Source organism: Petaurus breviceps, unplaced genomic scaffold, assembly GCF_028583685.1.
Source record: "Petaurus breviceps papuanus isolate PSGF00001 unplaced genomic scaffold, PetGlider_PUasm1.0 91133, whole genome shotgun sequence".
In the NCBI taxonomy this organism is placed as follows: Eukaryota; Metazoa; Chordata; class Mammalia; order Diprotodontia; family Petauridae; genus Petaurus; species Petaurus breviceps.
In genome coordinates, this window is record NW_027187419.1 from 56,411,766 (window position 1) to 56,483,854 (window position 72,089).

General features: G+C 36.9%; 1 pseudogene; it reads left to right on the plus strand.

Annotated features, from left to right (window-relative positions):
- Positions 1-20,825: 20,825 nt before the first annotated feature.
- Positions 20,826-21,405, plus strand: LOC138155228 (transgelin-2 pseudogene; annotated as a pseudogene).
- Positions 21,406-72,089: the final 50,684 nt, after the last annotated feature.

Consider the following 72,089-nt stretch of genomic DNA (forward strand, 5'->3'; position numbering starts at 1 on the left):
CAAGGTACAGCATAATTCAAAATATAGCATTCACCATTTTACAACTTATCACAGAAAATCACAATATAATATTCACAACATAGTCTCAAAGTAAAATAGTCACTCTCAAGTTAATTCAATCAGTCACAAAATAGTCACTCAAGTTAATTCAATCAGTCACAAAATAGTGACTCAATTTAATTCAATCAGTCACTTATCAGAATACCAAGTATTCTCAGTGTGCTCTATAAAATTCAATCTAAGTCAATGATGAAAAAGTGAATTTCTCAGGAGTTCTTTGAAGCACTTGAATTCTAAGCACTGCTTTGCTTAGAGTTCCTTCAGCCCTCCACAAGACCATTTGCTTTTACTCCATTAGCAAAGTGCATTTTCATCTGCTCCCATTGGTTTCAATGGCACAAAATACATACTCAATTTACACACACAAAAAAAAAGCCAAAGGAAAAGAGATGCAAGAATACTTGGTATATTTGCATGTAACTGAGCAGAAATAAGGAGCACATCAAAGATAAAAGTAAACAGCCAAAGTCTTCCACTCTTGGGGCAAAGTCTTGATGAACTCAATCAGTCACTAATCAGTAACAATAGTTAAAGTACTCAAAAGTACAAATCAGTCATTTATTCAGCAAAGTCTTACTAAGTATCATACACAAACCTCTCCACCCCTTAGGTCACTAGTAAACTATAATTCCATAATTACTCAGTACCCAAGGAGAGGTCTTTTCTTCATCTTGACTTGGGGCCTGTTCTCAGATTCCCTGGATCCCTTTCCATGGTCCCAGATTCTACCTGGATTCAATGGCAGACAGCTCCTAGTTCCTTGACCAGCTCTCTGGTGAGGTCCTGCTCCACACTGGTGTTCACAGGGTCTGGTCCATGTCAGCTCCTTCACCATTTCTGCTCCAAGGAATTCAAGGCTCAACCAAGCCACAAACAAACAAAGTCTCAGCATCCCAGTCATGCTTCAGTCACCTGGGCTCCTGTTTCCTGGGCTCCTGTTCAGAAGAAGCTCCACCACCACAAGTTTTCAGGACTCAGTTCTCCATTCTTCTGTAGCTGTTCTGCCACCAGATCTCGGTCTCAAGGAAATTCTGACTGTGCCTCTCTGGGGTTTTTCTTGTATACACAGTATTACCTACTTCACTTCCTTCAGCCAACTTCCTGTTACATCAGTAACAAGGGGCAGGAGTTCATACCTTCTGTTCCCCCAGTCAGAGGCTTGATCAGTTACTAAGTGTTAAGTACCTGCTACTTTTGCCAACATAAAAGGGATCTTCAAGTTCAAAATTGCATTACCATTACACCACTTCATGTAGCATCTTAACAGTAGCAGTGGTTTTAAATATAATCACTGTGAAGGCAGAAATATGGAATCTTAAACAACAATGGGGCCCCATGTGGCAGCACTGAAGTGGAATGGATGTCCCCTCTTTTATCTTTCCTGTATTTTTTTTCTGATTTGGAAACTGGATTTTGATTAGGGAATTCCTGGACCTTTTGCTTTTGAGGTTCCCTTCAGGTGTACATTGGTAAGTTATTACTATTTTCCCTTTATCCAATGGTTCTAAACAAGTGAGATAGTTTTCACTTATATATGTTCATTTCCAGACTTTTTTATGATGGTATTTGGGGAGTCCAATGATTGTTAAGTTATCTCTTCTTCACCTATTTTTCAGGTCAGTTTTTTTTAACATTTAAAATAGGTTACATTTATTTCATTGCTTTTAATCTTTTGATTTTGTTCTAATATTCCTTGCTGGCACATGAGGTTATGTATTTTTCCTTTCTTTGGGTTTTCTTAGATGGGGCTTACCATTTCCTCATTTAAGGTGATCATTTTCCTTCCTCAAGGACTTTTGAATTTCATTTCTTCTAAGAATTTGTGTAATCCCTGTGCCCCCACCCCCAAAATTTATTTTGAATTCCTGTTTGCAATTGTTTCATAGTAACTTTCTATTTATGAAGGATTTGTATATTTACAATAATACAGGATGATATTTGCTTCCATTCATCTCTCCTTTTGTATTTCATTATTGAGGCTTTGTACCAGAGCCAGGTTGTTCCCTCTGCCATACTTTTGATGGAGAGGTTTGGCTTTGCTTAGTCTTACTCTGGGTCACCTGGGTTCTTGCTCTTAACTCAAACTCCTGGATTTCATTTCCACTGCATCTTTAAGTGTCAGAACTCCAGATTTTTAAATCCCACTCTGGCATCTCAGAACAGTGTGCAGAACCTTAGAGCCCCTGAGTTTAGTGTGCTCAGACTGAATGTGCTGTGGAGCCATCCTAAGTCACTGACTGATCCCACTCCCTGAGGTTTTCAAAGGGCCTCACCCTGAGAATTTCTGACCATCCTATAACTTTCTTGTGTGAACCCTCTGTTCTTGATATGTCTGGGCATAGAGCTTTCGGGATACATGTCTCTGGCCATGTTGGTACCAATGACAGGCTTCCCTGTGCTAGAGTTTATTTCATTGATGTTTCATTGATATTTTCCTTGGGCTTCTTGCTGACCTCTTGTGCACCTCCGGGATGGAAAAAGCTAGTGTATTTTCTCAGTGGAGTTCTTGTTCAACAGGCAGTTTGATATAAACATGAGGTTTTGCTGGCATAGGTATTAGAGAGTTGGGCAGTCATCTTATAATTTAGGCAGCTATCTTAGTTAAAGTCTCTGCTCTACACTCTTTAAAGTATGAATTACAGCATTATAGAGGGCTACTTCTTTCCTAAGAATTGTACACCAACTGCAATTACATAAATCTGTAGAAAAACTTAGTGGTCTTTTGGAGGAAGGTATTATATCAGTTGTGAAAATCTATAAATAGTTCTAGATTATCCATAAATTAGTTCACTGCTTTTAGTTTCTGATTGATGACATTTCATTCATTCAAAAGAATTCATTCTGAGCAGACAGATTTCAGAAAAACTTGGAAAGACTTACATGAACTGATGCTGAGGGAAGTGAGCAGAACTAGGAGAACATTGTGTATAGTAATAGCAACATTGTGAAATGATCAACTACGATAGACTTTGCTCTTCTCAGCAGCAATGCAATGATCCAAGATAATGCCCAAAGACTTGCGATAGAAAATGATATCCACATCCAGAGAAAGAACTATGGAGTCTGAATGCTGATTGAAAGCACACTATTTTCTGTCTCTCTCATATCTTTTGTTTCTTCTTTCTCATGGTTTCCCCCCTGGCTTCTAATCCTTCTTTACAACATGACTAATTTGGAAATACATTTAACATGATTCTGCGTATATAACCTGTATCAAATTGATGCTATCTTGAGGAGAGGGGAGGGAAAGGAGGGAGGGAGAAAAAATCGGAACTCAAAATCTTACAAAGAAAAATGTTGAAAACTATCTTTACATGTAACTGTAAAAAAAAAATCCTATTAAGTTTAAAAAAAGAATTCACTCAATAATATTTAAGACCTAAATAGTTATTTGTTAAATTAATTAATTCCATGAAATTGAATAAGCACTGGCTCTGGCCTCCCAGAGCTCACATTTTAATTAGAAAGAGAACATGTTTGAATATTCCACAAGGAGAAAGTAAAGAAGAAGATACCTACTATGCCAGAATTAGGGAGGAAAAGTTGATGAAGGTGAACCCAGGCAAGGTACAGAGTGATGAAATCAGAAAAAAACTAGATCAAAAATTATTTTTAGTGAGAGAAAGAGACGGGGGAAGCCATGAGACACTTGATGGAGTATCAGCCCTGGAGTCAAGGAAGACAAGATTAATCCCTACCTCCCTTACCAACTGGCTATTTGGTCACAGATATATCACTTAATTTCTCCATATCCTAGGAAACTCTCTAAGATAAAGTTATAAATGAATTCCTGATCTGCATTGCTAGAGGAAGTTTCTACTCCAGGTGTAAACTTTACTGATGAAATTACAAGTCTAGATGAAGAAAAGATACATTTTTGGGGAGAGATTATGGAGATATTAGGAGGAAGAAATAAACACAAACATGAAAAATATATGCCTATTTTTATGTATGTATATGTTTATATACACATATGTATATATAAATACATATACACATATATGCACACACATGTTTTATGAAGATGATTTTTAATGCTTTATTGATTATTTTCTTAAAAAATATTTCATTCATTTACCAATAACTCCTACTCACCAATAAAATCATATAACTGCAAAGTTGTTTAGAGGTAGATGACTGATTACAAGAAGCAGAGAAGGTTCATTTGAAGTTTCAGCATTAGCAGAAATCGTTTATTCATCTAAGATTCATTACAGGACCAATCCCATTGTATGCAACTAAAAAAATATGTTTAGGCAAAATAAATTAACATATTTTTATTTCACCACTATTATCTCATATTTATCTAATGAGAAGCAGGAGGTGTGCTTCATGAATACCAGTTAGAGAAGGGAAATAAAAGGAGTCCATAATCTATGATCATAAACTTCTCAATTAAAAGTAGCTCATCTTGGGGGAGATTGGGAAGGATTCAATTTCCCGGAAAAGGTTTAGAATACCCAGGGTAGGGAATATGATGGAGATTCAACAAGTGATAACTAATTAGTAATAAGGACCCAAATATGTTATTAGGTATTTCATATTTGAAGTGGATCCATTCATTAGAGTTTTACGGATTTCTGTGAATGCTCTATTGTCCAAGGATGCATAGGGAAGTTATCTTCACTAAAGCAAACAGTAGGAGTTCCTTAGAGCTATGGAATTAATAAAGGAGGAATGACAAAATACTTAAGGGGACATGGGTATCTAGATTGTTCATGAGCACTTTATTGAAAGGACTCCAAGAAGCAGTGAGTGGATAGAGATTTAATCAATAAAACAAGGAGACCTAACTATAAGTCCTGCCTCTGACACATATTGGCTATGTGACCCTGGAGAAATCATTTAATCTTTCATTGCCCTAGTATATGACTATACATTGCAGAGAAAATATCAACCCTCATTGGAAGACAGAGGCACATCTAGAAATTCCCTATCCTAAAAAAATCATAGATACAATCTTTATTGAAATGGTATTAAAATATAGTACTAAATAGTATTAGAATAATATTAAGCATTTGGTCAAAGCTGGGTGGGATATTCTTCAGGAGATATAGATGGATGTAAATGATAGTTGAAGAGCTAAATATGACGATCAGTATAAAGAATAGGTTAATCAGCAGTAAAAGAATGAGAAAAATTGAAGACAAGGAGATCATGATTAAGAGAAAAATTTTGAAAATTCATGATATTAAAAAAAAAAATAGGTCAGATTGGACCAGTACTGTCCTGGCACCTGTGAAATGTTAAAAAGGTCAAAAGAAGGCCTCCAGAATATTTGGCAGATGCTGTATATAGGATTTATAGAAGGGTGTGGACACAATATTTGTGTAGACTTAGAAAATATTGATTGATCATGAATTGGCACCATGAGAGGGAGAGCTCACATAAATGGAATCAAGGAATTCAAAATGACAGTTTACAAAGAATTTTTCTCTGAACAACCCTGTAAGGTATATAGTACAAGTGTTACAGTGGTATAACAACTGCCCCATTTAAGAGAGGCACAGTGGAGGAAAGCCACTGATTTGGAGTTAGTAAGACATGAGTTCAAATCTTACCTCAGATACTTACTAGAGTGTGATCCTGGATAAGTCACTTAACTTGTCTGCCTTGGTTTCCTCATTTTCAAAATAAAGGTAATGACAGTACCCAACTTCCAAGGTTGTCATAAGGATCAAATGAGATTAATATTTGGTAAAATACTTAGCAAAGTGCCTTACATATAGGAAGTACTAAATAAATATGTTTCTAAAAAGTCTTATGTGAGGGGCGGCCAGGTGGCTCAGCGAGTAAGAGCACCGGCTCCAGTGTTGGGAAGACCTGGAGATCGAATCCCGGGCTCAGACACTTAGCACCCACCCAGAAACACCTGGCCATGTAACCTTGAGCAAGTTACTTAACCCCGATTGCTTTAAAAAAATAAATAAATAAAAAGTCTTATGTGAACTACCAAGAGTAACAAAAAATGCTAGATCAGAGACGAAAATCCTAAATGAAGGACTAAAGTTACTAAATGAGGTGAAAGGGCCTAGGAGTGTGCTAGCAAATGAGAATTAGTTTGGAAAGAGGAGAGTACAAATGGAGAATATCGATTTCAGAAAAGTAAAGAGTCTTGTGAGATGGCAAAGGTTCATTGTATCTCTTATCACTTTGTTTCCTTACTGAATTCCTCTGTAATCTTGATTCCTTGTTTTTTTTTTCCTTTTTCCTTTTTTTGGAGACAGCAAGAGTTAAGTGACTTGCCTGAGATCACACAGTTAGTAAGTGCTGGAGGCTGGATTTGAAATCAGGTCTTCTTGATTCCAAAGACAATGTTCTATTCACTGCACCACATATTTGCCCCTCAGGATTCCTTTTTAGGAATACCAAATGAAAAATTACAGAATCCAAGAATCTGAGAGGCAGAAACCAGAGAAGCCATCTATTCTATTCTAAGTCACACCTAAGCAAGAGCCCCTTCTATGTGATAACTCCTGCGAACCTCTTAGTCCCTGAGGCAGCTTATTCCACTTTGTAGCAGCTCTTATTGTTAGGAAGTATTTTTGTGCCTCTTTGCAACTTCCTCTCAGTGCTCTTAGTTCTGCCCTCTAGGGACAAATAGAGCATGTCTAATCCCTCTTTGACATGACAGCCCCTCAAATACTTTAGAATAGTGATCCTATATGCATACTAGGAGTTCTCTTCTCAGAGATAAAAATCTCCAGTGCCTTTATCCTAAAACAGAATAAGCTTGAAGCCTTCACCATCCTAGGTTTCCTCTATATATTTTCCAAATTATCCCCATCATTCCTAAAAAAAATGTGGTTGCCAGCAACCAATCTTAATTTCTCTTATAACAAAGCAATTTGAAAGTTAACAATTTCCTTTAAAATCGTTGCTGTTTTTCTTGAGTCAAAGAGAAACCCTAGATTTATTTCTGTTGGCTACATAAAAATTTCAACATAGACAGACAAGGTGTCCCAAAAATCTTAATTCTGTTTTAAGTTCTAATAGTTAACAGTGAGACGTATGTTCACATTTTACCACTTCAGAAAAATATGGTGTCTCATGATGTTCTGATTTTAAGTGGAAACAATTTTTGAAAATAAAATAAATATATAAACTATGTAATACTATAAAAAAATAAAACAAAAATGAAATAAATCTATTCTGCATAACCTTGATATGGTGGTATTGCTGTAGTTCATCCACATTGGCTAGCAAATTGTTTTCATTTACAATGGGATGTATTGCTAACTGATAGGAGTTATAGTATCTGTTAATTTCATCTAAGTCATTCTATGTTCACTGAAGTTCTTCTGATTACAAATGTAGTTCATTATTTTTATATTTGGTGTAGCTGTCATTTCAGAATCAACTTTCCCCATGTAGCTAAAACATCTATTGGACAGTGAAAATCAATCTAAAAGCCAAATGAAAAGAATAAAGATGAAAATTGTGAAATTATTGTAGCACCAATTATTATAGTTTTTGACCCCCCCCAAAAGAGAACTAGATAAAAATAAAGACATTGTTTCTGACTAATAAAAGCTTGCTTGAAGCTTACCATAAAGGGAAAAAAAGCACTAAGATCTTGGCAACTGCTCTCATCACTTTCTGGGAAATAGAGGGAGAAGAAATGGAAGCAGTGTCAGATTTTATATTCTTGGGCTCAAACATCATTGCAGAATGCAACTGCAGTCATGAAATGAAAAGACATTTAATCCTTGGAAGGAAAACTATGGCAAATCAGGACAGCATTCTGAAAAGCAGAGATATCACCTTGTTGACAAAGGTCTGTATAGCGCAAGCTTTGATATTTCCAGCAGCAATATATAGCTGTGAGAGTTGGACTGTAAGGAAAGGTGAGTAATACAGAATTAAAGCTTTTGAATTATGTTGCTGGGGAGGACTTTGGAAAGTACTTTAGATAGCAAGGAGATAAAATTGGTCAATAATTAAAAATTAATCAAGGCTATTCACTGGAAGATCAAATACTGAAGCTGAAGCTTAAATACCTTGGCCACATAATGAGAAAATGAAAACTCATTTAAAAAGACAATGATGTTAGGAAAGATTGAAGGAGGAGATTGTAGAGGATGAGAGGGATAGTTGGTGTCATAGAAACAATGAAACTGAAGTTTGAAAGACTTTAAGAGATGGTACAGGATAGAAAAGCCTGACATACTATGGTCCATGGAGTCATGAGGAATTGGACATGACTGAACAACAACAACTTCAGACTAGTACTAATTGTTACAATTTAACTGATGCAAAATAATTACCATAGTGAGAAGGTCCAATAGCCTAAACATCATTTCTATCAACAAAGACTTGAGAAAGAGAGACACAGGCGTGATCAGCAATATGAGTTTTGAGTACAAGCACATTTGCAAAACACAATGGAGTAGGCTGACAGAACACCATGAACTGTAGCTCCTCATAGAATTTTCAACATCAGTTGTGGTGGGGAAAACAGTTTTCAAAGCAGTTGGTATGAGATTTAGCTATATCACAGAAACCCAAGAATATTTATTGATAAAATCTGAAGGAAGAAAACAGGCATATATGAAATGAAATATATCTTCTTGAATATAATTGTTTCCCGTCCATCAAAGCAATAGGATGTCCATATTTGGACTCCTATTTTATGAAGAATTGGCAATGACTACCAATCTGATCAAATCCATAAAGAGTAATCCCATATTGCAGATAATGCAGTATGAAAAGCACTGAGGGTTTGATTTTTCAATATATTTATAGGGGTGAAAGATTTTAAAAAAATAACAGATGGTATCAAAATGAGTTTGAACAGGAATGATTACTTCTATTACAGTATTTACTGAAAAAAAAGAAAAGGGCAACTGAGAAGAAAGCATCATACCAGCAACTCATTTCTCTTACCTCAATGGAAATAAGAATTCTTACATCAACTACCCCACAAGGTTGTTTGTGAAGTAAGCAATTTGTTAACTTTAAAATGACATGTTGGAGCTACTAGGTGGTGCAGTGAATAGATCACCAGCTCTGGAGTCAGGAGGACCTGAGTTAAAATCTAGCCCCAGACACTTAACACTTACTAGCCAAGTGACCTTGGGCAAGTCACTTATCCACAATTGCCCTGCCTCCTCCAAAAAGCAAAAAAGAAAATGTGGCATGTAAATGTGAGTTATGATTTACAGCTGACTACATCATTAAAGGTTCCAAAATGACTGAGAAATGTAGAGAATATAAGCTCTATTTTGTCAATTGCTAATTTATGTCAATAAACTAGTTGACTTCATGTAATAAAATACAGTCTTAAGGGCTCTCCTCCCAAAAAAAACCATCTACCAAACATGCATAAGATTATCTAGAATGCTAACCGTGAAAATTATAATATTCAATAATTCACCTAATGATGAAATGGAATAAAATTTTAAAAAGAAGACATATTCACTTAAGCAGCTCACCAATTCCATTGAATATGTCTTGTTCAGAGAGAACAAAAGATACATTCACTATTGGGGCGGCTAGGTGGTGCAGTGAATAGAGCACCAGCCTTGAGTCAGGAGGACCTGAGTTCAAATCTGGCCTCAGACACTTAACATAAAAACTAGCCATGTGACCTTGGGCAAGTCACTTAGTCCCAATTGCCCTACCTTCCCCCCTCCAAAAAAAAAACAAAAAAAAAAACAAAAAAAGATACATTCATTATTGATGGGAAGAGCTTGCAGATCATCCTATTCATAGAAATCATTTCACCAATTCCATTGAAACTTAGAACACTAGAAAGTATCTGCAGTGAAAAGCATATTAATGTGTAAAAGGTCTATTGGTGCTGAAAAAAAAAAAACAATGCCCAGGGATCAATGTGCCTCCTTGACAGGCAGGCAGCCATTTAAGTTAGGACATTTATTTATATCTTAGATAGACACTACTAGTGGACAATGAACTGGGTCCAGAATAGAACTGGAGGTGGAGATCAGACTGGATGCCATATGGGAAATTGTGCTTCAGCATTCTCAAAAAGCTCACTACTCATTGAAGTCTACCTTTTTAACACCAATAGTCTCCTTCTGATGTTAGATTACCATAAATCATAGAATACCATGATTTTGAAAGAATTCAAATCTGATCACTTAGTACAGTGCCTTGCCCATTGTAGGTGCTTAATAAATTTTGATTTTTACTTAATGGACAATGGAAAGATACACAGTGATCTGTAGCATCCCCTCAGCAAAGATATGTAGATGAAAGTAAGTATAAAATACATCAAGGATATCAGATATAACTAGGAAAAGAGTTAGGCCACTTATATACAGAGAATTTGCCCAATAGAATGTAAACTCCTTGAGAGTAGATACTATTTTGTTACTAACTTGGAATCCTCAAAATCTAGAACAGTACTGGGAATATAGTAGGAGCTTATCAAATGTTTTAGTGTTTATTGGCTTAGAGACAAGAGAGGGACGACCAGAGCATTTCTTTGGTGGTGCTGCCAAGATATTACAAGAAGGAGAGACAAGCCCTCCTCCTATTACATGGTTCTTCAGTAAAGGTATTGGGGGGGGGAGGGGAAGGGGAATGGACAATTACTCAGCATGAACCAGGCAAGGAAGAGTTGTCATCTCTATGGCAGGGAGGACTATCACATTGATAAAATCTTAGCCCCCCTAACTTTCAGTAAATGCCTTCTTCCTGCGCCAGCAGTTAAAAAAATACTCTAAGTACTCTAAAAATTTTAAACTCTGCCACTGAGTCAAGTAGTCAGCAAACTACCCTCCTGAAACTGATCTATCTTTTTTCCATCATTACTCCCAAAGTCCACAAAGTCATGGACTAACTCTCCTTATATATGTACTGCCATCATTCTCACATAAGTATTATCTCCTTACCCACTTTAGGAAGATCTAAGGCTCTTTCTTGCTCTCATTAGCCATGTGAGATAAACCAGATCCAGACACAGTTTTAGAGGCTTCTTCCCCTAGTATGGCTCTAAGTGAAGAGTAATTTTAATGGGTCGAAGACTTCTGGAACACATAATATTCCATGACTGTAGGAAAGACAATAACTAAAAAAAACCAAACACCTTAATTCAAACTGAATCAAAGACCTGGGTCCTGGCTTCTACCATTATCTGTGTAACTGTGGGAAGGTTGCTTAATTTCTCCAGACCTCAGTTTCCCCATTTATACACTGAAGACATTGAGCTAAACGATCCCCCAAGTTTCTTCGCGTTCTAAAATTCTGTGATTCCAGTGCTTTTCTTATTGAGAATCATGAGACAGGCCAAAAAATAAGATAGAATCTCCCTGTCAAGAACTCAAATAGTTGTGTTTTTTTTTTGATGGAGAACAAAGGATTTATTTTGCTGAAAGAAAGGAGGATAAGAGTAAACTTTTCTGATTTCCCATTAACAGCTGAGTATCTTTCTTCAGCCTCTCCCACTCCTTCCACAACCATTCCTGCTGCTCTAATGCTACACTTGGTTGTAATGTATGGCTTGCCCCCAGCTTCAAAGCAATGTTCACATGCCCAGATAAAAGGCTCCCCAGCGCACTGTCCAAGCTCCATTTGCCCCCAAAATGATGATATGAGCAAATGATAAATATCCTGACACAAAAAAGCTATTTTTCTGGGGAGGCCACTGCATCATAAGCAAACCTTTGTGCTCTATCTGCCAACCAAATGATCTGTCCTCTCATTGAAAGGCCCTGGAGTCCACAGACTAGCTACTGAAAGTGGCTGCCACGGTGGGACAGAACAAAGGCTCAGCCCGAGCCCAGTTTTCATCCCCTCCACTCCTCAGTGCAGGCCAAGTTCAGCTCAGCCATCCATCACAGCCCTGGAATGTGCACTGAGTGAATACCCACATTCTGCCAAGGCAGAAGAAAAGCTGGGTCATTGACTCTTCACAGAAAGCAGGGAATTCTCCCACATCAAAAAGGCACCGGCAGCCTTCATCCAGGTCTGCACTGTATAATGGGTAGATTTTCAGCAAGTGCTCAGAAGACAAATGAAGCTTTTATCTGGCATTCTAGTCTCCTTGCAATGGGAGTTTACGTTAAAGCCACTTAACTGTCTGGAGTGCAGTCCTGTGGATTACCTGTTTGTGTGAATCAAGTACATTACCTGATCACATGATGCACAGAGTGGGGAGCAGTGGGGGAAGAACAAGTCTCCCTAACTGGCTTTGCTTTGAAGGGATTTTCAGCAATTTCAGGACCCTTACAAAGATTTCTATACATTCTACCCCCCTTTAGTCCCCACCCAACAAGGGAGGATTAGAAATAAACAATAGAGGGGAGCTAAGCTGTTTGGCTTATATTTTTCCTTGTTTCATTTGTTTAGTCCCATTCCCCTGTAAGCTTTAAAAAGCAGTCACTCATTAGTTGGCAAGAGCTGGGCTGTGGGGAATAAAAAGGCGACCCCTCAGGTAGCCTTTACGGTCTTCTCAGCTAAGTATCTTCCATGGAATTAAGCTAATGCCTGGGCAGGTAAACTGAACTAGCCCCTTCTTGAACAGTGGAATTGAAAGTAGCTAAAAAACGCTAGCTGGAGATTAGCATGCTGAGGTAAGGAATTTAAAGTGTTATCTCAGAGCTGAACTTAACTACCAAAAATGATTTATTACACCAACCCTCATCAAGGGAAAGCTTTTTGGAGGGTTTCTAAATTGCATTTTGGTTCCCAAGAAGGAAATGTTTTTCCCATCTTGACACCTTGAGTGACCAATTAGCTATAGTTTGGGGGACAGGTGTGTCAGTGGGAGTTAGGGTGGTCCTAAGGCTAAGGGGGGAGTGTTAGTCTGAATCCCAACTAAACTTGAGATAACTGAAGATATCTTCAATTTCAACTTTGGTGTTGATATGTAACAAAGAACATTAATTTGATCACATATTTTATAATTCCTGTTTCTGTGTAGAGTTCTCATGTTGAATTAATGTAGGTACCCATATGTGAATGCATATATATATATATATAAACATGAGTGTCTGCATATTATATGTATGCACATAAATAGCTATGTGCCTATTCACATGCCTGTCATCAGGATTTCATATGAACTAAATAGGCAGAGAAAGTTTATTCTGTGGTGCTCAGAATCTTCCACTTTTCCAACTTTCATTGTTCCTGGGTTATTTCATGGGCCCAGGTGCTTATGACCACTTCAAAATTTCTCAAGACCACTCTTATCTGAGTAGTATGCTAGTAATTTTAATCTTAGAAGTTTCAAACTAGGGGCAGCTAGGTGGTGCAGTGAGTACAGCGTGGGCCCCAGAGTCAGGTGGACCTGAGTTCAGTTCTGGCCTCAGACACTTAACACCCACACAAAAATACTAGCCGTGTAACCTTGGGCAAGTTACTTAACCCCAATTGCCCTCCAAAAAGCAAAAAAAAAAAGTTTCAAACTAAATTACTAACTCTTCTCTTAGATGCTGATGAGTCCCCCAATTTTAAGAAAACTCACATGTGAAAGATTAAATTTACAAAAGACATCAATTAGGGAGTCATTCTTCATGTTCTTCACCTTGCCAAAAGGTTCAACACAGAATTCAATTAAATGGTGAACTTCCCAACTGCCAGTTAAAGTACAACTCAATAGTGAAGTTTGTTTCATGTGCATTTTTTTCATATGCACATTTGTCACATTAAATTAGGTACATCCATGCCCTATAGAATATATTATAAAATCAGTGACAATGGAAACATTTGCTTTTTACATTGCACAGTGCAATGAGAAGTACCTGGATTTGGAATCAGAGGACCTTTGTTCTGTACCTTACTTAGTACCTGTGAGATCCTGAGAAAATCATATCTCTTCTTTGATTTTCATTCTCTTCATCTGCAAAATAAAGGATTTGGACTACATATGCCCTATGAGAAGTTCACTTATCTTTAAAAAATATGATGATGGGGGCTGCTAGGTTTTACAGTGAGTAGAGCACCAGCCCAGGAGTCAGGGGTATCTGAGTTCAAATATCACCTCAGACACTTAACATTTACTAGCTGAGTGACCTTGGGCAAGTCACTTAGCCCCAATTGCCCTGCCTTCTCCCCTCCAAAAAAGCAATACACACACACATTATACATATAGATAGATAGATAGATAATATATATATATATATATATATATATATGATGATGGAGGGCCTACCTAACTATATATCTCTCTACATCTATGTTGCCTCTTTAATCATCAGCTTAGCATCAAATAACATTTCTTTTTTGTTAACTATATAATAGCACTCTAGGGTATGGTTTGTACATAGTAACTAGTAAATCAGTGGCCCCAACCCAATACCTATATGCACATAAATATTAGGGAATATACTTTTTTTTTTTTGGTAAAGTGTTGCAAATACTTTGCCAGGGAAATGATGAGCAAAATATGTGTCTATCTAGTCCTTTAAGATTTGGGGATATCACACCTAGCTTTACAGCTTTGAAAATTTATCAACTCTGGAAATACTTATTTTTTACTTTTTCTAGTGACTTGCCATCCCTTTTTTTTATCAAGTGTATCACTCTCTCTTGGAACATTATCCCAAATCCAAGGGAACATTCTTAGTGACTTCATTTGCAAAAGATGAACTTAGATATTTAAAATCATTGTTCCTTACTGAGTTCCATCTAGAACTGAGAAGAATCATTCAATCAATTAAGAATATACTTTTTAAACAGTATTTAAGTAACTATCCCTCTTTTTTATTGGCAAAAGAGGGAGGGAGGGAGGGAGAGAGAGAGACAAAGAGAGATAGAGACAGAGAGAGAGAGACAGAGACAGAGAGACAGAGACAGCAGAAAGAGAAATTCTTACTCAAGAAAACGTGGGCTCAAGGTTTGTCTCTGGGGAAAAAGAAAAACCAAAAACAAACCTGGCTGTGTAACTCCAGCCAAGTCATTTAACATTTCTGCATCCTTGGCAAATTTCTGAGACTAGGTGTTATAACTGAGTTGACACACTAGAAGACTATCCATACTGATGAAATTTCAGGCATAAACTACAACAGATAATCCCTAATTTAAAGAGAATATAAGTTCTTTGAGGTTGGGGAATTTTTTTTTTTTAATTTTTATTCCTAGGTCCTTGCCCAATATCTGGCACAAAGGAAGAATTTACTAAATTATTTATTGTATTGGATTGAATCATAACATTTCAGGATTTGCTACACAAATTCATCAAAATCTTTCTGAATTTTCATCTTTTTAAACTCTAATCTATTTAGTATGTAAAGCAAGCCTACTCAAGCCCTCTAATTTTTAAATAGCTTATCCAGTGAACTTATATTTACTTAGTCTTTTTTCTATCATTATTCCATCCAACATTCCAGGCTTTATCATTCAGATTTCACTTCACTCACTATTCCCAACTCACCTTCTTTCAGATACAAAAATGGTAATTCAAAGTGCACTTCAGGCTCACTTCTAACCCTAGAAAGCAAATAGTCTAGCCCAAGAACAGTGGTGTTATGGAAATGTCATTAACTAATGTTATCTAAATGTTTCTAAAACATTATCAGACTCCTACTTAGAAAGAAATGCTAGGCACATTTTTGAGATAAGACAGCAATCACAGAGCTGGTCCAAGGTATACATCTGGAAGTGCTATTTCTCACTGTATGTGAACTTTTATTCTTAGATCTGTGAAATACACAGTTAGAATACAGTGCATGGTACACCAAAGATCACCTACCATATCATTTCATACTATTTGGTATAACTGAAGACACCAAAATAAGTTCTCTCCATCTTTTAGTAATTTACGGCCCTTTCATGTCTAAGAAGAATATAGAACAAATCAAAAATATTTCTTTGACTTCTCCGCGCCTAATACATTTTTTCTTGTACTCACAGACAGTAATTCTTAAAAAAAAAAAAAAAAGGAAGACTAGTGAATAATTCCTGACTAAGTGGGCATGGGGAAAGTGAATATCAATCATAAGTTTAAAAAAAAAATCACAGCATTATCTTTTTAAGTACATTTAAAAATTGGGATTGTCCTACCAAAGTGTTTGAGTAATGGCACTTTTTAATGAATAGATGAATGTTTGTAATAGTGTTTTAAAAACCTTTTAGTATCTTTATTTCCGTGTGTGTGTGTGTGTGTGTGTGTGTGTGTGTGTGTGTGTACACAAATATTTCCTCACCACATCTCCAGAATTTAGAGTTATAAGATCCTGGGATCATAAATTGGGTGTTAGGGACCTTAGACATGTTCTATTTCAATTTTCACCATTTATATATGAGAAATCCAAAGAAACTAAGTGATTTGCCACTTTACCCAGCGAGTTAATAAGAAAATCAAAACTTGAAACCTTCTATTAAAAGTTAAACTTCAGTTCAAATACTATCTAAATCACGAATTCTGAACTGGCAAGATTTAATTGAAGATAAATTTGTTCTGTTATATTTGAGCTGTTTTGTTATATTTGTTATCTCTGCTTCTTTTTGAGCCTGTATGTTTTAAAATGATAAGTGCTACTGAAAAAGAAAGAAAGGAAGGAAGGGAGCAGGGAAGGAAGGAAGGACAATATTCTTACACATCAATAGGGAACTATGGACATTTGCTATTTGACTTGGAGATATTACACAGGATTAAACAATTGTTCCAGTTAGTGTGTAAGAACACGGCTGGCTGGTGGGATTATGGTGCCATCTTCTGGTCAGGCAGTAGAAATCCGGTCCTTTTTCCTCCCCTTTCCTTTCCTTTTCAGAATTTTTGTTGTTGTTTCTTGGGCAAGTATCATCAGAAACTTGGGCAAGTTTCTTGGGCATCATCATCAAAAAAAACTATAAGCTTGAAATGTGAACAATGAAAAGGTGAAAATAAAAAAAATTAGAGAATGGTAAAGAAAGGATACACGAAGGAAGGAGAACAGAGAGAAGGAACAGGCAATGATTTACCACCAGGTAAACAGCTTTTGATAATCATAAGATCATCATTGAAGGCAGTGCAAACCTCTTATTTTGTATTAACAACGAAGTGGTTGTTTGCCTAGGGCAGATCCTTACCTTCAGTCATTCCAACTACAGGATATTTAGAAATTACAGATTGTCTTTGTGAAGATACTGGGCAACTTTCCTTTCTATGCTGACCTTCGACCTGTATCACTGGCAGGATGGGTAATCCTAGCCTTCAAAAAGATGATCTCTATTTGGGATATATCTACCCATGAGTATTGGTGTCTCTCCACCCTTGCTGAATGCCAAGAAATAACTTCGGCTGTTCAAGAAATTCTATAACAATGCATCTTGGCTCAGGGAAATTACTGCAGGTGTTAGGATTGATGAATATAAAAGGAAAGTATTCCCATCTGTTGTGAGATCATAAGATCCTAGATCTTAAGTTAGAAGAGAATTCAGAGACCATCTAATTCAATCTTCTCATTTTAGAAATGAAGTTGTGACCAAGAGATGTTAAGTGATTTACCTAAGGTCATTCATCCAGGAAGTATTAAGATTTAGTCTAACAAAATCCAACTCCTCCATTGCTCATTTGAATTTCTCCATGCATCTCTTTGTCCCTGACAGTCTCTTCATTTTTCTCTCTTTGTCTCTGTCTCAATCTATATTAGTCTTTGGCTGGCTTTCTCAAAAGGTTGTTTTGAAGATGAAGAGAAAAAATAGATGTAAAGTACTTAGCAAACCTTAAACTACATGTTATTCTGTGTGTGTGTCTCTATGTCGCAAAGGTTATCTAGACCCATCTTCAGCTGCACTCCCACTGCTCCCCTTCCTCTTTACCTTTGCCTTGGCTTCAAGCTTGTTTCCAGATTTTGCTCATTTTCCTTCATTTCATCCCCCAGCTTAAACCTACTAACCCAATAGAAGTCTGTTGTATTGTGGTCAGGGCAAGTGTTTCCAACAGTCTTCTTTAAGAAAGCTTTCTTTAATTCTTACTGCTGTAGTTATGTCTGAATGCTAGCCATTACCACCAATAATTTTATAACTCTCAGTTTCACCCCTGACTACCAAAACTCAAGGAACATTACAACTGGGAAGCAGCCTTAGAAGTTAGAGTCCAATCACTTCATTCTTCAGACCTTTAATTCCTATATTCTGCTCTCTTACGTATTCCCTAAATATTCATATAGAAGAAAAAGAAGAACCAGTTGGTCGGAGGCCCTGGATCTTGATCTGTTTCTGCCTATGCTTCCTTTGGTCCTCCTCTAGGTTCACAGAAAATTCAATTGGCTAGGAAAATGAATAAAAATCAGGACACATAATAATACTTTATCCCAAGTCTGGCACTTTATTTCATCTAGGATTCTAGCAACACTGATGTTTTGTTATCGATATATTTCCCATCATTGAAGTTATTCATTCATTTCTGCACTGAAATTAAGTCACGAAGCATTTAACAAGTATTTACCATGTGTCCGTCACCACCCTAAGCACTGAGGATATGAAGGAAGGGGAAAAAAATCATGGTTACTGTACACATTCCAGTGTGGGAGTCATGCAAACAACTATGTATATACATAGACAATATAATTAAGGCAAATGGAAAATAATCTCAGAGAGGAAAGGCTAGAGAGAAGTGGAAGAGTGGCCAACCAGGAAGGCCTAATGGGAAGTGGGGATTTGAGCTGTCCTGGAGAAAGCCAGGAGGCGGAAGTGAAAAGGGAGAATACACAAGGTAAGGAGGCCAGCAGTTAGTAGCTCTTTTGTAAATGGAAAACTTTCAATCACCAAACCCCTATGCTAGGGACAGTACTAAATGCAAAGATACAAAGAATCCCTGCCATCCAGGAGCTTACAATGTCACTGAGAAGAAGAGAATGTTTTTAAGTTCTCTTAAGACTGTCCCAAAATCTGGAGAATCATCTACAAATAGCACATAAAAACTGAACACTTAAATGTGACATTGGTCATTATTTTGCCTAGAAACAAAAATATTAGTTACCAGAAAAAAGTACTGAACTTAGAGAAAGGCACAAGTTTAAACTCAAGCTCCCAAGGTCCTAACTTATTCACCTTGGCCATGTCATATACTTTCTCTGAGCACCGTATGTAAAATACACCTACTTGGCCAAAATCACAGGTTTGCTATGGTGATATAATGATAAAATGATTGGCATATGCTTTGAAATTAGTAAAACACTTAAATAATTTCTTATAACTGTTCCTTGTGACAAACAGTAAATCAAAGGGAACTGACACAGCTAGTATCAAGTAGGCAACATAATTGTTCCTATAGTCCCTCATTGCTCTACTGAGGAGAAGGTGTTTCATTATTTATTCTCTGAAATCAAGATTGATCACAATTTATCTGCATTTAGGTGCTTTTTAGTATTCTTTTAAATTTATGTAATAGTAGTCATTATACATTTTACTTTCCACTTCCTTCTTTTTTATGCCAAATAACTTCAAGTTTTGCCATGCTTTCTCTAATTCTTGGTATTTTTCATTTCATACAATACAAAAATGTTGTACTTCCATTAGATCTTTGTAGCAGTCATTTCATACAGTGTAAAAATATTCTATTATATTCAGATTTCACAATTGGTTAAGTCAATCCTCAATTGACAGATATCCATTTTTTGGTTCTATTTCAAAAATGGTGTTATTAGTATTTTGGGATTCATAAGATTTTTCTTTCTGACTGACTTCCTTGAACCATAGAACCAGAACTGGAATCAATGGACCAAAAATGAATTATTTAATGACTTTTCTACCATAATTTCACATGCAGTATTTTTCCAGAATGTTTGGACCCATTCACAGTTCCAGTAGTGTTTTAATGTATGTTTCTTCCCATAACCCCTTTAACACAGACTTTTTCCATCATAGTTGATTGAGAACTGACCTCAGAATCAGCAAGATGTATATTCAAGTTTTGCTTGAGACACATTGGCTGTGTGACTTGGGCAAACCATGTAACTGCCTTGGGTATTGGTTTCTTCATCTATGAAATGAGGGGCTTGGATAACATATCATCTGAGGTGCCTTGTCAAAAGAATCTGCAAATTCACAATCCTGTGTGTTACTGGAATGACAGAGAAAAGGAAGAGAAGGGGAGAAAGAAGGGAATATGAACAAAACTTCCATGATTCCATTTTTAGGCAAGCCATATCCATGCTACTTCCAGGGTGATAATTCACTTACTAGCTTTTTTAGTAGATTTTTGATTTTTAAATGCATAATCAATTCATTCTCTTTTTATTATTATTTTGTTAGAGTATATTTATAGGGATAAGATTTTCCCCCTCAGGATTTCCTTAAAAAACATTTTTAGTATATCTGTTCTTCATTATTATTGACTTCATATATTTATTGCTTCTGTAATTTGTTCTTTGACCTTATCATTTCTTCAGATATTAGCATTAAATATCCATTTTGTTGTGGGGCTTTTTCTGTGATCTTATTGATTACTAGGAATATTTGTTATTGTTTTTATTTTACAATGGTCTATAAAAGATGGTTCTATTTTGACTTTTTTACATTTATTTTCAATATCTCTGTCCCTAAATATGTGGTAATTTTTTTTAAGTTCCATGAGATACTTAGATCTCATTCAGAAAATGTCTTAAGTCCATTAGTTCTATTTTCTATAGGAATTTGTTCAATTCTATATTTTCCCTTTGTTTATCTTTCTGTTATATTGGTCCACATCCAAGAGAGGCACATTAAAAAAAATCCTGCTACATTTTGCGGTCTATGTTTTTATGTAATTATTGTGTAATTTTTAATGTAATTTTATGTGATTAGGATAACCTGCACACCACACCGCAGCCAGCTCTGCTCTCTCTCCATCCACCACCTCGTAGAAAAGATAACTGCATCACCATCTCAGAATGGCCAACAGGAGACTTGTTTATGGAATGAACTGGGAGGTACAGCAGAAAATTGAGAAGCAGTATGATGCTGATCTGGAGTAGATCCTCATTCAGTGGATTACCACATAACACAACAGAGATGTACAGCCTGGGTGAGAGATTTTCTGAAACTGGCTTAAGGATGGCATGGTATGTGAGAGCTCATCAATGGACCATGAAGGCAAGGACCTGGTAAAAAAGATCCAGGTTTCAGGCATGGCCTTCAAACAGATGCAAGAGATTTCTCAGTTCCTACAGGTGGCACTGCTATGGCATCAATGTCACTGATATCTTCCAAACTGTGGACCTTTGGAAAGGAAAGGATATGGCCTGTATGCAGTGGCCACTGAGGAACCTGAGTGGGCTGGCAGTGACTTGGGGTAATGGATTTTTCTCTGGAGATCCTAACTGGTTGACTAAGAAGTCCAAGGAGAGTCCCCAAAATTTCACAGAAAACTAGCTGCAGTAGGGAAAGAATGTCATTGGACAAATGGGCACCAACCATGGAGCTTCTCAGGCAGGCATGACTGGATATGGGGTGCCACACCAGATCCTCTGATCACCATTCTTCCTTACCCTCCCCTGAATGGTTAATATATGTCTAGCAGTGAAATTCCCAGGAAGCCCATGAAACTCTCAAGCCCCTTCTGTTCCCAACTCTTCCTCTCCCCTAACCTTTGCCCCCTACTCCCTACCCATTGGCGGCACTGCTCCTAACTGTGCTAAGAGGGGCTGAGCTAGTGCCTTTTCACTTTGAACTTGTTGTAATCCCCCAAATCAGCAAAACTGCACCAACCACCCCATCTTCCCTTCTCCTGAATCCAAACTGGGGGTACCCAACCCCTTCATCATTCCTATTTATTCTCCCATTCTGGCTTGTCCTCTCATTTGGGAATTTGTACCCATACAGCCATTCTTTAGGCTAGGGTTCAGGGCACTGTCCTGAAAGGCTGAACATGGGCCCAGTTTCTCTTCCATAAGGTTGTTCTTCCTGCTCCCCACACCCCCAGCCTTGCTACCGTGGGGACTTAATTTATAGAGAGGGGCCTATGGTGATTGCCACTCTGTCCACATTTGGACTTTGAAAGATACATGTCTCAGGGGCGGCTAGGTGGAGCAATGAGTAAAGTGCTGGCCTCGGACACATCTCGGTAGGCCTCTCCTTGACAAGGGCTGCTTTTTCCCTCAGTCCCTCCCTTCTTGGCATTCTGTTCCACCTATTCCCCTCTTTACCCAGTAGCCTGAGACAGGGTTGGGGGGGGGGGGTGGAGGGGATATCTGGGGAGGTGGGTTGGCCTTGTCTTCTGTCCTCTAGCTTTCTCCTCTTCCTTAAAAGTCTCACCCAAAGTCTGAGACACGAGGAATGTGAGTTTATTGAACTGAATAAAGACTCCTAGTCTTTGTTTAAAAAAAAAAGGAAGATAACTTTTTTTCTTTATGAATTTAGATGATATGGTATTTTAGGCATATAAGATTAATATTTGGTGTCCATGATTGTACATGTATAACCTATATCAGATTGCTTGAAGTCTTGGGGAGGAGAGAGGAAAAGGAGGGAGAGAGAAAAATTTGGAACTCAAAATCCTATAAAAATGAATTTTGAATATTATCTTTAAATGTAATTGGAAAAAAAATATGCTATTTACAAAGAAAGAGACTAATATTGGAATGTTTGTCATCCATGGTTCCTTTCAGCACAATTTAATTACATTGTTCAATTACATTAGGAATGTTTGTGTTTTTTGTTTTTTTTTTAAAGCAATTGGAGTTAAGTAACTTGCTCAAGGTTACATGGTCAGGTGTTTCTGGGTGGGTGCTAAGTGTCTGAGCCCAGATTCGATCCCAGGTCATCCCGACCCTGGGGCCGGTGCTCTTACTCACCTGGCCACCCCAGGAATGTTTGGCTTTGCTATGTCTGACAGCACAATTGTGACTCTTGCTTTCTTTTTTATTCACCTGATGCATAGTAAACTTTGTTCCAGCCACTCTTTTATATTTTGTTTATTTCTTTATTTTAGGTATTTCCTGGTAAACAACAACACATGCTGTAGTTTTGTTTTGTAGTACAATTTGTTACTCTTAGGTTGTTTTATTCATCCACATTTAAAATTATGAGATTTAGGTTTATATTTTTCTCTCCTTTGTCCCAATTTTTTTCATTAAGTTTTTGTTGTTGTTGTTGCTGTTGTTATTAATTTTCCTCCATAAAGACAATACTTTGTCCCTTTAGTGATTTTACTTAACCCAAGTATTTGGTATTCTATACCAAAGGATCTCTTTACCTCATTTTTAAGTGTCCCCTTTCTTCCCCATATGTTACCCCTTTTGACAAATTATCAGTTTTATTTAATGTATTAATTCTCTTTTATTTTTCCTTTTATTTAATTACTAGCTCTTCTCTTTTTAGCCTATCACTTAAGAAGTTCATTAAAATCCTTCCTTTACTCTATTATTTCTTTTGCTAGTTATTTCTTTGCCTTAGTTTCTAAAAAAATATATATTTTCTGTTCATTTATTTCCCCTCCTTTTCTATATTTCCTAAACCTTTTTCTTTGGTTGACTGTACATATACTTTATTGTTCCTTTAGTCTTTTTGTTCTTCATGAAATTAAAATTTCTCAAGTGACAATTTTGAGCTCTCCTAAAAAAATTGTTTTTACTCTAGAGATCTTGCCCAGTTGCCCCTTTTTGCTGAGACTTTTTGATTTTTTTATTTTATCAAATTACTTTTATTTTCAGTTCAAATTCCTTTCTTTCATTCACCCCTACCCTACTAATTGAAAAGGTATTAAATATAATAAACATTATACATTTGATATCATGCAAAATATATTTCCACATCAGGTTTGCTCTGAAAAAATATTTTAAAAAATACCAGACCTCTGAGTCAATTAGTTCTCTATTGAGATGTGGATAAAATTTTCATCTTAAGTCCTTTGAAATTGTGGTGGATTCTTGTATTAATTAGAGAAAGCAAGCTTTTCACAGTTGAATTTTTTTAACCTCGTTGTTACTGTATATATTGTTCTCCTGTTTCTGGTCACTATACTTTTCATCAGTCCATATAAATATTCTCAGTTGTTTTTTTTTCCCTGAAACCATTCCCTGTGTTTCTAACACAGTAATATTCAATTACATTCACATACCATAACTTGCTAAGCAATTCCTTATTTGGTGGCCATCCCGTCAGTTTTCAATTATTTGCCATCACAAAAAGAACTTCTATAAATGTTTGTGTACATGTTGGCATTTTTCCTTTTTCCTTGATCTCTTTGGAGTAATGGTACTGCTGGATTAAAGGCATACATAATTGTATAGATATTTGGGCATATTTCTAAATTTTAAAAAAAATACTATTTGACTAATTCAGAGCTCTACCAACAGTTCATCAGTGTACCTAATTTTCCTCATACCCTCCAGAATTTATCATTTTAATTTTATGTAAACTAAGTCAACCTGATGGGTGTGAGGTGGTACCTCTTAACTGTTTTAATTTACATTTCTCTAATTATTATTGATTTAGAACATTTTTCATATGATTGCTTGTAGTTTTGATTTTTTCTTCTAAAACGTACCTTTGACCATTTATCAGTTGTGGAATGACTTTTATAAGTTTGGCTCACTTTTCTATGTATTTGAGAAAGGGGATCTTTATTAGAAAAGCATTATATTTTCCCCCAAGTTTCCTGCTTTTCTTCTAATTTTTATTTATTAGTTTGATTTGTGGAAATACATTTTTTAAATTTCTGTAATCCATTTTACCTTTAATGAACTTCTCTATATCATATTTGGTTATGAACTCTTCACCTCTCTACAGATCTGATAGAATAGCCATATGTAAAAAATGCTTTAAATCTCTCTTTATGAGATAAATAGATATTAAAGTAATTCTGAGATACCACCTCACATATATGAGATTGGCTAATATGACAGAAAAGGAAAATGACAACAGTGAGACCACACTTCTGAGGCCTGCCAATAGAGAGACCCTGTTTCATAGCAACCCAGAAGCAACCCAGGGCCTTAACTTTGGGACAGGCCTGCAGAGAAAACTCACATGCTAGGGAGGCCAACAGGGAAAGCACACTCCCAGTGTAAGCCAAAGGGGAAGTCTGCACTCTAGCGCAAGTAAAAAATGGTTTCTGAAGTCCAGTGAAAATCAGCAGCAAAAACCTGAGCCCTAGTAAAAAAATCTTCAGACAGTGCAGGACCAGAGACCAACTCTCACACAAAAAGACCAAGTCACAAAATAGGGAGAAAAAAAATGGGCATAAAACAAACAAAAAAAGAATTTGACTATAGTAACTTGACTGGGGAGATCAAGGCACAAACTTAGAAAAGGACAATAGTGCCCAAATGGCACAAAAAAATTTTTTTTTAATGTCAAATTTTTCATTGGAAAAACAACTGACCTAGAAAATAGATCCAACATAGATAATTTAAGAATTATTGAACTCCCTAAAAGCAGTGATCAAAACATGAAAATAAAAGTCTGAACAAAATCTTTTAAGAAATTATCAAAGAACTTTGCCCTGATATACTAGAACCAAAGGGCAAAATAGAAATTGAAAAAAAATCACCACCTGAAAGAAATCCCAAAATGAAGACTCCTATCATTGATGATCACAAACAACAGTACCTTGCAATCAAGTTGGGCATGTTAGATCTAGATGAACATCATTGGCAAGGCATGACTCTGACTGCTCATGTGCTATTTATTTTTTACCTTCATAAGAAATTGAAGCTGTCTCTCTTCTATCTGACAACTGCTAGGAGGAACTTTGACAAAATCCTCAGAGAGGTTGATTCCCTTCAATTGATGGCATACAAGAAATTTGCTACTCCTGTTGACTGGAAATGTGGGAATGGTGTCATGGGTGCTCCAACTATTTCTGAAGAGGAGGCCAAAAAAAAACTGTATTCTAAAGGTGTCTTCACCAAAGGGCTCCCTTCAGGCAAGAAATATCTATGGTACACCCCTTAGCCATAGGTTACTCCAGCAAGACCATGCTGAGGTCTGGCTGGGGCTCCCTTAAAGATCTCTACCAGAAGGGATACCAGTCTGCCAATCATGTTTTCCTAGAGTAACAGATTTAAATATCTTGGGGGTGATGAAAGTCAGGAGTCTTTGGACTGCTCTACTAATGGCTTGCTAAATGAAAATGGCAGTAAAAAACACCCATGATTCCTCTCCTTGTTCTTTTACCAGTATTTCACTTGGGTCATTGAACTTCCTTATCATTCTGCTGGCTATCTCTGGGATGGCACTGCTTGGGACTTAAATCCTTGTGAGATCTATTGCAATCTCCATCATCAGCCAACTGCCATTTAGAAAAGGGACTACTTAGGAGAATTGCAGGAATAGGACTCCTTTAACTAACCTAATAAACAAATCATCTCTTTCTAATTATCTATCTGAGGGAGGAGACAATTTAACATGTCTAGTTTTAAGCTTCACCTTCCCAACTTTATGACCAACAACTTGTAATAATTTAGGTGTTTCAGATAGTGTGTTTTTTCCCCCACAAACATTGAGAGTTCTAACCACACTTAGGAAAAACTTGGAGATTCTTCTCTTTCCAGTAAAAAACAAGGAAGCAGAATACAAACTTAAAATGTTTTGTTAAATTGGGCAAAAGAGTTTATTAGGTTAGAGTATATGGTTGAGACTACAGAGAAACTGCACAATGCCTCCTAGTGAAGTACAGATGGTAGAGGACCTTAATTATTTTTAAACAAGTTGTGTATCTAGACATGAAAAACTCATCTCAAATGTTCATAATAATATGAAAGACTGTATGGAAAAGAAGGGATAATGATACTATTTCTTTACTATAAATTGTTTCTGCAGTGGATTGTTTTTTGATATTTTGCCTTTAGGGGAGCCACAAATAAAAGTTTTTGAAACTAGAAAAAAATGAACACATTTGAATCACGTAGAGAGGGTATATCTTGCTGAAAGGTACCATAGACAATGAAGTAATATCAATACTAAATATATATGCACCAAAATTTATAGCATTTAAATTTTTGAAAGAGGAATTGAATGAGTTACAGGAGGAAATAGATAATAAAACTATACTAGTGGTGCACTTCAACTTTCCCCTATCAGAAATAAATAAATTCAACCAAAAATAAACCAAAAGAAGTTAAGGAGATGAAAAAAATTCTGGAAAAGTTAGATATGATAGATCTCTGGAGAAAAAAAATGAATTGGTATAGAAAGGAATATTCCTTTTTTTTCAACAGTATATGGCACCTATGCAAAAATTGACCTTATATTAGTCAATTCTACTTTTTAAGGTGTTCTTTTCTTCATCGAATAGTTGTATATCTTTTTCCATTTGGTCAATTCTGTCTTTTGAGGCATTTTTCTCTTCAGTGGATTTTTGTGTTTCTCTCATTATTTGACCTATTCTATTTTTAATATGTCTTAGTGCCTTCTTTAACAAGTTCTTGACTCCTTTTACCACTATTTTCTTACATTATTTTCATTTATTTTCCTAATTTTTTCCTTTCCCTCTCTTATTTGATTTTAAAATCATTTTTCAGTTCTTTTATGAATTCATTTGGGACTTAAGACCAATTCACATTTTTTTTTAAGGCTTTGGCTGTAGCAATTTTGACCTTATTGTCCTCTTCTGAGTTTGTGTTTGGATCTTCCCTGTCACTTTAGGAACTTTCTATGGTCAGAATCTTTTTGGTTGATTGAACATTTTCCCCAGCTTATTTCTTGACATTTATCTTAGAGTTGGGATGTGCCCCTGGGGTGATGGGGGCATTGTCCCAAGTTTCAGGGCCTTTTTGTGCAGCAATTTTTCAGAGCTAGGCTGGGGGTTCTGTAAATTTTCTATGCTTACAAGGTAGCAGACCTAAGAAAAGCTGTGTTTACTACCCTCCTGGCCTGGTAGTTCTAAATAATTAGAAAGTTATAGAAAGTAAAGGATAATGTTTTGCTAACTGTTGGCTACAAAAAGATATTTGGTTCAGTAGAAAAAAATTCTAGTTTTATGGTTGTCTTTACAACATATTTCCAATGCATGTGTCAAAATCATGTAAGATTGCTTGAATGATTTGAGATCATTTTGTTTGATGATGCTCTAATTCTCAAAATTAACCAAGTTATAAAATTATGAGATGTAGGTTTGTTTGTAAAAGCTGCTTACCAATCTTATGCTGAATGAGTAACATGTAATCCAAATCAAAGAGGGATTCCTAGATACAGCGAGGTTCTCAAAATGCTCCTGTTTGTGAATGGCAGTGTTGATTGCATCAAGCCCCAGAACAATTTAGAGCATAATAAATGAGATATATAATTACACAAAGGAAATTCATTTATCTGCTCTACAAAATTGAAGAAGTCTATTGTCTAAAGTGCACGTAGTTTAAAATATTGTAGTTATTCTATTTCTTTTTCTCCTTTTATCAGATTCCCATGAAATGATTCTGAAACTTGGCAGTCAAATATCTGTTTTCACTGTACTCAACTCTGATAGAGGGAACCATGGGAATACTGTTTTATATTATAAAAAGCAGGGGCTCTGGCCTTGGTTTCAAATGTAGTCTCTAATGGTTACTATATGCATAAACTTGGAGTCACCTCAAGGGGGCTCTCAACAGATTTGTGAGCATATAAACTTGAATAGGACAATTACATTTTTATTTTCACTAACTTCTAACTGAAATTTAGCATTTTGTTCAAATACTTAAAAAAATATTAATGCAAGACATCAATGAACTCCCTAGGAAAAAATCTCCAGGGCCAGGTGGATTTACAAGTGAATTCTATCAAACATTTAGAGAACAGTTAATTCCAATACTATATAAACTATTTGGGAAAAACAAGTGAAGGGGTCCTTTCAAATTCTTTTTATGATACAAATATGATACTGATACCTAAATTGGGAAGAAACAAAACAGAGAAAGAAAATTATAGGCCAATTTCCCTAATGAATATAGATGCAAAAAAATTAAATAAAATATTAACAAAAGTATTACAGAAATTTATTAGAAGAATAACATGTTATGACTAGGTAGGATTTAATCCAGGAATGCAGGATTGGTTCAATACCAAGAAAACTATTAGTATAATTAACCACATCAACAACAAAAGTAACAGAAACCATATGATTATCTCAATAGATGCAGAAACAGCCTTATGAGGCAGCCCACTTAACATCTCTTCTTCTATATTTCCTGAGGCAGAAAACTGGCCCATTGATTCCCCTAAAGTGGAGGAGTATTCTTATAATTGCATTCCTCCTCCCTTACTTCAGCTATAACATCCCATTATAGTATAGAGACTATTCTCCTGTCCTTTCCCCACCAGCAGTGATCTTGTACAATGTCTTAGCACTTAGAGACCTTAATAATAACCCCAAAATTATTTTCATCACACCTACCCGTGGAATATATGGATGCATATGTAAATTGAATCCCAGGAAGGAGTGACAAGCTCCTGCCATTCACAAACAGGAGCATTTGAGGACCTCACTGCATCTTGGAATCCCTCTTTCATTTGGATTACATGTTAGATATTCAGCATAAGATTGGTAAGCAGCTTTTACAAACCTACATCTCGTTATTTAATATCTTGGTTAATTTTGAGAATTAGAGCATCATCAAACAAAATGATTTCAAATTATCTCATTCCCCCAAACCCAAGGATAATCAAACCATTAATTAAATCCAGAAAAGCATAAATTTATTAGAAGTTTTTATTGTTTTTTACCTCCATGCTTCACTTCCTAAAGGTCTGTTTCATGGGAGCAGAATTCAAGATACTACCACCAGAGAGCACCATTGCACTGTTCTAATATTGGTATATAGCCATTTTCTACTTGCTAAATTGCTTGTTATCACATAGTAAATTAGAATAACTTTTTGCTAAATCTGGAATGTTATCCCCACCTCCATTCATGATTTTATCCCAAAAAGTAGTCAATTAAAATTTGTTTTATAAAAACAAATAATAAATTAAAAAACACTTCAAAATTTTAAAGCAATGTTCCAAGGCTTTTACAATCCAAGTCACACCATTAAAAGGTACTAAAGGAAGAATTATGAAGTACGTCTACCCCAAACAGAGAATGAAATCACTGGAGTTCTGGTCTTATTGAATATGTGATGTTAAATATTTGTGTGACTTAGACTAATCTCTGAACCACTGATTGCTCATCTCTAAAATGCACTGGGATTAGAATGACGTCTTAATCTTCTGTGTGTCATGAACCTCTTAGGAAATCTGGTAAAGCTTATGGATCCTGTTCTCAGAATAATGTTCTAAATAATTGAAGGAAATAATAATTCCAGTTAGAGACTATTAAAAATAATGATGTATTTTTTTTCTTATCTAAGTTTACCATCCCCTTGAATTTTATGAAAGGAACCTAGGTTAAAGAAGCCCTCGGACAAAATAATCTTCAAATTCCCTTCCAGTTCTGGCACAGTGAAAGCAGGGACTTGCTTGAACTGGTCCCCAAAACCCTACAAATACCTGTAAAAATGAATCTACACAAATTCTAGAGCTGTGGAACCCACAAAATGACAGAGTGAAACACATCTCCATACCAAGACAGCCTGGAAAGCCAACAAGAAGGGTATATTGCATAGGGTTGGGAGCAGAACGCAGTCTAGCAGGGGTTGTGTCATGTACAGATGGGGCCAGAGCGGGTCTCAGGAGACAGAATTGTTGGTAGTTGTGAAAATTTACAGACTTCCCAACTCATAAATGCTAAGAAAAGCATGGAAGATCAGTGGGAGAACCCTGTGGGACCTGGGTAAAAGAGGAGAATGTGGTTTGGACTCCATCTCCCAGCATAGCAGAGGTGGCAGTGGAGGTGGCAGAAGCAGCAGAGGTGGTGGTGGCTGCTTTCAGAGATCTGGACCCCCAGATGGCATGGGATCCAGTGGCTGATACAAAACCCCAAAAGCCTGGGAGGGTACACCCACCACAATCCCAATTCTTGCCACCATGGGAAGCAGAGTCCTGCATTGGCAAGGAGTTAGAAAATGAAGTATTTGACTGGGAAGATGAGGAAACAGCATTAAAAAAAAGTCAGACTACAGAATCTTAGTTTGCTGACAAAGAAGATCAAAACGTAAAACCAGGAGGAGACAACAAAGTCAAAGCTTCTATATGAAAAGCCTCCAAGAAAAAATATGAATTGGTCACAGTCCATGGAAGAGCTCAGAAAAGATTTTGAAAATCAAGTGAGAGAAGCAGTGGAAAAATTTGTAAGAGAAATGAGAGTGATAAAAGAAAATCATGAAAAATGAGTCAAAAGCTTACTAAAGGAGACCCACAAAACACTGAAGAAAATAAAACCAAATGGCAAAAGAGGAGCAAAAAGCCTATGAAGAGAAGAATGCCTTAAAAAACTTAATTGTCTCTTTCCAGTCCCAGCCCTTTGGTGATAGGTCTGGTAGTGGCCCTTGTAAGTTGGTGGGATGACTTGCCCTCTGAGTTGATTAGGCCCCTTCCAGGCCTGCCTCTGAGTCTGCCGGCCGCACCTTCTAGGCCTGCCTCTCGAAATCAAGAAATTATAAAACAGAAACAAAAGAATGAAAAAATAGAAGACAATGTGAAATATCTCATTGGAAAAAACAACTGACCTGGAAAATAGGTCCAGTAGAGATAATTTAAAAATTATTGAGCTACCTGGAGGGCATTATCAAAAAAAGAGTCCTAAGATCATCTTTCAAGAAATTATCTAAGAAAACTGTGCTGATATTCTAGAAGCAGAGGACAAAACAGAAATTGAGAGAATTCACTGATCACTTCTTGAAAAAGATCCCCAAAAGAAAACTATTTGGTGGGGTGGCTAGGTGGCACAGTGAATAGAGCACCAGCCCTGGAGTCAGGAGGACCTGGATTTGGATCTGACCTCAGACACTTAACACAAAAAAATAGCCATGTGACCTTGGGCAAATCACTTAACCCCAACTGCCCTCCAAAAAGCAAAAAAAAAAAAAAAGAAAGAAGGAAAACTACTAGAAATATTATAGCCAAATTCCAGAGCTCCCAGGTCAAGGAAAAAATATTACAAGCAGTAAATAAGAAAAAAAAATTGAGTATTGTGGGAACACAATTGGGATAACACAAGATCTAGCAGCTTCTAAGTTAAGGGATTGAAGGGTTTGGAATATGATACTCTGGAGGTCAAAGGAACCAGGATTAAAACCAAAAATCACCTACCCAGAAAAACTGAGTATAATGCTATAGGGAAAAATGTGGACACTCAATGAAATAGAGGACTTTTGAGCATTCCTTTTGAAAAGACCAGAACTAAACAGAAAAAATTGATTTTCAAATACCAGAAGCAATAGAAACATGAAACAGGAAAGAGAAATCATAAGGAATTTATTAAAGTTGAGCGATTTACATTCCCTCATGGAAAGACAATATTTATAGCTCAAGAGACTTTTCTGAGTATGAGGACAGTTGAAGGGAATGTCTATGTATATATGTACACACACATATGTATATGCATGTATAGGTGGGTATATGTGTGTATATATATGTGTGTACATATATACATAGAAGGCACATTATGAGTTGAATATGAAGGGATAATATTTAAAAAATAAAATTAAGAGGTGAGAGAGGAATGTATTGGGAGAAAGAGAAAGGGAGAGATAGAGTAGGGTAAACTATCTTACATAAAAGAGGCAAGAGAAAGCTGTTACAATTGAGAGGAAGAGCAGGAAGGTGAAAGGGAATGAGTCAACCTTACTCTCATTGAATTTGGCTTAAAGAGGGAATCATACACACTCAATTGGATATCTTAACCCTACGGAAAGTAGAGGCAGAAGGGATAAGAGAGGGAATAATAAAAGGGAGGACAGATTGGAGTAGAGATTAATTAGGAGCAAACCCTTTTGAAAAGAGACAGGGTTAAAGGAGAAAATAGAATAAATGGGGGGATAGGATGGAGGGAAATATAGCTAGTCTTTCACAACATTACTACTATGGAAATATTTTGCATAACTATACATGTACAAACTATATTGAATTGCTTGTCTTCTTAGAGGGGGTGGGTAAGGAGGGAAGAAGGGAAAGAATCTAGAATTCAAAGTTTTAAAAACATATGTTAAAACAAATTGTTTTGGCATGCAACCAGGAAATAAGATATACAGGCAATGGAGTCTAGAAACCCATCTTGCCCTTCAAGAAAGTAAGGGGGAGGGAATGGGCAGATATAAGAGAGGGCAGATTGGGGAAAGTGGTATTCAGTATGTTTCCCATCTTGGGGTGGGTGGTAGGGGAGAGACAGGGAAAAAATTTGTAACTCAAAATCTTGTGGGGGGTGGCTAGGTAGCACAGTGAGTAAAGCGCCAGCCCTGGAGTCAGGAGGACCCAAGTTCGGTTCCGGCCTGAGACACTTAACATTCACACAAAAATACTAGCCATGTAACCTTGGGCAAGTTACTTAACCCCAATTGCCCTCCAAAAGGCAAAAAAAAAAAAATCTTGTGGAAATGAATGTTGAAAACTAAAAAGTGAAAATAAATGGAAAAAAAAAGAACTTATCAAGTAAAACTGAACTTATCAAGGAAAAGTGCCCTGATATTCTGAAACCAGTGTGTAAAACAGAAATTGTAAGAATCCACCAAACACCTTTTGAAAGAAATCATAAAAGGAAAACTCCTAGGGTTGTTGTAGCCAAATTCCAGAGTTCCCAGGTGAAGGAGAAAATATTGCAAATACTCAGAAAGAAACAAAATTTGAGCAATGTGGAAATACAATCAGGATAACACAAGACCTAGAAGCTTCCACATTAAGGGATAGGAGGACTTAGAATATGATATTCTGGAGGTCAGAGGAGCTAGAATTAAAACCAAGAATGACCTACAAAGCAAAACTTAGTATAATACTTCAGGGGAAAATGGATATTCAATAAAATAGTGGAGTTTCAAGCATTCTTGCTGAAAAGAACAGGACTTGAAGAAAATTTGATTTTTAAATACAAGACTCAAGAGAAGCATGAAAAGGTAAACAGGAAAGAGAAATCATAAGGGACTTATTAAAGTTGAACTGTTTACATTTCTGCATGGAAAGATGATATTTGTAATTCATGAGACCTTTCTCAGTAGTAGAGGAATTTGTAGGAAATAGGTAGGTAGATAGATGGCACAGGGTGAGTTGAATATGAAGGGATGGTATTTAAAAATAAGAATAAGGGGTGAGAAAGGAATACATTGGGAGGAGAAAGGGAGAGATAGAATGGAGTAAATTATCTCATGTAAAATAGAAAACAAAAAGGTTTCACAATGGAGAGGAAGGGGGGGGGAGGTGAGAGGGAGTGAGTGAACCTTACTTTCATCAGATTTGGTTTAAGGAGGGAATAACATACACACTCAATAGGTTATCTTACCCTACAGGAAAGTAAGGGGGGAAAGAGATAAGAAAGGGATGACAGAACAGAGGGCAGATTGGAGAGTGGGGTAGTCAAAAGCAAACACTTTCGAAAAGGGACAGGGTCAAAGGAGAAAACAGAATAAGTGGGGGACAGGATAGGATGGAGGGAAATATAGTCTTTCACAACATGACTATCATGGAAGTGTTTTGCATAACTACACATGTATAATCTATACTGAATTGCTTGTCTTCTCAATGAGGGTGAGTGTGGAGGGAAGAAGGGAAAAAATTTGTAACTCAAAGTTATAAAAACAAACATTAAAAATCATTTTTACATTCAACTGGGAAATAAGATATATAGGCAGTAGGGCAGAGAAATCTATCTTGCCCTACAAGAAAATAAGGGGGAGTAAGATGGGGGGAGGTGTTGTGATAGAAGGGAAGGCAGACTGGAAGAAGGGGTAATCAGAATGCATGCCATCTTGGAGTGATGAGGGGAGGAGAGAGAAGAGGGGAAAATTTGGAATGCAAAATCTTGTGGAAATGAATGTTGAAAACTAAAAATAAATAAATAAATTTTAAAAATTAAAAAAAAAATAAAATATTTGACTAAGGATATGATCTGCTTAAAGTTTCATGTCCTTTATAAGCCTTATAAGCCTTGGGTACAACCACTCAAAGTCTGAAACAGGACAAATGTTAACATTCCAGAGTCTCAGTAACCTATTTATCATATTGATTATTGTCTTAGGTGGACTAGAATGTAGGGTTGAGGGAAATTAACTAATTAAGTAATTCTCTGTTTAACCCCTTCACCCTTACATCTACCTTAATCTTTATAAGGAGTCTTTGAGATAAGTTGCGAACATATTATTATCCACTTCTTAAAGATTAAGATGCAGGTTCATACAACTTAGAAGATTTGCTCCCAGTTCACATAATGAGTAAACGACAGAGCCAAACTCAGATATGCTTGATTTTTAAGTACAATACTCCACAATGTGCCACACCACTGTACAACACTCTTCCTTTGCATTGCTGGAAAGCAAAATAATTGAGATGTTGGGGCAGCTAGGTGGTGCAGTGAATAGAACACCAGCCCAGGAGTCAGGAAGACCTGAGCTCAAATTCGACCTCAGACATTTAACATGTACTAGCCTTGTGACCTTGGGCAAGTAACTTACCTCCAATTGCCCTGCCTTCCCCCTCCAGAAAGCAAAATAAAAATGAGATGTTATTATCCCATCTGTACACAAAGAAGAAAAAAACTATCTTTCCTTGTTTTTCTTCTACCACATAATGGTAGTTATGATGGTTTGAGATAGGCTTGATATCTTTACATCAGTGCCAAGGTTCTACAGAATTGGGTTTCAGGAATAGTGAATAGAACTTAAAGAAAAATACTTCAATAAGTATTGATTTACACAATTTTTTTTTATAATTTGGCAATTACAGCTATTCCCCAAAATGCGTTAGACTCAGGAGATGCCAAAAATAAAACAAAAAAAACCAGACAGCTTTCTGGGGGATAGTGGTGTTAACTCTCAGTTATCCAAAGTCATGTGACATGGCTACACATTTCCCAGTTATTTAATCAATATCGACTACAATGAGAAAGATCATGCATTTGTCTGGGTGATAGGAATTCCAACCCATAGGCATTTCCAGGACAATTTGCTAAGAGTGCCTGGGGTAAGGGGAAAAGTGTGTGTGCCTGTGTGAGCATGTAGTAGGCATAGATATCAAGCAATAAGTACTGAATTGACCCAGAAATTTAAGACTAAGAACAGTTGGAATGTGAACATAACAGTAACAAAAAATCTAAAAGATCAAGTCCAACATGTCTTCTTTTAGAGGAAAAGTAACCTGACCAAATAATTCACACTGAGATCTTAGTGACTGCAGAGATACTAGCACGGGTAAATGAAAAGAAGGTAGTCAAGAAACCTGAATCCTTAGCCCCTTATCCTGCCATAAGATATGTGATCTTGGACAAGTCACTAATTTATTCTTTAGTAAAATGAGCAGGTTGGATGTGGTAACCTCTCAGGTTCCTTCCAGCTCTAGCATCTTATGGTTGATGTCATGTTGGAAAAGGAAGCTACAGTTTGGGTAGAAATTGGACCTTTCAGGAGACATATGTTTTCTTTTCAGGCCACCAGTTTAACAATCTGCAAATTGTTTCTCTGGTGAATTATCATTGGAATCACCAGTTACTGTTAACAGCATTAACATGACTTTAGGCTACATTCAGAGAAACACAACATCCCAGACAAGTGAAGTGGATGTCTTACTATAGTTTGCCCTTAACCAACATCCGAAATATTGTGTTCTCTTCTGGCTAATACGTTTCAGGAAAGATGGGGAGGAGCTGTGCTGCATCCACAGGAAGATGACCAGGATTGTGAGATGACTTGAAACTATGCCATACAAGAATTCATTAAAGGAATTGGGGTTGTCTAACCTGAATTAGAGAGGACATGAATATTGCCCTTAAATAATGGAAAAAAGATCTTTCCTGAAGAGGAAAAATCTTCTTATCTTCTAAGGAAAGATGCTGTGGAAACGACAGGTGAAAGGTCATCTAGTGAGTGCTAATTGGTGCCTTCCTCTTGAGGAGTACTAAAGTAGCTATTTGTTAACCAGATACAAAACATAGAGAGGGTCGAATGCTTCCCTAGGCATGTATTCAAGCAAGACACAACAGAGAATCTTCCAAAATTTGTCATACCAGATCACAACTACTGAATTGTAATGATTTACACGACCAGAAATCATATCAACAGAAGAAATCCAGAATGCATTATCAAAGATTACCATCTTATCCAAGATATGGAAAGCCTTAGAAACAGATGTATTGTTTTTGCCCTTGATTTCATTAAAGATAAAGGACTCATAAGGCAAAGTAATACCTGGGAAAGGAAAATCTGGGTAAAATGATGCTATCTGAGACTGGGACTTAGAATCCTGAACCATATTTTAAAAGAGTAATTTTAGATGCTTTGTCAGGAACAGAGTACATTTAATAAGGGCCAACTAAAATGCATTTGCCTAGTCTTACCTGTGTAGTCAAAAGGGTTTCAAACTAAAAAGAAAGGATGAGAAAAGATGTATACATACACATATGTATGTGTGTTGTGTGCTTTTGCACATGATTGCATGTATGTTTGCATATGTGCATAGATATCCATGAAGCTATTTACCATAGGGTACAACTATGATTTAGGAAGATGAGAGAATAATGAAGTAATTCAAGTCATGGCCTCAGATGACTATACACAAATCCACTAAGCATAGCTAATGAACAGGATGAACTTTAAATCTTAATAAAAAGAAGTAAATTAAATCTTGTGGACATCATTATAGGTAGGTGGTATATTGGATAGAGTTCCTGGAGTCAGGAAAACCTGAGTTAAAATCCAGCATAGATACTTACCATCTGTGTGACCCTGGGCAAGTCACTTAACCCTGTTTTCCTCCGTTTCTTCATCTATATAATGAGCTAGAGAAGGAAATGACAAATTACTCCAGTATTTTTGCCAAGAAAATTCCAAATGGTGTAACCAAGAGTCAGACACAAATGAAATGACAACTGAACCGCAAACAAGAGGAGACATCATATAGTTTGGTGGGGTGAAACTCATACATGGAATAAGGACTATAAAAGGGACGACATGCCTTAAAAATAAGACATGAGCAATTTGAAAAGCGAGAGAAGGAGAAAGAGATAATGGTATAATAAGAAGATGTATTCATATGAGAAGATCCAGGAAACAGAAGGAGAAAGATGAAAAGAGAACATCTGAGTGAAGATCAACTGAGACAGAAACAGATGTGACACTGTTGGAGTACACCGAATCCCCTCTGAAAAGGAAACAAACCCATGTGAGAAATTGTATATCATAAACCAGGCACAGAGGCCTAGTCTAGTAGTGATCCAGCCGTTCTATAAAGCTACTTTGACCAAAGCAAATGAGCTATTTCTTGATTTGACAAAATATTAATTTCATTGTTCACAGATTGGTTAAGTAAACATGATAAACTTCTCTGATGTAATTCTCCCCAAAAAGAAAGTGTTACTTATTGAAGCAGAAATAATGGGAAGCTTTGCAGAAAGTGACTATTTCATCATATTCTATCATATAATTTGTGACAAATAAGTGGAGAAAAGTGTACAATAATTGAACATGGGATCTTAGAGAAGCAGATTTTAAAGGATTCAGAGAAGAGTAAAGTTGTCGTTGTTGTTTTCCCTAGCTAATTGATGGTGCAGTGAATAGTGCCCTTGTCCTAGAGTCAGAAAGATGAATTCATATCTGACTTCAGACATTTACTAATTTTGTGACCCTGGACAAGTCATTTTACTTCTTGGTGTTCTAGGAAACTCTCTGAGATTGTAAATTGCAGAGACGGTGTTTACTGCATTGGCCATGCAAGTTCCCTCACAGTAGGATTCTTCATAACAATGAAATTACAGGTGTAATTGCTATCAATGATTTAGGTAAGTCAGTTGGTTCTGAGGTCAAAGTTGAGCTGAGGAGATTTAAGGTCCCTTATACCTCTAAATCCTATGATCTTATGAGAGAAACACCAATTAAATGTCATGTTGTATTTTCTTATAGTGAAGGTACTATCCACAGGCATTTTTGTGGTGTAATAGTTCATTAGACTGTGACTTATGGCTCTAAGTCTACCTACCTACCTACCTATCTATCATCTATCTATCTATCTATCTATCTATCTATCTATCTATCTATCTATCTATCTATCTATCTATCTACCTGTCTGTCTGTCTGTCTGTCTATCTAGATTTTGTGCATGCTCAGATCACCTGGAATGGAGACTTGTGGGTGTATGTATATACATATATGTATGTCTATGAATATCTGCATGTATGTGTGTAGGTATGCATGCATGTAACCAGTTTTGCAAATACTCAGATCAACTACTATGGAGGTGCCCACCTTGGAAGAGCCAGGGACCAACTTCTAGGAGAAGACTTCAATGTTGTCCTATCATGCGGGTAGGAGTAGCCACTATTAGTTGGCTATCCACACTTAGATAGTCCTTGTTCTCTTTTTTCTGTGGAGAAGGGGGAACAACTATCTTTTCCTCTTCTCCCTCCCAACTCTGTAACTGAGAAATGGGCATGAGATCTTGTTTATTGTCTTATTTGCTCTCTATAATTCTAGGTGCAGGCAGTGGAATCCCCACAGAACCCAGAATCAAGTCATGTCAACCTTGGATGTAAAGAATCCAGGCCAGATGTACATCTAGACAGACCAGTGTGGAAGACTTGAGAAACTAGAATATCTAGGTCTGAAGTCCAAAGGGAGCTTTTGACTTGAACTGGGTGGAACTGAGCTAGGAACTGAGCTAAGCTGTGAGAACTATCTCTTTCCTCTCCCCAGAGTATGAGGTTGTGCAGGGTTGTGGTATTAAGGGGATGTTTGTATGTTTATTCTTGTTTCTAAAATTTAACACCACACTAAGTCTTTTTGGGACACATACACAAATATAATATATAGCATATCTTCCTACATATACATGAAAATACATATTTCTGATAATTCCATGATATTGAAATTTTATTATATTTAATGTGGCTTCCAACAAGACTTTAAACTTTCTCTTTTCTTTCTGAATTGGTTACATTCCATTAGTCACTTAGTTTTCTACAATTACTCAACCAAAACCCATCCATGGACATGACTTATTAATTTCCTAAGAAATACCAGTGAATATCTAGCCAAATCCATCAAGAAATGAATGTCATTAGCTTTTAGAGCTATTAAGGAATAAAACTAATTTAAGGAAGAGCCTTTGGAGTTGATGTACTGTAAAGGGGGAATTGTTCTGTTTTATCAGACCCATAGCTCCCCAAATTGTAGCAAAAAAATTATAATCACACTCCTCACTATCTAATTCCTCAAAAGTCATAGGATTGGGGTGGCTAGGTGGTATAGTGAGTAGAACGCTGGCCCCAGAGTTGGAAGGACCCGGGATTGGTTCAGGCCTCAGACACTTAATACCCATACACAAAAAAAAACTGGCTGTGTAATCTTGGGCAAGTTACTTAATCCCAATTACTTTAAAAAAAAAGTCATAGGATTATTTTAGTTTTTGTTGTTATTTTTAAGTTGGAGAGGGGATCCTTAGGCAGGATTTCATTTAGTGGCACATACAGAGGAAAATAAAGAGGAAAAATAATATATTTCTATAAAATCTTTTTGTTTATCAATTTTTTAAACTTAAATATACAATAAGAAAAGAAAAAAACGATTATAAATTTAAATATTAAATAAGAAAAGAAAAAAAACACTGTCGTGTACACAGAGGAAGGTAAGAGAGGATTCAAAATATACAGCAATAAATTTCCATTTCAAGAAAGCCTATAAAATGAGTACTACACATTAAGTTTAGAACTGTCCATCTTTTCTTTGCTTCCCTATAAATTTTCTTTCATTCTCTGCTATGTACTTTTACTTTATTCTTTTCCCCCCTTCTCTATAACATCTTAAAAGGAGGGAGATGGTGATCTCCCTCTTGTCCTCTTCTCCCCTTCTCTTTATCATTTACTTTGGCATCATCCACTAATCTATATTCTTCCAATAATGAATTAGCCCTTCTCCTTTTCACAAAGGCCCTCCTTATGAACTCATGTCCTCTCCCCTCCATCATCTCCAGGAGAGGGTCTCCTCAATTTTTTTTTTATTTCTCTGCCTACCTTTTAACCTATCTGCCTACTAATCCCTCCCCCAGACTCTGGCATCTTTGACCTTAAAAAGCTTTTACTACACCTCAAGCTATCTCCCTGTTTTTCTCTTCCTTTCTTAGACAAATTGCTAGAAAAAGCTATCTACACTCATCTTGTCTGCTTCTCCTCTCTTGCATTCATCATCTCTATGCACTTGGGATTATAACCTCATAACTCAACTGAAACTACCCTTTCCAAAGTTTCTAGTCATCAACTATTTTCCTGTCTGATGGTCACTTCTCAGTCTGTATCTTTCTTGATCTCTCTACTTCATTTGCCATTATTGGTCAACTTCTTCTGTATAAGCTCTCTTCTCTGGAATTATATGAAATCACTCCCTCATTTGTCTCCTGTCTCTCTCATCCACATCAGGCCCCCTAAATGTGGTATTCCTTAAGCTTCTGGACTACCTTCTTGTCTTTCTTTACAATTTCTTTCTTAAAGACCTCAGCAGTTCCAGTGGATTTAATGATTATTCTATTCAGATGATTTCCAAAACTATATTTTTAGCTCCAGTCCATCACCTGAGTTTTAGCCCCATATATCCAACTACTTATTGAACATTTCAAACTGGATGTCCTGGAGATCTCTCAAACTCAACTTTTCAAAACCAGAACTTATCTTTTCCCTAAAACACAACCTTTTCCCAAACCTCCATTTTTTTTTCTGTCAAAAGCACCATCATTCTTCCTGTTTCTCAGGTTGTAACCTCAAGGTTATCTTCAACTATTGACTTCCCCTCAATCCACATCAGGGTGCCAGATCATGCCACTTCGGCTTCTATACCCAATCTTTCATACAATCCCTTCTCTTTACACATGCAGCCATCAGCTTAGTTCAGACCATCATTACCTTTCTTCTAAACTATTACAATGTCCTTTTAGTTGGTCTCCCTGCCTCAAGTCTCCCTTTACAAAAATCTGTCTTCCATGTACCTGCTAAAGTAATTTTCCTTAATCACGAAAATGGACATTCCCTTACTCAATAAATGTCAGTAGCTCCCTATTGTTTTGAGAAGAAAACATACACTCCTCTTTGGGGCTAATAATGTCTTTTACAGCCTAGCCTCCACCTGTTTTTGTTTTTTTGAACCTCATTAAACATTGTTGACTATCCCTCGCTCTTTGGTTCAACTAAACTATCCTCTTGGTTCCTTACCCAGCCCTCCATCTCCTCTTTCCATGACTTTGAACTGATAATTCCCCATGAATATAGTGCTCTCTAACCTTTCCTCTACCTAATAGAATCTTTCTCTTTCCTCAAGCCAGAGCTCAACCCCCTCCTGAGTAGGAGACCTTTCCTGATCCCCAAATGCTAATGTCCTCCCTCCCATACTATCTTATATTTAGATACCCTCTATCTATTTTTTTTCATTCTGTGTGCATGTGTTTATATGTATATATGTGTGTATATGTGTAAACATACATATACATATTTATGTATATATAGTGTCTACTTAGATAGGTGAGTGCTGTCTCTCCTGAAAAAATTCAAGCTCTTTAAAAGTAGACATAGTTTCATTTTTTTTAGTTTCTGTATCCATAGCTCCCAGCACAGTTCCTATCATAGTCACTTATAAATTATTGAATGCAACCATTGCTAGATTTATGAAACATTTTTCGTACCACAATGCTGTGAAGCCTATAAAGTCAGTATGATTAGCTCCATTTTACATATGTACAAACTGAGAATCAGTGTTTTTTTGTTTGTTTCTTTTTCTTTTCCCATGTTCATGTAGTTAGCCATTGTCAAGGTCAGATTTTAAAGTGTCTCCTGACCTGAGAAGTGTTTCCATTGTGATCTAGGAGACTAAATTCCTGGGTTCTCATCCATACCACATAGCTAAGTAGTTTTGTGACATGGAGCATTACATTTAACCGTTTGGGGCCTAAAGATCCTTTATTTGGTTTTTTGCTTTGTTTTGTTTTTTTAAGAAAGGGAGACTAGACTACCTCTAAGATCCTTTTCATAATCCTGAGATTTTATAATGACCTACTGTGGTGGTGTCAAACTCAAAAACAAACAGCAACTACTAACCCACGTATAAGGATCCCTGTGCGTGGAATAAATACTATATATTAGCAGTATGTATGTTTTATTATATTTTGATTTATTTTGTTAATATTTACCAATTATATTTTAATCTGTTCCTAGACTCACTCTGGCATGTTGTGAGGCCTTATCAACACCCCCCCACACACACACACACACCACCCCTACTTCTCTCTATGGGGCCAGTCTGCTAAGTGTTTCACAGCTCTGACCTAGGTAATAAAAAATAATACAAAATAATGTGGATAAGTGTACTGAAAGTTTATTGTGAGAAACAGAAGTGTTGTAGTTATTTGTGTATGTATTGTAACTATCTAACTAAATTGCATACTTCATGAGACAGGGACTATATTTAATCTCCCCAAATACTTAGAACAATGCTCTAAAAACAATAATTGGATTTGCCATTTTGTGGAATTTTGGCACCCACCCCCAAAATGTCAATAGAAAAGTATACATTTCTATTAATTCTGTACAATCATTTGTTCATCTCTTCTCATAAATTTGCTGTGTTGGTGAGGGGGTTCCTCTAGTATTAGGAAGGGCCCTCCTTGCTTTCTCTTTCTGCCTTCAAGAAAAAAGTCCTACTCACTGTGAACGTGAATAAATACTTCAGTGAGTTTATATCAAATGAGTTAAGAGTAAAAGCCCTACTTTTTTTAAAGATGGCAACCACAAAAGAACACACTGAATTCATAAGTCATGCCAATGAAAATAGCTGAAGTTTGGGTTGGTGGGGAAGGAGGAGTCAGGTGCAGGAGCTTTGTCTTACACTTTTCTTCTTTTGCTGAAGAAAGAGCCGAATACTGTTGGCATGATCATACAGTTCCCCTGTTCATTTTTCATGAAATCAGGCTTGGGCTAAATTAGAGTGTGTGCATCAAGAGTAGATATTTCTTTGATAGACATCACATAATTCTTCTGCATGACATGTTCAAGGACAGTAGTTGGGAAATGATATTATCCACAGTGAAATCATCTTAGAGGTCAGTTGCAGACAAGCTGTCCATCACACACATGGCATCTCAATCATTCATTGTTCAGAGATGCAACTCAGCTTAACCCAGGAACCTATTTGAACTTGGGCCTATATTTCATGGCAGCCTGTAAATAGACTGATTGCATGTGGTATAAAAGGATTAATGGTTTTCCTGAATCTCTCTCCCATCATTCTTGCTTTTGCTCTCTCATTCTCTTAATTGTTATTGTTTGGCTAACTTCACAAGACCATTGTGACATTTGGCATGGCAGAGAAAGTAAACTTATGAGAGCTAGTCAGCTAAGAAATGAATGTAGTGACTGACATTTGAAAATGAAAGTTAACCAAAGTCTCTATGTCTGTGTGTCCAGATTTACCTTCATTCTCATCCATATATTCTTTGTTCCATCTAATCAATTAAGGAACAAGCATCAATTAAGTGCTAGCCACTGTTTTAGGTGCCAGGGGCACAAAAGCCAAAATGAAACAAACTCTGCTCTCAGTGACTATATATCCTATGGCAGAAATACAGCATACATAATGATAAGTATATACAAATTCTATACAAACAACATACAATGTAGTTTAGAGATGAGGGGCATTGGTAGCTGGGAAGATCAGGAAAGGAATCCTTTACAAAGTGTTCCTTTGGGTAGGGGCCAAGATGGTGGAGCAGAAACAGAACCTCTGGGTTCCGGCTTCCACCTCTTCCAATACATGTAAAAAATGACTCTAAACAAACTTTAGGGCTACAGAACCCACAAAGTGATAGAGAGAAACAAATATCCCAGTGAAGGAAGCCCAGCAGGTCCACAGAAATGGTCCATCCCAGCGTGCTGGGAGCTGAGTACAGTCCCCAGTGAGCCATGGTTTTAGGCCCATGGAAGCCCTGACCAACAGCTGCTGCTGCACCTGATTTCACAAGAGTAAATCATCAGCAGCTGTAGCAGTTTCCAGACTTCTGAATCCGCAAACGCCAAAGACAAAGTAAAAGATCAGTGTGGAAATTTGTTGGGAAGAGGGGGACCACAGTCCAGCTGCTGCCCTCTGAGCAAGAAGAAGAGGTATGGTGGCTGCAGCCACTTCCACATGGCTGCTTTGGGTGCTTCTGGCCTGCAGATTGTAGGGGGACCAAGTGACCATTCAGAGAGGAATCGCTTTTGCTTTGACCTGCTAGGATCAGGATTGTGGTCTTGGGTGGTGGTCCTGGGGTGTGTGACTAGTGAGGCAGAGTTTGTGGGGGCTGTAGAAAGAACATCCTCCTAATAGCTCTGGCAGTTGCAAAAACCCCAGGAATTTGGGACAAAGCTCTCTCCATTCTGGAAGCAGAGTTTTACTTTGGCAAAGAACTCAAACATCAAGTAATTGGATGCCAATATGAGCAAACTGAGGAAGCACAAACAGATCATGGAATCTTTTTTTGAGGACAAAAAAAGATCAAGGCATGGACTGGGAGGAAGGCAGTGAAGTCATAATTCCTGCATCAAAAGCCTCCAAGAAAAATATAAATTAGTTACAGGCCATGGAGGAACTCAAGAAGGATTTTGAAAATCAAGTAAGAGAAGTGAAAGAAAAATTGGGAAGAGAAATGAGAATGATGCAAGAAAATCATAAAAAGCCAGTCAACAGCTTGCTAAAGGAGACCCAAAAATACACTGAAGAAAATAACACCTTAAAAAATAGATTGACTCAAATGGACAGAGAGATCGAAAAAGCCAATGAGGAGAAGAATGCTTTAAAAAGCCAAATTTGCCAGATGGAAAAGGGATTTCAAAAAGTCACTGAAGAGAATAACTCCTTCAAAATTAGATTGGAGCAATTGGAAGGTAATGACTTTGTGAGAAATCAAGATACTATTAAACAGATCCAAACAAATGAAAAAATAGAAGGCAATGTGAAATATCTCACTGGAAAAACCACTGACCTGGAAAATGGATCCAGGAGAGATAATTTAAAAATTATTGGTCTACCTGAAAGCCATGATCAAAAATAGAACCTACATATCATCTTTCAAGCAATATTGCCCTGATATTCTATAACCAGAGGGCAAAATAGAAATTGAAAAAATTCACTGATCACCTCTTGAAAAAGACCCCAAAAAGAAAACTCCTAGGAATATTATAGCCAAATTCCAGAGTTCCCAGGTCAAGGAGAAAATACTACAAGCAGTCAGAAAGAAACAATTTGTGTAAACACAATCACAATAACACAAGGCCTAGCAGCTCCTACATTAAGGGAATGAAGAGCTTGGAATATGATATTCCTGGAGGTCAAAGGAGCTAGGACTAAAATCAAGAATCACCTAGCCAGCAAAACTGAGGATAATGCTACAGGCAAAAATATGGTCATTCAATGAAATAGAGGACTTTAAAGCATTCTTGATGAAAAAACCTGAGCTAAATGGAAAATCTGACTTTCAAACACAAGAAACAAGAGAAGCATAAGAAGGTAAACAGGAAAAAGATTTTAAAGTTGAACTATTTACAATCCTACATGGAAAAATGATAATTGCAACTCATAAGACTTTTCTCAGTATGAGGATAGCTGAAGGGAATATCTGTATATGTATATGTATACATACATATATGTGTGTATAGGAGGGTGTATGTAAATATATATGTAAGTGTGGGCATTTGTATGTTCACATTTACATAGACAGAGGGCACGGGATGAGTTGAATATGAAGGAATGATATCTAAAAAGCAAAATTAAGAGGTGAGAGATGAATTTATTAGGAGAAGAAGAAAGGGAGTGATAGATTAGGGTAAATTATCTCATATAAAAAGAGGCGAGAGAAAACTGTTACAATGGAGGGGAAGAGCAGGAAGGTAAAAGGGAATGGGACAATCTGATTCTCATTAAATTTGGCCTAAGGAGGGAATAACATACACACTCAATTGGGTATCTTACCCTACAGGATAATAGGGAGGTAGGGGATAAGAGGGGGAAGGATAGAAGGGAGGGCAGATTGGGGAAGAGAGTAGTTATAAGCAAACATTTTTGAAAAGGGATAGGGTCAAAGGAGAAAATAGAATAAGTGGGGGGCAGGATAGGATGGAGGGAAATATAGTTAGTCTTTCACAATATAACTACCATGGAAATGATTTGAGTAATTACACATGTAAAATCTATATTGAATTGCTTATCTTCCCAGTGGTAGTGGGTGAAGAGAGGAAAAATATCTAGAACTCAGTGTTTTAAAATCAAATGTTTAAGAATTGTCTTTTTACATAAAAATGGGAAATAAGATATACAGGTATTGGGGTATAAAAACCCATCTTGCCCTACTAGAAAGTTAGGGGGTGAAGGGTCAGGAAACAAGAGAGAACAGATTGGGGGAAAGAGTATTCAGTAGGCTTGCTATTTTGGGGTGGAGGTAGGGGAAAGACAGGGAGAGAAAAAAATTGTAACTCAAAATCTTGTGTAAATGAATGTTGAAAACTAAAAATAAATTAAGTAGTCTTAAATAACAGAGTTGTTCCCAATTTTTTTTTATTAATGGCATCTTCAGTGCCTCAGTTAATTTTCACAGCATCCCTAGGCCAAAAGAAATATTGTACAATTTTACTTAAGTTGTTTGATCCAAAAAATTTAATTTTAATTATTAATTAATTAATATAATTATATTAAAATTTAAAAAAATTTAATAGCCATTTGGAATATATATGCACATATCATTTGAAAGAAACATAATTTTCCATTTCATTCTTAAATAATTCCAATTACTTCCTAATGGGATGTGTGTGCCTACAGAAACAACAATCTTGAACCTTAAAATCAGATTAGACCCCACTCTTTTCCTGTTCCACATGAATTTTCATGGACTCCTTGCTTTTTCATCACAGCAAATACCAGCCATGTAGCTTCCCAAAGATACAACATTGTAGACAGTGACCTGTAGGCATAGCTGAATGTTCAATTAAAAGACCATATCCCAAACATTGAAGACCATTACCAAAAGAAATAGAGTTCAATGTAATGTGGAAACTGAATTTTCTTGAATTAGTAGTTCATACCTGAAAGATATCAAGTCTCACTGGGTTTCCCTCAGTATACCTTATCACTTCTGTGGGTTTGCTCTGGTGGCCCAGGGTTCCCAAAGGACACAGTTTGAGAACCGAAGAAGTAAGAGATTCCATGACATTGAAATGAAGAGAAAGTAAATTCCAGGCATAGGGATAGCTGGTTCAAAGGCTCCTAAACCTGAGGTGTAATTTTGTGTGTGAAAATCAAAAAGAGGGTCAATTGTCCAGCACCACAGAGTGAGGGAAGGAGAGTAATATATAATAAGCATGGAAATGTAGATTGGAATCAGTTTGGAAAGTGCTTTAAAAGCCAAACAAGAGTTTATCTTAAAGGCAATAGGGGGGCTATGGGAGTTAAATAGAGGAATGACATAGTCATATCTGTGTTTTAGTAATGTGACTTTGTCAGTTCTAGAAGGTAGGTTGCAGTGGAGAGAGACCTGGGACAGGGATATATTAGGACACCATTTTGATAGTCCAGACAACATGTAACAGTGAGTGTATTTATCTCATTTCAAGGGATCACAGATTTAGAGCTGGAAGTCACATAAAGGCTATCAAGTAAAAAGCCCTCATTTTACAGATGAGGAAACTAAGGTCCATGGAGGTTAAGTAATTTGTCCAACATCGCAGGCAATAATTGGCAGTGTCAGAATTTTACCTCAAGTGTAATAATTCCAAGTTCATCACTCTGGCAGTGATCACATCTTAGACTTGGTTCCTTTCTTTGCAGACCATATATAAAAATACTTTTGGCTGAGACAGAAGTCTGCCTCAAAGTCAAAGTCTGCTGACTGAACTGCTTTCCTAGGCTTTGACACCATATTGGTGTGAACTGCTTTCCCAGACTATTTCCTGGCTACTATTTGTCCTATGAGAGTTAGATAACTGACGCAGCAGACAGAGTTCTGAGAATGGAGTCAGGAAGGCTTGAGTTCAAATCTGGCCTTTGACACTTATTAGCTGTGTGGTTGAGTCATTTAACTTCTATCTGTTTCAGTGTCCACAACTGTAAAATGGGGATAATAATAGCTCCTACACCTCTGGTTTGTTATGAGAATGGAATGAGGTGATGCTTATAAAGAACACAGTTCCTGATACTTAATAAGTGTTTGCTCCCTTGCCCCTTCTCTTTGAGCAATTACTATGCCTTGTTCATCAATATCTTTCTTCCATTTTCCTGTCTCCCCAATTAATTTCAACTTCCTACCATCCTCTAACTTATGCCACCAGGTGCATGTTGCTATTTGGCTGCTCCTTCGGTTCCAGGTCCTAGACTAAATTTTAACCGTGGGTCTTCCAGGCATTTCCCCAATTTTGCTCATTCCCATCTTGTCTCTCTATCCATGTCTCTAAGCCTGACTCAGAGTTCTGAATTTGGCTCCTTTCACCATATGCATGGGTTTCCATGGTCTCAATGCTAACAGGGTTGCCGTAGCAATATTGAACTACATTAGGCAATGTGCCTATCTAGTCTTAGAAAATGGAATTGTCCATATGTAGCAAAATTATGGTACATTGAACAGAGAGACTGAGGATACATATAACAGGAGATAAAAAACCCAATCACTATACACGCACCCTTAAGTTTTCTCTTACCTGGATGAAAAATACTTCCACTATTTTAACCTTTTCCCAAGACCCTATATCCCCAAACATTCCTTGAATTGGCTGCTCTTATCTAGACCTTTTATAAAGTTATTCTCAATTCATATGTAGGATCTAAAATTAAAAGTATGGCACAAACAACAATCTAATCAACAGTTCAAATAAAGGAGAATAACCTCCCATTACCTAATCATGCACTGATCTGAGTATTCTCTAGCATCAAGGCTGATGTTTGCAATGAGAAGCAAAACTGTCCATTTGAATCTATGCTAACATTTCAGAAGGGCTTTTTTTCAGAAGGACTTTTTCAACCTCGGTTGTTCCAAGCCAATCTTAAAAAAAAAATTCAGTTTTATAATTATTTTTAAGTTATGTTTTCTTTGTTTTTGTCTAGGGAAAAAGGGCTAGGCCAAAAAGGTGATGAGTTTGCTCTCTTCTGACTTTTAGTAGCAGGCTTAACATGTGTTAAAGCTTGTAAGGACTTGGAGAAAGGCACTAAAATTGAAGTTGTAAATGATTTAGTGATTGATTCTGCTTTTTAAATTAAAAATTAGTAATCCAAAAATTTCAATTCCACAAAGCACCTTTTATGGTTTTCTTAATGGTATGGGTATTGATTTTGAAACAACACTACAGGCCCAATTCACCCAGCAGACGTGCTTATGGAAGCATTATGCTCCTCAGGAGCAGGGTCCTCATTCAAAAGCAGGACCTTGTCATGTTTCAGCAGTCACCACCTGTGGATAATGGTCTTCAGATTTCTCATTTGTAATAATAGACAACTTATAGTCATTTAAAATTCTGAGAAAAGGCCCATCTCATCTCTGGATAGCTAAGGTCTTCTAAGATGAAGTTAGTGCTATCAAAACATTTACATCCCAACAACGGTGCAGAGAAAAAACAAGACTACTTTCTACTTCATTTCAAAGTAGTAGAAAAAATAAATTGCAGTCTTTTGTCACTCGATAACAGCTGCTATTGGAACAAATGGCCACCTTTCCTTGGAGTCACCTTCACCATCTGTTCCTCTTTCAAATCCAAATACCAAAGCAATGTAAGAGAGAAAAGATTTAAAAGCAGACATGTGTTCCTTATCGACTTCTGCTAACATCTGTTCTACTGCTTTTATGTTTCTGACACAAATCCTGGGAAATGATTTCACCTGATACACAACACTGACTTTTCATTGCAAACAAGAAGGTACTCAGCTGTGTTATGAAGTTCACCGTGAACCAGATGTATTCAGTGAGTTAGCAAATTAAAAAGAGGCATCAAGAACTCAGCATGTTGGTCAGTGAACCTCAAAGTCTGCCTGCCAATTCCACACAGAAATGGACTTGGTAGTTTTCTATATACTTCTTCAAATTGTAGAAAATAGTGAGATGTGGTGATTTGGGTTTATCAGCCATAAAAGAGAGTGAACTACCAGAGGAGAGAGTAGCTAATGTTAGAGTTTCAGCACACAGTAATATTACCATTAAGAGTCCCCCCTTGAGGACTATTAACTTTTGCTTGGCCTACAGTATACTGAATCATAGGTTGGAAGAGTTGTAAGGGACCACAGTGGCAATCTAATCCAACTGAAACCTCAAAGGTATCCCCATTAAAACATTCAAAACAAATGGTCATCTAATTTCTGCTTAAAGATCCTTTGAAGGTGGGACCCACTTCCCCAAAGATACAGGCCATTACACTTTTAGACACCTCAAACTGCTAGAAGATTCTTTACTATAATCTGCTCCCCCAAAATACCACCAAGTCATCTCTTCTTTAGGATAAACATCCCCATTTCTTTCTACAGATCCTCATATTACATTAACTCAATGCTCTTTACCATTCTAGTTGCCCCTCCCTGGACAATGACCTTCTTAAAACATGGTGCCCTAAAGTGAACTTCAGATGATGACTAGCAAGGGCAGAATACAGTGGGAGCTAGGAGGCACAGTAGATAGAGCACCAAGCCAGGAGCCGGGTACACCTGAGTTCAAATCTGGCTTCAGAAACTTAAAAACTATATGATCAAAGACAAGTCATTTAACCCTTTTTACTTCAATTTCCTTATCTACAAAATGGATTGGAGAAGAAAACAACAAACCTTTTGGTATCTCTGCCATGAAATCCCCAAATGGGATCACAGAGTCAGATATTACTGAATAAAAGGACTAAACAACAACAAAAATCTATTTTTTTTTTTTGCTTTTTGGAGGGCAATTAGAGTTAAGTGACTTGCCCAAAAGTCACACGGCTATTTGAACTCAGGTCCTCCTGACTCCAGGGCTGGTACTCTATTCACTGCACCACCTAGTCACCCCCTTAAACTTTATTTATTACTAGTATAAGATTCCAAACTGTATATTCTTTGATTTTGAAAGAGAAAAATGAGAGCCACTTTTTGATTTTTCAGTATTCTAGAATAATATCATATACTGCTAGACCAAGGAGGAGAAACCCTAACAGAACCTCACTCTACGACATAGAATAAACATGTTACCATTGGATGGTATGAGTGTAAAATTTGAAAGCAGGGTAGAAGCAGGACCTCCCAGATGGGCTCTAGCTTCCACCTTCCCCAATCCATGTAAAAGGGGACTCTAAACAAACTTTGGAGCTGCAGAACCCACAAAATGACACAGAGAAGCTAACCTCCCTCTGAGGACAGCCCAGCAGGCCAGCAGGAATTGGCCAGCGCAGTGCTCTGGGAGCCAAGCCCAGCCCCACGCCAAGGCTTTAGCCCCAGGGTGGGCCTGACCAGCGCTGGCCAGAAGGACTCCAGATCACCAGAAGTTGTGGCCATTTCCAGATTTGTCAACACATAGATGCGAAGAACAAAGTGAGAGATCAGTGCAGCCTGGACTTTGGGAGTGCGTGGCTTTTGCCCCAGGGGCGAGAAGCCACTGAGACACTGGCACAGCCAGCCAGCGCCACCTGGCAGCTTCAACTCCTGGACTACAGAGTGTAGGGGGACCAAGCACCAGTCTGAGGGGTAATCACTCTTGCTTTAACCTTCTTGGATCTGGATTACAGTCTAGGGTGGAGGTCCTGGGGTATGTGTCCAGCTTGCCAGAGAGTGTGGAGACCTCAGAGAGAGCACCCATCTAATACCTCCAGCAGCTGAGAAAACCCCAGCGTTTTGGGATGAAAGCTCCCCTGTCTGGTGGCAGAGTCCAACTGTGGCAAAAAGCCCAGGGGTGACATGACCAGGTAAAGGAAACAAAGCAGACAGAAGATAACAACATTAGACTCCTATTTTGGGGACAAAAAGGAGCAAAACATGGAATAGGAGGAAGACAGTGAAGTCAGAACTCCTGTACCAAAAGCTTCAAAGGAAAATACGAGCTGGTTACAGGCCATAGAGGACCTTAAGAAGCAGATAAGAGAAGTGGAGGAAAAATTGGGAGGAGAAATGAGAACAATGCAAGAAAATTACAAAATGAGAGTCAACAGCCTGACTGAGGAAAATCATTCCTTAAAAAAATAGACTAATTCAAATGGCAAAAGAGGCTCAAAAAGGCAATGAGGAGAAGAATGCCTTAAAAAGCCTAATTTCCCAGATGGAAAAAGAATCTCAAAAGCTCAATGAGGAGAATCATTGCTTCAGAATTAGATTGGAGCAAATGGAAGCTAATGACTTTATGAGAAATTAAGATGCTGTTAAACAGATCCAAAGAAATGAAAGAATACAAGGCAATGTGAAATATCTCATGGGCAAAACCACTGACATGGAAAATAGATCCAGGAGAGATAATTTAAAAATTATTGGACTACCTGAAAGCCATAACCAAAGTAAAAACCTAGAAATCATCCTCCAGGAAGTACTCAAAGAAAATTGCCCTGATGTTTTAGAACCAGAGGGCAAAATAGAGGTTGAAAGAATCCACCAATCACCTCCTGAAAAAGATCCAAAAAAGAAAACTCCTAGGGATATTATAGCCTGGTTCTGGAATTCCCAGCTTAAGGAGAGAATATTGCAAGCAGCCAGGAAGAAACAATTTGAATATTGTGGAAACACAATCAGGATAACATAGGATCTGGCAGGTTCTACATCGAAGGGCTTGGAATATGATATTTCGGAAGTCAAAGGAACTGGGATTAAAAGCAAGAGTCACCTACCCAGCAAAACTGAGTGTCATGTTTCAGGGGAAAATAGGGTCATTCAGTGGAATAGAGGACTTTCTAGCATTCTTGCTGAAAAAACCAGAGTTGAATAGAAAATTTGACATTCAGATACAAGAAGCAAGAGAAGCTTGAGAAGGTAAATGGGGAAAAGAAATCATAAGGAATTTATCAAAGTTGAACTATTAACATTCCTACATGGAAAAACAATAATTGTAACTTATGAAACATTTCTCAGTAGTTTAAGTGAATATATACATATATATATATATATATATATATATATATATATATGTCTATATATGAGGGTATATGGGCATATGAATACATATGTGAATGTGTGTATATATGCTTACAGGTATACATACCGTGTTCCCCTGATAATAAGACCTATCCCGAAAATAAGCCCTCCCCTTGCTGTGTAAGATTCCTCTAAAATAAGCCCTCCCCCGAAAATAAGCCCTATTGAGATTGCTACTGTAGTGAAGGTGATCCCCTGCGCTACACGCTACATTACGGTACCCTCTGTATGCACCGCTCCCCCCCGCTGGGTGAAACGCATGCCGTGCACTCTGAGCTGCATCCAATCAGAGCTGCAGCAGTGAGCACGTCATCCTGTTCTTCCCCAGTGATTTGCTTATTGAATAAAGGTACATTTTTTTGTTCACATTTACCTGTTTATTAAAATTGCTGTCAATGTTCATTAAAATAAGCCCTCCCCTGAAAATAAGCCCTCTGGTGTTTTTCTGTCCAAAAAAATTAATAAGACAGTGTCTTATTATCGGGGAAACATGGTAGATAGAGGGCACGGGACCAATTTAACAGGAAGGTATGATATTTAAAAGGTGAAATTAAGAGGTGAGAGAGGAATATAATGAGAGGAGATGGGGAGAGACAGAATGGGCTAAACTATCTCATATAGAAGAGGCAAGGGAAAATGGTTACAATGTAGGGGAAGAATAGGAAGGCAAAAGGGAATGGGTCAAACTTATTCCCATTGATTTTGGCTTGAGGAGGGAATGAAATACACACTAACTAGGTTATCTCACACTCCAGGAGAGTAGGGGGGGGAAGGGGATGAGTGAGGGGATGATGGAAGGGAGGGCAGACTGGGGTGGGGGAGGGAAGATGGAAGCACCCACTTTTGAAAAGGGATGGGATCAAAGTAGAGAACAAGTGGGAGGTGGGATAGGAGGGAGGGAAATATAGTCAGTCTTTTACAATATATCGACTATGTTATTGTTTTGCATTAGCCACACCCAGCAACTATCAGACCTTACTTTTGTTTGAAGTGTAAACAGAATCTAATCTATTTCTCACCCTGATGGGATAAGCCCATGTCCTTGCACCCCTCCACTGGAGTTTAGAGTGACCCAGCTCATGAAGAAGAAAACCAATGACAATGGCTTCCTTGCTGTTATACAAACAAAATACTCCATCTCTCATCTCTGAACATGTTTTTTATGGTTGCCCCCCATATCTGCAAGTGCTCTCCCTTCTTCTCAACTCTACTGATTTGCTTTGTTAACTTCCTTAACTAGGATCACATCTTTTACAAAAACTTTTCCCAACCCCTTCCTATTTATCCTATACATAGTTTTTTTGTACATATTGTCTTGCTTGTTGTCTTCTCATTTTGAGATCTTTTGAGGGCAAAGACTTCCTTTTGTCTCTTTTTGTATCCCCAGCATTTGGTACAGTACCCTGCATGTAGCAGGTACTTAATGAGTAAAAACAGTACTTGAACATCTGGGAGCCAAGATGGTGGAGTAGGCAGTAAATTGTTATTCTCCCATATTCATTTCTTTTTCTTTTCTTTTCTTTTTTACTTTTTAAAACATCACTATATTAGCGAGTAAAATATTGAAACAATTTCTTACATAACAAATGTTACTTAATGTTATTATACCATCACTATCACTTTTTTAAAATAAAATCAGTTGCTAAGATTTATTGATTTAATCCCTTTAACATCTTCTGTATCTGCCCAATTCTCTTTCTCCACAAAATCACCACCCTAGTACAGAGGCTCCTAACCCATTTCTAGAATTCTTGACAAAATTAACTTTTGTAAAAAATAAAATTTATTTACTTAGGGTTTTTATTTTCAACATAAATTTTTATAAGATTTTTAGTTCCAAATTTTTTTCTCCTTCCCTTTCTTCCCTCCCCCTCCCAAGATGGCAAGCAATCTGATATAGGCCATATACATGCAATCATATTAAAACATATTTCTGAAGAGGTTACCCATAAAGAGGGTTAGGGTTGCTCTGGAGACCCCAAAATACCAATATGCTGGGTCCTACCTAATGAATTTGACTCAAGTCTTCTCTAAGCCAAAGAAAAGAAAAGTTTATTAAAAGTTTGCTTGTATACAGCACAGAGTAAGTCTGTGCTAGGTCATTCCATGGCACTCTCCCTATTCTATGATGCTGTCACAAACAGGAAGACAGTATGGGGTCTTAAATACAGACGGTTGTGGGAGGAATCTAGGGGGAGGAGTTTGGGGAGGGTCTTCAGAAGGAGTTAATGAGATCAATGAGTGATTAAGAGTGGGAAGTCCCTGGAGGCCACCTGGGGACCACAAACAATGGTGGGTTAGGCCAGTTCAAGGGTGGATTGACAGTTTGATAGGCTAAAGGGTGAGAAGTCTAGTAAAGGAGACTTGGGATCAGCAACAATGAAAGGTTTATTGCCTCATGCAAATGCCTCATCAAATGAGATGATTTAATCAGAGTTCAAGGGGGTTCCAGAGGCTGTACTTCAAAGACTCAAGGAAAGCTCAAGGGGTCTCCCAGAGCCCAAACCTCACCATTTCCACATTAATCATGTTGTGAAAGAAGAATGAGAACAGAAGGTAAAAACCACTAGAAAGAAAAAGCAAAAAAATAAAAGTGAAAATAGTATGCTCCAATCTTCATCCAGACTCCATAGTTCTTTCTCTGGATGTGAATAGCATTTTCCATCATGAGTTTTTTGGAATTGTCTTGGATCATTATATTGCTAAGAAGAGCTAAGGCTATCATACTTGATCATTGCACAATGTTGCTATTATTGTGTACAATATTCTCCTGGTTCTGCTCACTTCACTCAGCATTAGTTCACGTAAGTCCAGGTTTTATCTGAAATCCACCTGCTCATCATTTCTTATTGCACAGTAGTATTACTATTACTTACATTCATATACCACCTGTTTAACCATTCCCCAATTGATGGTCATTCCCTCAATTTTGAATTCTTTGCAACCACAAAAAGAACTGCCATAAATGTGGGTCATTTTCCATTTTAAAAGATGTCTTTGGGATACAGTTCAAATAATGGTATTGCTAGATGAAAGGGTATGTAGAGTTTTAGAGCCCTTTGGACACAGATCTTCAGAATGGTTGTATCAATTCCCAATTCCACAAACAACAAGAGTTGTTTTAATTTTCATTTCTCTAGTAAATAGTGATTTAGAGCATTTTTTCATATTACTAAAAGTAGGTTTAATTTCTTCATCTGATAACTGCTTGTTCATATCCTTTGACCATTTGACAATTGGGGAATGACTTGTACTGTTATTTTTAGAAATGAGGCCTTTATCCAAAACACTGGCTGTAAGAATAGTTTCCCAACTTTCTGCTTTCCTTTTAATCTTGGTTGAATTGACTTTGTGCAAACTCTTTTTAATTTGATCTAATCAAAACTATACATTTTGCATTTCATAATGTTTTCTGTCTTTTGTTTTGTCATAGAGTCTTCCCTTCTCCATAGATCTGACAGGTAAAGCATTCCCTGCATTCCTAATTTGCTTATATAACCCTTCATGTTTAAATCGTATACCTATTTTGACCTTATCTTGGTATATGTTGTAAGATGGGGGTCTATGTCTAGTTTCTGCCATACTATTTTCTAGTTTTCCCAGCAGTTTTTGTTAAGTAGTAAGTTCTTATCTCAGAAGCTAGTATTTTTTGATTTATCAACATAGTCACTTTCAAATAATCATAAAATAGTGCCCTGAAACAAATCCTGGAAGAGCAGAACCAGCAAAAAGATAGGGCAAAATATTCTTGTAGCCCAAGAAACTTGGAAAATCAGCAAGAATGTTCTGTCTAATTTGGGCAAAAAGGGAATAGGGTTCAGAACAGGAACCTTCCCAGTAAGTCTGTAGCAGTTCCCATCTCAACAAACCAGTGGGAGGTCTGTCGCCTCAGTACGGTAGAGCAGTCAAATGACAAAACCAAGACCCATCCATGCTTCAGTATAGCCAGAGAATGGGGCAGCATAGCTCCAAGAACTGCCATGTGCTTCAGTGTATCCCTGGGGAAAGGAAGCAATGCCCCTACAGACCTCAGTACATGCCAGAAATCAGCAGTAGGACCCTGGCTCAGCACCAGGTAAGCAGCCAGATGCTAACAGTCTCCAGCAGCACTAGCTATCCCTTCACCCCACCACCTCAGCACAGCATCAGACATTAAAGTCTCCTGGGGACTTCAGAGAAGCATCAGTGCAGGTAAATAGCCAGGGCCTGCAGCCCCTGGTATAAGAAGCCTGAGACAGTGCCACTTCCACCTTGGCAGCAGAGTTCAAATTTAAAAGAAAGGGAAAAAAGCCAAAAAAAAAAAAAGATGAGCAAATAACAACAACAAAAAGAACCTTACCATAGGAGGTTATTATGGTGACAGGGAAAACACAAAACACAAATTAAAACACAAATTCAGAAGAGATTAACCATGTCAAACATCTTTGGGCAAAACCTCAAAGAAAAACAAAGTGATCTCAAGCCCAGAAAGACCTCACAGAAGAGCTCAAAAGGAACTTAAAAATCATGTCAGAGAGGAAGAAGAAAAATTGGTGAAAGAAATGACAGTGAAGTAAGAGAATTATAAAAAAGAGTCAATATCCTAGAAAAAGAAAACAACTGATTAAAAATTAAAATTGGTCAAAAGGAAAGATAAAAATCTACTGAAGAAAACAACTCCTTAAAAATTGGACAAATGTGAAAAGAAGTGCAAAAGCTAACTGAGGAAAACAACTCCTTAAAATTTAGAACTGAACAAGTAGAAGCTAATGATTCTATGAGACATCAAGAATCAATCAAACAAATTAGAAATAATGAAAAAATGTGGAAGAAAATGTAAAATTCTTCATGGAAAAAATGACTGATCTGGAAAATAGATCCAGGAGAGATGTTAGAATCATTGAGCTACCTGAAAGCCATAATCAAAAGGAGAACCTGGACATCATCTTTCAAAAAACTATGGAGGAAAACTTCCCTGATATCCTGAAACCAGAGGGCAAAATAGGCATTCAAAGAATTCACCTCAGGAAAGATCCCAAAATCAAAAAAATCAAAACTCCAGGGAACAGTATAGCCAAATTAGAAGTCAGGTAAAGGAAAGAAATACTACAAGTGGCCAGAAACAATTTAAACACCATGAAGCCATAATCAGTGTTACACAGGACTCAGCAGCTGCAACTTTTTTAAAAACTAATTTATTTATTTTTAGTTTTCATTTCCATAGGTTTTAAATTTTCTCCCACTCCTTCCCCTCCTCCCTCCAAAGATGGTATGCAATATCATATAGGCTCTATATGTACATTCCTATTGAACATATTTTCACATTAGTCATGTTGTATGGAAGAATCATAATGAATGGGAGAAACCATGAGAAAGAAAAACAAAACAAAAAAGAAAATAATCTGTTTTGCTCTGCATTCAGACTCCATAGTTCTTTCGCTAGATATGGATGACATTTTTCCATCATGACTCCTTTGGAATTGTTTTAGGTCCTTGAATTGCTGAGAAGGACTAAGTCTATCAAAACCAGTCATCACACACTGTGGCTGTTACTGTGCACAATGTTCTCCTCACTTCACTCAGCATCAGTTCATATAATTTTTCCAGGTTTTTTTGAAGTACACCTGTTAATCATTTCTTATAGCACAAGAGTATTCCATTACATTCATATACCACAACTTGTTCAGCCATTCCCCAAATGATGGGCAGTTGTGACTTTAAAGGATCAGAGTTCACAGAACATGATATTTTGGAAGGCAAAGGAGCTAGGACTACAACTAAGAATCACCTACCCATGAAATTAAACATAATACTTCAAGGGGAAAAAATGGTCCTTCAAGTAAATAGAAGTATTTCAAGCTTTCATAAAGGGAAGACCAGAATTGAACAACAACAAAAAATATCTCCAAGATCAAGAACTGAGGGATGTTTAAAAAGTGGAAAAAAAGAAAAGATCAGGGATTCAATAGAGCTAAACTGCTTTATCCCTAGACGGGAAGATGATACTTATGATTCTTAAAAATTGCATCACTAGCAGTACAGCTAGAAGGAATATACATAGACAGAGGTTATGAGTATAAGGTGAATTTGAGGGAATGACATAAAAAATAACTGAGAGATAAGAAAGAGGAGTTCACTGGGTGCATAGAATGGGGTCAATTATTTCACATGACGAGGACGGAAAATCTATTACCATGTAGGGGAAGAAGTGAAGGTACATCATGGGCATTGTGGGAACCTCACTCTCATAAGCATTGTTTCAAAGAGGTAATAATATATAAAATCAGGTGAATTTAGAAATGTATCTATATGAACAGGGAAATAGGAGGAGATTAAGTAAAGGGGAGGAGAATGATAGAAGGGAGGGCAGATCAGGGGAGGTAGTAATAGAAACAAAACATTGGTGAGAAGAGGAAGTGTGAAAGGTAAGGGAAGACAAATGGGAGGGAAAATAGGATGGAGGGCAACACAGAGTTAGTCAAAATAACTATGAATGTGAATGGGATGTACTCTCCCATAAAATGAAAGTGGATAGCAGAGTGGATCAAAAATTAGAATTCTACAAGATGTTGTTTACTAGAAACACACTTAAAGAAGAGAGACACACACATAGAGTAAAGGTAAGTGGTTAGAGCAGAATGTATTCTGCTTCAGCTGAAATAAATAAACAAACAAACAAATAAATAAACAAATAAATGAGTGAATAAATAAATAAATAAATGAAACAACCAAGGTTATCAATCCTGATGTCAGAGAAAGCAAAAGCAAAAATAGATCTAATGAAAAGAGATAAGGGAGGAAACTACATCTTGCTGAAAGGTACCATAGACAACGAAGTGATATCATTACAAAACATGTAGGCATTAAGTGGTATAACATCAAAATTCTTAAAGATTTACAGGTTCACAACCAGACAAAAGCTAGAGAGTATTAGAAATTTAAAATAGGTAATTTTGATTATATTAAATTAAAAAGATTTTGTCAAAAGAAAATCAATGCAACCAAGATTAGAAGGAGAGCAAAATGCTGGGAAACAATCTTTACAGCAAGTATCTCTGATAAAGCCTCCGTTTCAGGGGCAGATCCAAGATGGCAGACTAGAAGTGCAAACTTGGAATGAGCTTCTTCTCCAATCACTTCCAATATATGTAAAAAGTTTACTGTAAACAAACTTTAGAGTTACAGAACACACAACATGACAGAGAGAAACAAATCTCCTGCTGAAGGTAGCCTGGCAGGCTGACAGGAAGGGTCTATCTAACTGAGCTGGGAGCAGAGCACAATCCCACCTGTCCTGTGTGGTTCCAACCCCAGGGCAGCCCTGATCAAGGAGTGGCAAGAGCAGATTCCAAGAAAGTGAATCACCAGCAGCTGTGGTGGTTTCCCGATTTCTTAACCCATAAACACAAAGACAAAGTAAAAGGTCAGTGTAAAACTCTGTTGGAACATAGGAGGACAGAAGAGTGTGGTGCAGCCCCTGCCCCTGGGGCAAGAACTAGTAGAGGCATGGCAGCTGTGCTGCCTCAGGAGCTCCTGGCCTGCAGATGTAGGGGAACCAAGCGACCCTTCAGAGGGGAATAGTTTTTGCATTAACCTACTTGGATCTGGATCACAGTCTTGGGTGGTGGTCCTGGGGAGTGTGACCAGTGAGCCAGAGCTTGTGGGGGCTGTAGAAAGGACATCCTCCTAATAGCTCAGGCAGCTGTGAAAACCCCAGAAATTTGGGACAAAGCTCTCTCCATTCTGGAAGCAGAGTTCTACTGTGGCAAAGAACTCAAAAGTCAAGTAGTTGGCTGCCAATATGAGCAAGCAGAGGAAGCACAACCAGACCATGGAATTCTTTTTTGGGGACAAAAAGAATCAAAACATGGAGCAGGAGGAAGACAGCAAAGTCAGAACTCCTGCATCCTGCATGAAAAGCCTCCAAGAAAAATATGAATTGGTTAAAGGCCAGAGGGGAGCTTAAGAAGGATTTTGAAAATCAAGTAAGAGAAGTTGAGGAAAAATTGGTAAGAGAAATGAGAATGATGCAAGAAAATAATGAAAAGCCAGTCAACAGCCTGCTAAAGGAGACCCCAAAATACACTAAATAAAGTAACACCTTAAAAAAATAGACTAACTCAAATGGCCAAAGAAGCCCAAAAAGCCAGTGAGGAGAAGAATGCCTTAAAAAGTCAAACTTGCCAGATGGAAAAGGAATGTCAAAATCTTACTGAAGAGAATAACTCCTTCAAAATTAGACTGGAGCAATTGGAAGGTAATGACTTTATTTTTTATTTTTTTATTTTTTAAAAGCAATTGGGGTTAAGTAACTTGCTCAAGGTTACACAGCCAGTTATTATTATTTTTGTTTGGGTGCCAAGTATCGGAGGCCAGAACCAATCCCAGGTCGCCCATCACTGGGGAAAGTGCTCTTACTCACTGCGGCACCTGGCTGCCCCCTGGTAATGACTTTATGAGAAATCAAGATACTATAAAACATATCCAAGGTAATGAAAAAATAGAAGGCAATGTGAAATATCTCATTGGAAAAACCACTGACCTAGAAAATAGATCCAGGAGAGATATTTTAAAAGTTATTGGACTACATGAAAGACATGATCAAGAAAAGAACCTAGACACCATCTTTCAAGAACTTATCAAGCAAAATTGCCCTGATATTCTAGAACCAGAGGGCAAAGTAAAAATTGAAAGAATTCACTGATCACCTCTTGAAAAAGACCCCAAAAAGAAAACTCCTAGGAATATTATATCCAAATTCCAGTTACCAGGTCAAGGAGAAAATACTGCAAGCAGTCAAGAAGAAACAATTTGAGTATTGTGGAAACACAATTAGGGTAACACAAACCTAGCAGCTTCTACATTAAGAGATCAAAGGGCTTGGAATATGATATTGATGAGAGGGATTATCCCCGTGAGGGAAAGGGATGTATCCTATAAAGGGAGATGGGGACCTTAAAATGTATATAACCAGCAGAGATTTGTTGCTTAAAAACCATTTATCCTACCTCTGAAGAATGGGAGTAAGAGTTCCTAGGGACAATTGATATTTCAAAGAGTGAGAGGGTATTCACCTAGAGAAGTAGATTTCATGGCACATGGGAGAAATGACCATGGGGAGGGCAAAGGTTAATAATGAACTTCATAATCAAGGACAAAGGAAAATTCCTATCCTCTGGAAATAGCATTTCTATCATTTATAAAGTGACATTTCTAAGACTGTCATAAAACAAAAGGGGGTGGGGAATCCAGGGAGAAGATCTACTAGTGAATAAGTGAAAATATCTACAAAAAGAAAATAACCCAAAACAGATATCTTAGGGATTTTAGTTCCATTAAGAATAGAGACTAAAGAAAGATTATGTAAGTATGAGGGTCATGATCAAAGAATAAAGGTCTAGAATTGGCAGAAAGAGAATATAAATAATGAAGAGAAAGAGAGAAAGAAAATTCTTTTAGAAAAAAATACAGAAAATAAAAATTTAAAAACTAATGAATAAAATATATTGGAGGGGAGGAGAAAAATGATATTTTAAGTTACTGAAAGAAGATAAAGAAAGGAAGAATTAAATAACTAGATAAAATAGAAATAAAAAGGAACTATCAAGTTAAGTAAATTCCCAAAACTAGGAAAAGGAATAATGAACTTCAGGGAGTGGGGTGAGAGGGTGAGGGAAACATAGTTATTTGGAAAAGAATTGTCTTAAAGTAGAGCAAGCTAAAACCAATGAAGAGACATGTTAACAGAGTAAGAAGAAGAAATCTCAATTTATGGAAAAAAATTTAAATGGGGACAAATGTGTAATATTATGGAAAATAATATGATTTTAAATGCAAATCTATTAAATTATCCAATAAAATGAAAAAGAATGACAAACTGGATAAGAAAACAAAACCCCACAAATTGTTGCTTAGAAGAAACCCATTTTAAAAGCAAAGACACAGAATAAAATGAGCAGCTGAAACAAAAATTACCACTCATCAGATGCATCCAAAAAAGTAGAAATTGTAATCATGTTCTAAGATAAATCAAAAACAAAAGTTTGCAAAATAAAAATAGATAATTAATGACCTCTTGACAACAAACCAACATCAATGTTAAATATACATGCTTCAAATGCCTTAGCAATTAAATTCATAATGGAAAAAAATTATCTGATCTACAAGAAGATAAGTAATAATGCAAAAGTGGCAAAAAATTTCATTTTCTCTCAGTTACAGACAAATCTAACACATAGATAAACAAATAAAAATAAATAATCGAACAAATTGCTAGAGAAATTGGAGTCAAAAGATTGTATTATCTTCTAAATTAGACCAATAAAAGTTGTTTCCCAATTTCACAAATAACTTTTTAAAATAACTTTCTATCACAGCAAATAGATATTGCAAAAATTGTGAAAGTGCAGAAATCATAAATACATCTTTATATATCACATCACAAAAACTAAAGGATGTAAACAACTCATTTTTCAATAAAAGACAACTTAACAAGAAAATTTCAAATAATAAGATAATTAAAGAACAAAATATATATTCAATTAATAACATGAAAAATGGTGAAACTACATTTCAAAGTTTCTGGTGTACAGTTAAAATAGCCTTCAGAAGGGAAATTTTATCTCTGCAAACATGCACTAACAATTAGAAGAGAAGAGAATTCATGAACTAAATACATTTTAAAAATTACTGTCAGCAAATAAAAGAGGACATCAAAAGGAGAAATGAAATCAATATCATATATATGCATATATATATAATATTTGCTATATATAATAGCTGTGGTAATAAGGTAGATATTACCTTATATCTCAGAGGTAGGTGCTATTATTATTCCCATTTAAAAAATGAGGAGATTGAAGCAAACAGAGGTTAAATGATTTGCCCAGAGTCATATAGCTAGTGACTTTCAGCTCCAGGATGTCTATACACCATACCACCTAGCTTCTTAATTGACCAGATAGATTGAGTGTGTACACTAACTTTGGCATTCATAGGATGAGTCTTTGGGAGGTTGGGGAGTGGGGATGGGGGAGATGTATTGAGAGAAAGGCCCTAGGTTGCCTAAAAAAGAATGAATTATACTAGATTAAAAACACAGCAAGTCAAAGCTTCCATGTGATTGGAATTATAGTAGGACCATAAATAGCCTGTGTACTTCCAGCCTGAGTGAGATACTGAGACAAATCTTAATGGGGGAAAATATAGTTGAACTTGGTCAAGTACAGAAGAAATATGTTCTTTAGATGACATTTTTGAAGGTATGCAAGAAACACTTTGCAATAAATTTCACAGAGAAACATAGAAAAAGTATGGGAAAAGTTACCACAGATATTACCACCCAAAAAAGTGACAAAGAAAACATCATCAGAACTACCAACCAACATGCCTAAAAATATTTATGAAAACAGCCTATCCAAGTTATTCTTAGCAAAAACATGAAAAAAGAAGAGAGTTTTCCCAGATATTTTTAGAGTATTTTAAAAGTTATACAATTGACTGAGGGTTTCGGAATATAAAATCATTTCTTTTTGTTAATTACAAAAGCAAAATGAAACAAAAATGACAACAGATTGATTTAGTGGAGTAACAGGTAAATTAAAGATTTTCCAAATATGTTCTCAGGACCACAAGTTCTTGACTTATACAAATTGGATCCAATCTTTTATTTTAATGTAATATTTATTTATTATTTAATTATTCCCCAGCTACATGTAAAAACCATTTTTAACGTTTGTTTTCAAAACTTTGAGTTCCAAATTCTCTCTCTTCCTGCCTCCCCATCCCTCTCTCCTCATTAAGAAGTCAAGCAATTCCATATAGGTTATATACGTGTAGTCATGCAAAATATATCCATAATAGTTATATTGTGAAAGAAAACAGGGGAAAAAAACCTCAATGAAAATAAAGTGGAAAAAAGTTCTTTTAACCTGTATTCAGGCACCACCAATTCTTTCTCTGGGAATGTATAGCATTTTTCACCCTAAATCCTTCAGAGCTATCATGGATCGTTGTATTGTTGAGAGCAGTTAAGTCATTCACAGCTGATCACTTTACAATATTGCTAAATGATTATGATTTTGTACCCAGTACATTTCACTTTGCATCAACCCATGTAAGTCTTTCTGAGAGCATCCTGCTCATCATTTCTTACAGGACAATAGTATTCCATCATAATTACATATCACAACTTATTCAGTCATTCCCCATTTCTTGTGCATCCCCTCAATTTCTATTTCTTTACCACCAGAAAAAAAAAGCTGCTATAAATATTTTTTTAGGCATAGGACCTTTTCCTTTTTGTTTTTTTTAAATCTCTTTTGGAATATAGAACTAGTAGCACTATTACTACGTCAAAGGGTATACATGGTTCCATAGGCTTTGGGGTATATTTCCAAATTGCTCTATCGAATGGTTTAATCTGTTCACAACTCTGACAATAGTATATTAATATCTCATTTTTCCCACATCCCTTTCACATCTGTCATTTGTCTTTTCTGTCCCATTATCTAATCTAATAGGTATGAGGTAGTACCTCAGAATTGTTTTAACTTGCATTTCTCCAATAAATAGCGATTTAGAATACTTTTTCATATATCTATAGATAGCTTTAATTACTTCATTAGAAAACTGATTATATTTTTTGATCATTAGTTAATTGGGGAATGGTTCTTATTTTATAAATTTGACATAGTTCTCTATATGTTAGAGAAATGAGGCCTTTATCAGAAAAACTTGCTTCAATTTTTTCCCACAATTATTATTGCTAAAATTGTATTTCCCTCTCTCCTATTCCCCTACCCCCTTTATTCTATTCTCTCTCTCTTTTCACCCTGTTACTCCACAAAAGTGTTTTGCTTCTTGTTACCCCTTTTTCCAATCTGCCAGCCATTCTATCACCTTCCCCTTCTTTTATCCCCTTCTATTTTTCTGTAGGGTAATATAGCCCTATACCCCCATGGCATGTGTATCTTATTTTCAACTTACTTGTAAAAACAATTCTCAACATTTGTTTTTTAAAGCTTTGAGTTTGAAATTCTCTCCCTTACTCCCTCACACCTACCCTCATTGAGAAGGCAAGCAATTTTATATAGGTTATATATGTGTAGCCATGCAAAATACTTCCATAATGCTCATGTTGTGAGAGACTAACTATATTTACCTCCATCCTATCCCACCCACCCCTATTTATTCTATTCTCTACTTTCACCCTGCCCCTCCTTAAAAGTGTTTGCTTCTGATTATTCCCCTCCCCATTTTCCCTCTCTTCTATTATCTCCCCCTTATTCTCTTCCCCTCTACTTTCCTGTAGGGTAAGATAAATTTCTACACCCAATTGAGTGTGTATGTTGCTCCCTCCTTAAACCAATTCCAATGAGAGTAAGATTCATTCATTCTTTCTCAAACCCTTCCTTCCCTTCCACTGTAAAACCTATTTTTTGCCTTTTTATATGAAATAATTTACTCTTTTCTATCTCTCCCTTTCTCCTTCTCCCACTATATTCTTCTCTGACCCCTTAATTTTTTAGATATCATCTCTTCATATTCAACTCATGCTGTGCCCCATATCTATCTATCTATCTATCTATCTATCTATCTATCTATCTATCTATCTATCTATCTATCTATCTTCCTTCCAGCTACCCTAATAATGAGAAAGGTCTCAAGAGCTACAAATTTCATTTTCCCATATAGGAATGTAAACAGTTCAACTTTACTAAGTCCCTTATGATTTCTCTTTCCTGTTTACATTTTCATGTTTCTCTTGAGTCTTGTATTTAAAAGTCATTTTTAAAAAATTTAGCTCTGGTCGTTTCTCAAAAATGCATTAAATTCCTCTATGCCATTGAATGTCAATTTTTCCCCTCCTGTATTACACTCAGTTTTTCTGGTTAGGCAATTCTTGGTTTTAATTCTAACTCTTTGGGCCTCCAGAATACTATATTCCAAGATCTCCTCTTTAATGGAGAAGTTGCTAAATGCTAAATCTAAACACTTCTCACAATACTTGAATTGTTTCTTTCTGACTGCTTCCAATATTTTCTCCTTGGCCTGGGAACTCTGGAATTTAACTATAATATTCTTGGGAGCTTTCAGAAGGTGAAATTTTATTTTATTCCCCCATCCTAGAATATCATGGCAGTTTTCCTTGAGAATTTCTTGAAAGATGGTGTCTAGGCTCTTTTTTTGATTGTGGTCTTCAGGTAATCCAGTAATTTTAAAATTCTCTCTCCTGGATCTTTTTCCAGGTCAGTTTTTTTCCCCAATGAGATGTCACATAGTCTTCTGTTTTTTCATTCTTTTGGTTTTGTTTCTTGATTTCTCATAAGGCATTATCTTCCATTTGCTCCATTCTAATTTTTAAGGAATTATTTTCTTCCATGAGCTTTTAGACCACCTTTTCCATCTGGCCAATTGTGCTTCCTCAGACATTCCTCTCATTGGCTTTTTGGAGATCTTTTTGCCATTTTGGTTAGTCTATTTTTTAAGGTGGTTTTTTTCAGCATTTTTTTGAATCTCCTTTTGCAAATGGTTCATTTGTTTTTCATGATTTTATTGCATTGCTCTTATTTATCTTCCCAATTATTCCTCTACTTCTCTTACTTGATTTTCAAAATCCTGTTTGAGCTCTTCCATGGCCTGAGACCAATTCCTATTTTTTCTTGGAGGCTTTGGATGTAGGAGCTTTGACTTTATTTTCTTGTTCTGGTTGTATATCTTGATCTTCTTTTTTACCAAAATAAGACTCTATAGGCTGATTTTTTCCATGCTGTTTGATCATTTTCCTAGCCTATTACTTGAACTTTTTAAAAATTTTTTTTACTTGAACTTTTAACTCTTTGTTAAGGTAGGGCTCTGCTTCCAATGTGGAGGGTGTACTGTCCCAATCTTCAGGGGTTTTGTGTAGCTGTTTTCAGAGATACTTCTAGGGTCCTATACTTTTTCAGTTCTTCCAAGTTTGTATGATAAAAGGAGAGGTGTTTACTCCTCTCCTTGCCTGTGCTCTACTCTTTCAGTAACTACAAGCACTATTTTCTGCCCTGGAACTATGTGGGAACTATGAGAAACTATGTGACTTCTGCCACAAGCTCTGCTATGCCAGTGCTCCTCCTTGGCACAGGAATGCCACCCAGTACTGTGACCCAGATCCGAGCATGGGCAAAGCAACAGATAACAGCCTCAGTGCCATCAAAGAGACGCATGAAATCTCCTTCTGACCAGTTGTTCAATCTCCTTACCATCTGTGGGCTGAGAGCTCTGGGAGAATCTGCTGTCGCTGCTGTCACCATCCCAATGCTGATTCAGTCACTCCCAAGGGCTACTTCTGATTTGCTGGGGCTGGGGCTGGACTGCTCTCCTCTCTCACCCAGATCCAAGAGACCTTTCCAAGTGACCTTTTAAGGTATCTTTGACATGTGTAGGATAAGAAGTTTGGAAACTGCAACAGGTGACAAAGATTTAGTCCCATGAAATCTGTTCTGGGTTTGCTGGGACCCAGTCTGTGCTGGCGGCTGGCACTAGACTGTGTTCCTCTCTTAGGTGAAACCATCTACCTTCCAGGTTGTCTTGGGCTGAAAACATGTTTCATCCTGTCTTTTTGTGGATTCTGCTTCTCTAGGATATTTTTACAGTCATTTTCTACAGATTTTTCAAGGGGTTTGAGGGAGAGCTCAAGGGTGTCTCTGCCTTCCCTTTGCCATCTAAATTGGATCCAATCTTAAGAGTAAAATCTCAACCACATTCTCCCTCATCATTGCAACATTTTATCTACATTTACTCCCCCACCCCACCCTCCACACATACTGAGTTCCCCTTTGAAAAATCTTAAAAGCTCAAATATAACTTATAGTTTATCTTGCTACAATTGTGGGAAAAGAATCTCTAGGTCCTATACAAGTAGTCAAAGAACCAATAAAATTCTATTACAGGACAGCCTTTATTTATGCTGCAGAAAACTAAAACACCAAGGATAAATGATGTATAAAGATGGATAGTGTTTATCAGTAGCCTTCTTATTGTCGTTCAGTTATTTTTCACTCATGTCTGACTCTTTATGACCCCATTTTCAGTTGTATCCAACTCTTTGTGACCCCTTTTATTTGGGTTTTCTTGGCGTGGTTTGCCATTTCTTTCTCCAGATGCTAGAGTGGTTTGCCATTGTATTCTCCAGCTCATTTTATAAATGAACAAAAGCAGTGAAGGCAAACAGGGTTAAGTGACTTGCTTAGGGTAACACAGTTAGTTAGTGTCTGAAGTCAGATTTTAATTCAGGGAGATAAGTCTTCCAGACTTCAGGCCCAGCATTCTATCCACAGTATCATCTACCTGTCCTCATCAATAGGTTGCAATATATGACAAATGATGAGTTACAGAGAGTGATGTCAAAAGATAGTATCAGGAAAGGTAGGTGGTGCAGTGAATAGAGCACTGGCCCTGGAGCCAGGAGGACCTGGGTTCAAATCCAGCCTCAGACACTTGACACAATTATTAACCATATGACATTGTGCAAGTCACTTAACCCCAATTGCCCTTCGAAAAGGAAAAAAAAAATTAACAAAAGACAGTATCTAGGAAAATACGTAATCAGGAAAAGTGCTCAGGTGACAAATGTACCAAGAGCAATAAAGAGCTGCATTGATACAGAGATGAAAAGCCCCACAGGGATCACAGTATTTGTATACAACTAATATGATTTGCCTCCCCCTACAGTGTTTTCCCCCTTGGAGTCTCCTGAATCACAGTATTACCTTTAAGGCTTTAATTCCTTCAGAAGGGAAAGTAACTCAGAATTATTATGAGAAGTGAGTAAAAAGATGGCTGAGATTTCAAAGCTAAGACTTACTTTTGCTAGGAAAAAGAAGAAATAGTGCTAATCTGACATTCAGGGATTTATAAAATTGAAGAGGTAACAAAATTACCTTGGAGATCATCTTGTCTGACCCTTCTTATTTTACCATTAAAGAAACTAGTCCAAAGAAATTAGTCACAAAACTAGATAGTGGCAAAATTGGGATTAAAATCTGGATCAAATCACCCTCATCCTTTTAAAAAGAGGCCAAGATAAGAACCAAGGCAAATAGGAATGATGGGAGAAATGTCCAATATTCATGAGAGTTTGTACTTGCAAAAAATAACTTTCCTGTTTGAGATGAAAGAACACTGCCCTAAGTTCAGAAAGCACCAAGATAGGAGTATTAAAACAAATCAATCTTGACAGATCATGAAAAAAACATAATTGGCTAAATTCATATCTTTCTTTATGACATTCTCCCACATAATCACATGTAAGGAAAAAGTGAATTTGGCCAAAGGAAAAACACAAAGGTTAATGGAACAAGAGGACATTTATAATCTGGGAACAAAATTAAAAAGTCTTTTTCACATATAAGAGGAAGGTGAATTATAAATGATCAGCATTTCCTAATTTTAAATTACTTTTCTTTAATCTACTGTACAAAATTTTGTATATGAGGGAAATTAATTTTCAATTTCAATTTAAGGTCTTCCAGTATTGCACACTTTCATAAAGATTATTTTGCCCCAAAGAACTAGTATATGTCTACTAGGGATACTAAAGACACTACCTCTTCCTATGGCTGGTGAAAAGCATTTAGGAAGAATGATTGAAAAACAAAATTGTCATTTCTTTTATATTTTCAGTTTGATAAGGCCCTTTATTTTACCCCCACAGATCTAAAAGCCTTTGCACACCCTGTGTACTTACAAACAAATGACTTGGTAATTCACAGTGGCTTAGTTAGAATGCAACCTTTTGACTTCTTCCTTCCCCCCTCTTAAATAAAAGTCCTGTCATAAGTCATTTAGCTGAATTCTGCTTTAAGCGATAGGATGCCCTTGGCAGCCAGAAGACAAGGAGATGATGGGCCATAAATCACTGTCTTAGGGAAGGACAGATTTGGGTAAATATTGCTGCTCTGAGTTCATGTTTGGGGAAAGAGCAAAACATAGGGCAAAGTATGTCCTCAGCTCCATCAACAGTAATTTAACCCAGAAAGCTGAGAAGTCAAAAGCCTCATAACAATCAAGTAGTCAGTAGGTATAATTTAA